General features: G+C 42.7%; 1 protein-coding gene across 1 annotated transcript; it reads left to right on the forward strand.

The window, feature by feature from the left end:
• Positions 1-2,184: 2,184 nt before the first annotated feature.
• Positions 2,185-37,306, forward strand: UGCG (UDP-glucose ceramide glucosyltransferase). The gene is made up of 9 exons (XM_082301554.1): positions 2,185-2,401; positions 27,277-27,418; positions 30,908-31,010; positions 31,913-32,014; positions 32,406-32,518; positions 34,407-34,585; positions 35,012-35,098; positions 35,524-35,713; positions 36,413-37,306. The coding sequence occupies exons 1-9, from the start codon at positions 2,304-2,306 to the stop codon at positions 36,581-36,583; spliced, it is 1,185 nt and encodes a 394-aa protein (XP_082157680.1). The 5' UTR covers positions 2,185-2,303; the 3' UTR covers positions 36,584-37,306.
• Positions 37,307-71,879: the final 34,573 nt, after the last annotated feature.

The following is a 71,879-nucleotide window of genomic DNA, read 5'->3' on the forward strand; positions in this document are numbered from 1 at the left end:
TCAGCTCATAATTCTCTGGCTGAACTGGTATTGTGACTGTGCCAACATTGAGCATGGCAATTCAAATCATGGCTAAAAAATGCCTACAAAGCTCATTGAGGCAATCTTAAATCAATATAAATGTGATCATTAAACTCTAAATGCAGGAACGAATAGAAAAAAACCTGCCACTTTCAGTTACAAATGACATACAAACACAATAGGGGAATTTGAAAATGAAGGTAATTTGTTTTACTTGAAAAGTTATTTTTAAGGAAGTTATAATGAAATCACTGAAGCCAGTGAAAAGGCATGTTGCTGGCCTCATGATTTATGTGGAAACTAACATTAACCAGGAACTAACAGACTACCCAGGCAGTGTTGGCTCTAGAATGGACTGACACGTCACCTGTTATTACCAGTTATTAGTAGCTTTTCACTTTTAGTTTTAAATTATACTTTTAATTTGGTCAAATCCTCACCAGGTGAGATCCCATCTTTTCTGACAGTAAGCTGCCTTTAAATTGTTACCTCCTAACTTCTCATATACAGCTAGAGCTACCTTGAAAACCAAGCTTTCTACAGTTATTGTGGTGACTAGAATACTTTTCAAAACCACAACTGAGTTTGTAGCAGTTTACCTCCTTTACCTACATTAATAAGAGAGAGCTGTGGAGGAAAAAACCTATTAGAAAACATGCATATACTGCAATATTCAGCTTGTGTTATTGGTCAAGAATCCTGAGAAAAAGTAGACCTTCTCATGTACAGGTAAACATAGTCTCTTATGTATGGCTATGCTTCTTCTGGCAAGCTCAGTATGCTTGGCACAGCTGGTCAAGTCATTTTATCCTCCCACAGCATACCCCAGATTAATGGGGTTGAATTTAAAACAGTTAATGCAATGCATGTTTGCCTACTACACAATAAGCAAAGAAAGATAAAATTGGCATTTCTGACCCCAGATCTAAAATGCTGAACTGTAAAAGAGAGCAGAAGTCATGGGAGGTTTCTTCACATGAACCCCCTCAAAAAGAGAGCCACATCACAGTAATAGGAATTGCCATAAACCCTGTAACGAAATAAAGGCAAGAATAGTTGGCTCACAGGATTAGTAATGAGCAACTGACTCTTTCATTAACTGGGCACTAACCCAAACATAGCCAAGGCTGGTAGCCACCAGGTTGGTTTAGCACTGCTGGACCTCCAGAGACAGCAGTATGACTGCTCGAATTGCCCCAGTCCTTGGAGCAGCTGCTCTGACTCACAGAGGTCAGCACTGCCAGCAACTCACAGGTGCACGCCTATGCTAGAAATAGCAATCCCATCCTGCAGCATTCAACATCACCAAGAAAATGTTCAGACTCAAAAGCAATACAGAAAAATAACAAAGGCCATGCAGCCCTATGTCAGCCCCCCCGTACTAGATCTGAGAATCACAAAGCAGTTAGTGTTGGACGAGACCTCCGGAGATCATCCCGTCCAACCCCCCTGCCAAGGCAGGGTCACCTAGAACAGGTGAACCAGGAACACGTGCAGGTGGGTTTGGAATGGCTCGGGACAGGGAGACTCCACGACCTCCTTGGGTAGCCTGTGCCAGTGCTCTGCCTGTGTAAAGAAGTTCTTTCTCACTTTGCGGGGAACTTCTTGGTGAAACTTCTGATTTAGTTTATGGCCGTTGTTCCGTGTCCTGTTGCTGGGCCTCGCTGAAAAGATTCGGGCACCTTGGTCTTGCCATCCACCTCTGAGGTATTTATATGCATTAATGAGATCCACTCTCAGTCTTCTCTTTTCCAGACTGAACGGGCCCAGCTCCCGCAGTCTCTTCTCAGAGATGCTCGGCAACAACGGCAATATCCAGCTACCCCCGACCCCCACCTCTGTGGATAAGGGGCTGCGCTCCCCTCAGCGGCCAACACCAAAGTTGGACGACACGGAGCCAGCCCTCTGCCGCGCCCACACCCCTCCCCGGCGGCCGGACCGGGCGGGCAGCACCGCTCTCGCCCGCCGCCTCAGCCCCACGCCTCCCTCGGCGGCCGAGGGGGCTGGACCCAAGGTCAGGCGGCGGCGGCGGCGGCGGCGGGCGGGGGCCGGGCCGGTAACGGATGTGCCCGCCCGCCCCGCCTCCTGCGCTGACAGAAAGGCGGCGGCGGCGGCTCTCGGTGCGCAGCGGCTGCCGCGCGCAGGCCGGTGCGGAGCAGCAGCGGCGCCTCCAGAGCCGCCCCAGAGCCCGCCCGCGGCAACCGCCGCCCTCGGGCCGCCCGTGCCCCCGCCTCGCTCCGCTCCGCCGCCGGCTCCTGCTCGGGCCGCCGCGCCCCCCGGGGATGGCGGTGCTGGCCCTGGCCTCGGAGGGGCTCGCCATCTTCGGGCTCATCCTCTTCGTCGTGCTCTGGCTCATGCACTTCATGTCCATCATCTACACGTAAGCGCCGGGGTGCGGGGGGGATGGCGCCGGCGTTGTTCCGTCGCCCACCCGCCATCGCGCCCGGGGCAGCGGGCCCCGTCCGCCGCGCCGCCTCCGCCCCGGGCCGGCGGCTCCTCTGCCCCTGGGTGTCAGCCCGGGGGTCCGCCTGCCTCCCTCCGGTGTGCCTCCCGCAGACCCACCCCAGCTGGGGTTCGGGCTGGCCGTGCTCAGGGCACAGCTGTGTCCCTGCCGTCGGTCTTCGGGTAAAAACTGCCCTCTGGGTTTCTGCCTTCTGCTCTGTGCCGTGATCTTTGCTCCTTTGCCTTTAGTGCTGCTGGGGGAGGCTTGGGGTTTGTTGTGTGCCTGTATACACCTGTAAAGCATGGCTTTCCCGGTGGTTGTGAGAGACCAGAGTACACAGGACTTACAAAATGTATAATGTTTGACTCTGCAACCGCTGTACGGCTGAACAACTGAAAGAACACAGTACTCTGTGCCAGCCATAAGCACACTTCTTTTTTGTATTGAGAAATAATGACAGTACTAGTAAAACAAGTATATATAGTGAGTCAGATCCTTCTTGGATAAGTCCAAGTAAAAATACCTTTAGAGTTTGTGAGCAGTGTTTGCATTTTAGTGACTGACAAGGCAGATAGAACCTGGCAGAGGAATTTTCTGTGGGTATGTGGGGAAAGGATTAAGAATGCATCTCTTTGTAGATAGTCGTTTTGCTCTCTTTAAGTAAAAGGCCCTCTTGCGTCACTACTAGGATTAGAAATACCTGATTTTCTGTTTGCTTTCCTTGTGCTTATCTCTTCTCCTTTCTTGCTGCTCTACTGCATCTGATAGGTACCTGTGATAAAGCTCACAGAATGGGTCAGGTTGGAAAGGACCACAGTAGATGACCTGGTCCATCCATCCGTGTTCATCCTAAAGCACATGGCAGAGGACTGTCCAGAGGGTTCCTGAATATCTCCAGTGAGGGAGACTCTGCAACCTCTCTGGGCAATCTGTTCCAGTGCTCAGTCACCTGCACAGTAAAGAAGTCCTTCCTCGTGTTCAGGTGGAACTTCTGTGCATCAGTTTCTGCCTTTTGTCCTATTTCTGGGCATCACTGAGAAGAGCCTGGCTCCATTCTCTTGACACCTCCCTTCAGATACTCATAGACACTGATGGGGTCCCCTTCTCAGTTGTCTCTTCTAAAGGCTGAACAGGCCCAACTCCCTCAGCCTTTCCTCATATGAAAGATGCTCCAGTCCCTTAATCATCTTCATAGTTCTCTGCTGGACACTCTCTTTTGTCTCTCTTTTACTGGGGAGCCCAGAACTGGACACAGCACTGCAGGTGAGGCTCACCAGGGCTGAGTAGAGGGGCAGGATCACCTCTCTTGCCCTGCTGGCCATGCTCCTCTTAACGCAGCCCAGGATGTCACTGGCCTTCTTGGCCACCAGGGCACACTGCTGGCTCATGGAGAGCTTGTTGTCCACCAGAGCTCCACAAGAGCTGCTTTCCAGCAGGTCACCCCCAGCCTGTGCTGGTGCCTGGGGTTGTTCCTCCCCAGGTGTAGGATCCTGCATTTGCCTTTGCTGAATTTCAGAAGGTTCCTCCCCGCCCATCTCTCCAGCCTGTCAACGTCCTTCTGAAGGGCTGCACAGTACCCTGGGGTATTGGCCAGTCATCCCAGCTTTGTGTTGTCAGTGACACTGCTGAGGAGGCCTCTGCCCCTTCATCCAAGTCACGGATGGATGAGTTAAACAAGACTGGGCCCAGTACTGAACCTTGGGAGACACCACTAGGAACAGGCCTCCAACTGGACCCTGATTATGACCTCTGGGATCCGCTGTTCAGCCAGTTCTCAATCCACCACTCTTCACTCATGCCGTCCACACTTCCTGAGTTGAATTCATGCATACTGAAGATTTGCTTCTTCTCTTGTTTTTATTTTTTATGTTTGTTTAAAATGTGAAATCACTTATAAGCTCTAGTAGTTTTATTCTCTTCTACTGTAGTTCAGTTACCCTTAGATCTTATATTCACTTGGATAATTAACTTCTTGAAAACTACCTGTGTGGGTTATCTTGGACACAAATGGCAGGATTTCAGTACTGGGGGACAGAAAGGGTGCTTAGTGGGGGAAGAGACTACTTTGGTCATGGCTGATTTTGGTCAGCTTTAAAGCTGATTAAAACAGTCCATTGCATGCTTAAATCTCAGCCTGTCAAGTGAGTGTGTGTGGTGCTACTGCTCATAAATCTTTCAAGAATAAGTGACAACTGTAATGGGCAGGAGACACAAATGGGGAAGACGTGCTAGAGGATGAACAGGAGGAAGGAGGATGAGATATGCGAAGAGATGTGAGAAGAAAGAGCAGGGAAGAGCTAGAGGGAAGAGTACACTTTTGGACAGTCAGTGCCACAAGAGCTATCCCCTCAAAGGGACTGCCTGCTGTGAAGGCAACAGTAGGACAGGGGCACTCCTGAGTGCACTCTGAGCTGCAGGTAAGGCACCGTTGAAGGGACCTGTGGGCAACCTGTGCTGGGGTAGAGACTCCCTGAGGGGCTGCAGTCCCATGGTTGACTCTTTCCTGAGGAGCCTGCAGCCTATGGCAGGCCCATACTGGGGCACAGACTCTGCCAAAGGGATTGCAATAAGTCACTCCTGAGCAATTACACCTGCTAGAGCAGAGTATCAGTTTAAGGCACAACGAGCAGTGGAGGAAAATGAGTAAGAAGTAAGGCATGGCAGAAAAACCATTATGTGCTGAACCTTGCCTCCTGTGTCATCTTGCTGAAGGGCTGGGGAGGGACCGGGTGTAAGGAGCAATGCAAATGAGTAATTCAAATTGGAGGGTGAGGGGGAAAATGTTTCTTTCTGAAGCAGAGCCTGGGGAAGGAGGGCGAAAGGCCCTTCCCTGAAGGTTAGGTTGTTTGTCTTTTTTGCCTCAATACCCAAGTGGATAATTAGTTGCCTGATAATTGCCAATAATTTAAAAAGAATTGCCTGAGTTGAGGCAATTTTGCCTGTGACAGTAATTGGAGGGGAATGCAGGCAACAGCTGGACCTGGTATGGCCTGCATCTAGAGTGTTTGCAGTGGTGTGAAATCTGGAAGGAGTTGTATTTTTTGTAAATGGGAATTTGTGTTACAAGTATATGTAAAAATTGTGTGTTAACAGGCAGAAAACTTAGCGGGGGGGGGGGGGGGCACTGGAGTGATCCAGTCTCAGCCTCTGAGGCCCCTGCAGAAAAGTCTGCTTCCAGCAGGGTTCTGGAATCTCCAACTCAGCAGGGCCAGAGTTGGAGCTGTCTTTGACAGAGTAATGGGCTGATGGCAACAGGGGTGTTTAGTGTTCAGTGCAGAGCAGTGGCCCATGGTTGGAGGTGAGCAGATGGTAGCACTGAGGTGACCAAATTGCAAATTGTTCTGGGTTCACAGGCTGTTGTGATGGAGGTGCCCTGGTTACAGTGATTCGGCAGATCTGAGGAAAAAGGACCGCAGCTCCCCATAGTGTGACCGCGCAGCTGCTCCTTGAAATGAAAATAAAGAAATGGTGGACACTAAAGCAGCCATCCCAGGGAACTGTCCTTGCAGTGACTGTGGTGGTGCTGGGAAACTGTAGCTGATGGCTAGAGAGGGCAGTGTGCCGGTGAGTTTGGAGCCTGTGCCACGTGTTAGCGTTGCCCTGTGCAAGGGAGGAGGGCTAGGGGGTTGTCTAATGGAGTTGTATGTGGAGGAGTGGCCTGGTCCTGCAAGCAGGATAGTAGAGGAGGTGATCAACTGTATTTGCTTTGAATGCTGGAGCATGTTTACGGGGAAAGGACCCCAGATAAAAGATGACTGTTGGTGTTATGCCCTGAGAACGCTGGTGGCTGGACGCTGTTACTAGTGCCCTTTGTCTCACAGAGACTAGTTTTATCCTGGATGGCAAACACAGTATGCTGCACCCTTTCCTAGACCCCTGAGGTATGAAGGGGTCTTCACTTATGGGCAGAAACTGCTTTTTTATGTCGGGGGGGGATGCAGTAATAGAATAGAATTAGGTGATACTTGGCATATACTGAATAATACATTGTTCCTGTTACAGGAAGTAAGAAAGATGAAACTAATTAGTCTTCCTGTTTTCTCTTTACAGACAGTATTGTTAGTTTAACTTTTTAAAAGTTGTTGAGGTACTGCTTGTACTCAGTCTGCACTGTGTCTAGCCATGCTCTGTTGCTGAACTGTAAGGTCTCCTCTGTGCCTCTAGAGTACTAAGATAATGTGACATATCAGTAAAGCTGTTGTGGACTAGACAGTCATCCTTCTGTGGTTTTCTATTGGTATTTAAAAAGTTTGATTTAGCAAAAGACTTAGAATGTGTGAATTAAGTAGGCAAAGGGAGTTATTCAAGAAAGTAAGCTTTTTTGTCTTGAAATGCTTTCAGCAGTTGTTAAGATTAAGGTCAAGACAATATTTCTTTTGCATTGGTTCATGCTGTAATTGCTTTCAAAGTTGTAGTAGTTGTAGCTCAAAGCTAAGGTGCTGTTCTTCCATACTGCATTTGCAAAATCTGGTTCTTGACACTTCTTCCCTCTAATTTCAATGGGTTTGAAACATTTTGGTTGGAAACATTTAGATTGGAAAAGACCTCCAAGATCATTGATTCCAATCTTTGACTGATCACCATCTTGTCAATTAAGCCTTAGCACCAAGTGCTATGTCCAGTCGTTTCTTGAATACCCCTGGGGAAGGTGACTCCACAGCCTCCCTGGGCAGTCCATTCCAATGCTTGACAGCCCCTTCTGTGAAGAAATTCTTCCTGATACCCAACCTGAACTTCCCCTGACAGAGCTTGAAGCCATGTCCACTTGTTCTGTCAGTAGTTGCCTAGAAGGAGACACTGACCCCCACCTGGCTACACCCTCCTTTCAGGGAGTTGTAGAGAGTGATAAGGACTCTCCCCTGAGCCTCCTTTTTTCTGGGCTGAACATCCCCATCTTCTTCACTGCTTCTCACAGGACTTACTCTCTAGACCCTTCTTCAGCTTCATTGCCCTTCTCTAGACATGCTCCAGCACCTCAATGTCTTCCTTGTTGTGAGGGGCCCAAAACTGAATACAGGATTCACTGGTGTGGCCACCAGTGCCAAGTGAAGAGAGGGACAGTCACTCCCCTGGTCCTGCTGGCCACACTGTTGCTGCTATAAGCCAGGATTCCGTTGGCTTTCTTGGCCTCCTGGACACATGGCTGGCTCATGTTCAGGCAGGTGTTGATCAGGACCTCCAGGTCCTTTTCTACTGGGCGGCTTTCCAGCTACTCTGCCCCCAGCTTGTAGCACTGGATGGGGTTGTTGTGGCCAAAGTGCAGGACCCAGCAGTTCACCTTGTTGAACCACTGTCATGGCTTAAATGCAGATAGCAATTAAGCACCCACAGCAGCTCACTCACACCCCTGCACCACCTCCACCCTAGTGGAACACCACTTAACAACTGGTCCTGGCCTATCGATCCTGATCCCTCTCCAGAGTCTTCCTACCCTCCAGCAAATCAGTATTCCTGGCCAATTTAGTGTCATTATGAATGTACGGTGCACTTGATCCTGTTGTCTGGGTCCCCAATAAAGATATTAAAGACATTAGATAATGTTTGGTAATTCTTTTAAGCTATTTATTTGTCTTTCCATTTGTATTTATCTGGTCAAAAAACCTGAACTCATGTGAAGTCATGTTCTGGCTTTGAGTCTTCATTGTTCTTGTCCCAGTTGTCAGTGGCAATTCTAATTATAGCACTTGATGGAAATCACTTTAAGGCAGCCACAGTAAGTTGATATTGAGGTTGCTCATTGTCTTGGTTCCCAGGTGTAAGTGGGAAGGGTACTGCGTGTCACTTAATTGATAAACATACTGCTGTTTTTAGACAAATTCTTTTTAAAAGCTTTTAGTTACAGTAGTCAATGAAGAAATAATGAATTCTGCATTTATGTGGCATTTGGGTGTAACTGGGCCTTGTCTGCTGAGTGAAAATCAAGACTTTTCATAAATGTATACATGTAATAAAAAACCCAGACGAAACTAGAAGTAATTAATAGCCTTATTGTAGTGTTTGTGGGCTCAAGGAGGAAATCCAGTTTGCACAGATGCATTAAACTCAAGTTTCCAGAGGTACTTCTGCAACATTGAAGAACTTCTTAAACATGGCTTCTAAACCTAAACAAAAACTTCCACATATATGATGTTTAACTTCTGCCTTTTTTATGTGAAGTAATTTTGATATTTTGGTTAATAATCTCTTATTGCATAGTAATTGTGACACTGAATTCTTAAGAAAATAACAGTTTTATGTCTCTTTATTTCTCTGTTTGTTTGTCTTGTCAACCCTTGTTTTTTTTCCTCATTGACCCTCTCTTGCTGCTCAGTCTTTAATTTGTGTCCAGGTTTATCCTGCTCTAATCTCTCTTTCTCACTGTCATCTCATTTTTGCCTTTTTGTTTGTTGGTGGGACTCTCTCCTTTTTTGGACTTTCTTAGGTTTTCCAGTGTCTGGCAATAGCTTGGGTAGGGTACCTGTTAAGAGCAGCAGTAGTTACTCAATTAGCCATCATCAAGTTGCATTTTTTTTGGTTTGTGGAACTGCTGCAGACACATCCTGTTGCAGATAGGAGCCAGGTAGATTGTAGTGTATACTAATTTAAAAGGCAATGTTTAGAGAACTCTCCTGTTACTATCAAGTGTTACCAAGCATAAGTGAACAAACATTTTGGTAGACTCTGATGGAGATAATCCAAATACTCCTTTATGAGATGAGAGATAGCCTTGCCTCCTGTTGATAACCAAACCTGGAGAACTGCAAAGAGTGATTGTAGTAGAGCTTCTGTAGGAAGTGGTGGGAAGATGTCTAGCACATGCAGAATGCCGTGTCTGTTCTTGGATATGTGACTTAAAGGAGCCTTTATTCAACTTGAACAACTTACACTTAAGTGTTTTATGCAGGTTGTCTACCTCAAGGTAAATAGTTTTTCCAGTTATGTAGCTGATGACAAGGATGATGTAAAGTGTTGGTGACTAACAACAGATTGTTGTCTGTGATCTTGAATGTGTGCAACAGGGAACGGAGCAAATTCACGATCTGATTAGCAGTGTCTTTTTGCAAAAGTTCTTCAAGGGTTAAAAGCAAGCAAAAGAAATACTTAGGTGTTTGACCATAAACTGGGACATTGGAGAGGCATGAAAAGTTGGAAAGTTATCTGAGGCTTCTGTTTCGTCTGAGGTGACGTTTAATCTTCCTGCTTTTTCCCTCCATAACCTTGTCTCCCATAATCTGTGCATTGATGATAGGCCCTGCTTTATGCAGAAACCCGAAGGTGTTTGCCGCCAGTGTTACATGCGTGCAACTTTGTTGTATGGGTTGTATGGATTTTCAGCAAATGGAGAACAACATTGTAGCAGAGGCAAATCTGAAAGAGAGCAAGGCGAAGATTGGAAGTCAAGTGGTTACTGGGGAGGAAGACAGGAAAATGATAGGGTGTGGGAATGCAGAGGTCACAATAAACAGAATATCCTGAGCTGGAAGGGACTCACAAGGATCATAGAAGTCCAGCTCCTGTCCCTGCACAGGACATCCCCAAGAGTCACACCATGTGCCTGAGAGTGTTGTCCAAACACTTCCTTAACTCTGGCAGACTTCATGCTTTGACTGCTTCCTTGTGGGAGAACATTTTTCTAGTATCCAGCCTGTGTTCCTTGACCTTCAGGCCATTGCCTTGGGCCCTGTTACTGCTCACCACAGAGATGAGATCAGTGCCTGCCCTTTCTCTTCCCTCATGAGGAAGTTGTAATTTTAATGAGGTCTCCCCTCAGTCTCCTCCAGGCTGAACAGACCAAGTGACCTCAGCAGCTCCTCATAAGGCTTCCCTACAGAATCGTCACCATCCTGGTGGCCCTCCTTTAGACAATCTCTAGTAGCTTTGTATCTTTTTTTTTTCTGTATGCTTGTGCCCAAAACTGCAGACAGTACTTGAGGGGAGGCTGAACCAGTGCAGAGCAGAGTGGGACAATCTCCTCTAACAACTTGGAGTCAGAGGTGAAAGCCATTTTTTTCAACACTGTGAAGGAAATTGGAGTGCTTTAGGCTGGAAATGCCAGTTGAGGGTTCAGTTCCATCCCCTGCTTGAAGCTGAAACAAATTTTCACAGTTTGCTGTATGCACACAGTGCATTGATATGATAATATTAGTTTGAGATAGAAGATGGAAACTATTGAAGGAATGCTAAGTTTGAGATGCACAAAATCATCAGGTGTTAATAATTTCTGGGACCAGTTGTGTTTGACATCTTATTAATGACATGGAGTATATGACATTATCAGCAAGTTTGCTGATGGTACAGAACAGGAGAGAGTGGCTAATAGACCAGATAAGTTCAGAGGGACCCAGACAAGCTGGAGAGATGGTCTGACAAGATATGAAGCTCAACCCAGGAAAATGCCGTGTCCTGCACCTGGCAGAAATAACTCTGTGCATCAGTACAGGCTAGAGACTGACAGGCTTGACTGCAGCTTGGCAGGAAGAGACCTGTGAGTGCTGATTGGTGCCAATCAGCCAATCAAACATCACTTTGATTATGAACAGCAACATGCTTTTGGCAGAGAAAGCCATTGCTGCATTGTTAGCAGGTTGAGGAAGGTGATCCTTCTGTTGTACACAGCACCAGAAGGGCTGTCTGGAGTGCAGAGCACAGTTTTGGTCTCTCCAGTATGAGTCATGGGTATGCTGGCACAATTCTGGCTTAGGGCTACAGAGGTGATGGTGGGACTGCAGCATCTGACACACCAGGAGGGGCTGAGAGCTGGAACTCTGCCTGGAGAACGCTTGGAGGGATCCTGTTAATGTGTGTGAATACCTGATTGTTTGGAGGAATGAAGGATGTGAGGTCCAAGACTCATCTCAGTGGTGCCTAGTGACAAGATTAAAAGCAACAAGGGCAAATTCAAGTGAAAGACTGTTATTTCAAAGCAAAGGAGACACTCATGGCTGAGCATTGAAACAGGCGTTCCAGAGAGTTTGTGGAGGCTCCGTCCTTGGAGACAGGAAAAACTGGCTGGTCCTTAGCAACCTAATCTAGTTACCCCAGTTAGAGCCAGGCACTTGGATTAGCTGACCTCCAGAGGTGCCTTCCAGCCTCTGCTGTATGGTGATTTTTTTGTGAAAGATGACATTGAGGCAGCTATCCTGGACTATTATGGAGCAGTAGACTAAGAAGGAGGTTGTGTGGAGGCTGTAAGTTTTGTGTGTTGCTTATTTTAAACAAGTTGAAGTTTACCTGACACCAAGTAATAATAAGGCTTAAATTTAGGTAATCCTTAGGGGAAGACATATCTGAAAAAAAACAGGAGTTAGTTTTTTCATATACTGAAATTGTGGATAAGTTTCTGTATTGCAAGCTTGATAAACGGGGAAAGCTAAACAGTGCAGGACCAGAAATCTGAGAGTGGTAACAATGTGGGAGAAAACCAATAATGTTGAAGGCAATTAGGGCATGCCAATTTTTTAGTAATGAGAGTCAGGAGGATAAGACACAGACTATAAACTTTGGGGTAGACATTATGGTAGTAGTGGCCCTGAATGATTTACCAGAATGCAAGAAACCTAAGCCTAGATTAAAGACTGTCTAGTGTTCGTTTAAAGGAGAGGAATTATGGCAGTCTGGATGGTGTTTGTTTCTCAACTTATGTTGAGAAGAGGGAAGATAGTACAATAGACATGTTTTGATTTTAAAGTCCACTTGTCACATGTCTTGGGAGTGGTTTGTATGGAAGGGGAAGATAGAAGGCTGTAAGATTTGGAGTATGTAATATGGAAATGAAATGGGTTGGATTAGTGGAGCTGTTACAGGGCAAAAAAGCATCCAGCTTTGTATGTGAGCTGGAGTGGAAGAAGCTGAATAGTGGGATGAGGAAAATTATAATCTTTCTGTCAGCTTTTGTCAGGATATGAAGATTTCGAAGAAGTTTAAAGAAGTTGATGCTTTACATGAACTGTTTCCATAAAAGCATGGCTTTTGATTATGGTGGATGAGTAGCATGGTAGATGATAAATTACTCTAAAAATTGGAATCTGAAATTTCTGGCTATATGCTGAGCATATTACTAGTTTTACTATTTTACCAGAGCACCCTTCAGTATGTGTGTCCATCACTCATGAGAATTGCGTAATGCTAAATAGTGGTGTCAGAGTTCACTAGGATTTTTAAATAGTTTTTTAACTGAAATAAAATACTGTAGTTTTGACACATTTAATATTGGTTTTACATTTACTGAAGACTGTGGTTTAAAAGAAAGTATTAATTACTTTATTGTGAGATATGTTTTCCTAGAGACTAAGAAAAGATTTTTATTTTGCTAATTGCAAGGTGACTAATTTTGTATTTTCTTAAATACATTACTTTTAATAGTGGGTGATGAGGACCTATGCAAGACTATATCTTCTCATAATTGGCCTGGGTGAATTCATACCCTGAATCAATTTATTCCAGTTTCAGCATGTATAAAGTAAGTCTTACACCGTCCTTTGGACAGCTAGGGTAAAAAGCATTCTTACAAGAGTAAACAAAGATAGAAAATTGAAGGGGTGCATTGTACTAAGTGAAAGATTAGGACTGTCTTGCCAGTGCTACTTGCAACACTTTGCTGAAGATTTGTTTTATTTCTTGCAGCTGTTTTTTGAACAGCTGGTGGGTGCTTCTATTGGACCAATCTTTTTTCATTAAACCAGCAGGATAACTAACAACTGATATCTTTGCCAGTTTGTGCTGCTAGCTGGTTTGGTCTGGTTTAGACCACTTGAGCTCTGCTCTTTAGAAATAACTGTTTGTAAACCAAAGACTGTTTTGTTTTCTTCCCCCTCTCTTGGTAGGGCTCATCTTGGATTTGTTAACAATTTGAGTCCACGAGAAGGAATCTGTGAATGAAGTTAACCATTCACTTTTATGTCGTTTATGTCATTTGCAGCCGTCCTATTCTTATTAAGCACTTGTCTTGATCTTGATTCAATTTGCCTGTGTGGTAATGATTTCCCAGACAACTGCTGCTTTGCTTTAATAATGGGTAGTGTGCTACACCTTATTTCTGCTTATTTTATGAAGCAGAAGTATCATTTGTCTGGTCATAAACACATGTTAAAATATTCAAGCTGATGAAAATCAGATATTGGTCAATGTACTGAGCTGTTATGGAGAAGATATCCCAAATGCTTTATACTGAAATACTTTGAGCTAAAAATTGAGTTAAAATTGAGTTCAAAATTGTTACTTCACATTTCCTTTTAAGCATTTTTAAGAGGTGATACATATGTTTTATACCTGCATTTCCAAGGAGATTCTTTCGTGTGGTTTGTATTGTGGTGAGGGCAGTATTTTTTTGACAGTATGAACCAAGTATTGTGGGTTTTTGTAGATATAAGGTAAAATTTGATAAGTTGGTTTTTCTGGTTCTTATTTGTTGGAAATGTAAAAAAAAATTTAAAATTGCTCTTCTGAAATGCAGTCAAACATGATGTTGAGTGTAGAAGTGTTAAATTTTAACTTAGCATTTTCTTTCAAAGCGTTTTTGTTTTTATGTAATTGCTTCCTTCAGTTTCTGGTGTTTCATAAAGGACACTTATTCAAGCTTTCCAAGGTATTTGCAGCATGAGAGCAGTGACCCTCTTACTGACAATTGTGTAGTCCAGACAAGGTTTACAGCTTTTTTATTACCCCAGCTGTGGGTAATATGGCCCCAGACTGTGTGTTCAAGCTTGTGTGAATTGGTGTTGGAGTGTCTTTTTCAGTACAAAACAGTATGCTGTTTTGTACTCTGGAAACACTTGTTCCTGAATTAATGGAATATAAATCAGCCTGTCATACACTGAAAATAAAGAAAAAATGTTGGCATGTATGGTTTGTTAATATAGTTTCTGATTAGCCATTAACATAATTCTGTTACTGGCAGTTAACTGTTTTGAAAGTTTTAAGGGAGAAGAAACTGGAAAAAGCAGCACAGGAGGAGCAGCCTGGGGTCTGTAGGATGCACATTATGTAATGTTTAGCAAATAATGTTGTCATTTAAACTTGTGCCTTATGAAATAATTGAGGCTGAGCTAGTTTAATCTTAACAGATTTTCAAAAAAAAGTCAGAAAACTGCATAGAATAGTCTCACAATGAAATTGTTCTAAAGTTTTGTGTTTTAGAAGCTCCCACACTTAATATTGATGGGTTGATCCTATACTAAAAGCTCTCTGCTGTGGTTGGTTTATCTGGCCCAGAGTTATGGCCATCCCCTGGAGATGCTTTCGTAAACAAAACGCATATTATGCTGGACGCAGCAGTTCTCTAAAGCTGCATAATGTTTGTTGCAAGGAGTGCCAAAAACATTTCTGTTTCTATGCCTTAGTGAATCTTGATTTGATGCTCAGGGGGATAATCCAAATCCCCTCCTACTGCTATGCCTTTCTAAACATTTCTGCCATTCTAATCTGCCCTTAGTGAGCATGTGGCTATTTGGTGACTCAGATCAGCAAGCGAGTTTTTTCTGTGGAGTAGTTCCCTGTTTGATCAGCAGGCTGATCCAATTTGTCTTGTGGTGCTGACTGTTTTATAGCCACAAGTGGGCTTGAGGGTGTGGGAAAGCAGAAACAGGGAATAAATTGCTATTTTGATGGCAGACTGCAGATAGACTACAAGGAAAAACGTGTTTATTTTAATTCTTAGTGTGATGCAGCAATGGATGTGTTATAGGCGACTTGCTGTGTCTCTGTTAAGTCCACTTCATTTCAGCTTGCTGAATTGTAAACTGTCAAAGACTTCCTCAGTAAAAGGGTTCCTGTTGCTTCAGGTTCAGCCACAGCCTGTTGTATGGAAGCCTGTTTGTTTCTTCATTTATCCTGGGGGAGTGGGAGGGGAGTAGGAGAGAACATGTTTGCTGGCTTAAAGTTGAGGTCTCTAGTGTGTGCTCTTTCTTACTCCTGAAAGATAAGGTCGGGGGGTTTTTTCTACTTAAAACTGTAAAAAGTATTTGAAAGCATTTTTAGTTCCCCTTGTCTCTCCCCCATTGCCCTGTTTTAGAAAAGACTGTATCAAGTTATGGATTGCATCTGCTGAACATGACTTCATGGTAATATTTGGAAAACGTTGGTTGAAGAATTTCAGTAGTGGATGGAGTTTTTAAATTTGAAATGGCAAGTAGCACAAGATGGGACTTTTACTGTTCTACATGATATGATTTTTTTTTTTTTTGACCTTATTCTTAGCCACTGGTTGGACTATGCCTTTCCAAAACTGCAAAAGCAAATTGGTGTTTGGTGTTCTTTTGTTTTGTTTTTTGGTTGTTTTGTTTTTTTTTTTTTTTAAGTTTTGACTTTTGGTGCTTTTGAGCTTGTTTTAGGTTTACTGGGATTTTTTTTAATCATTTCTCTTCTCCACTACCCATTGTGATTTCAGTGCATTACACTGACAGGTCCTTTTCATTTTGTCTGTGGAGGTATGGGAAGTATAGGGAGAAAATACGTACACTCAGTACACTCAGCTGGCATGTGATGAAGCACAATAGTAGCATGCTTTTCAACATAAACTCCTAGTATGCAAAAAAGCAGCGTTGCATTTTTTGTTTTCAGTGGTTTTGAGGCATGCACAAACCTGTGACTGTTCCTCTGCTGGCAGACAGCTGAGAAGTCTCTCCTACAAAGTGCACACCTTGATCATACCTACCATGTTCTTCTTTCAAACTCATCTACTTCCTCCTGTCTCTGAACATTTTATCAAGGCCAAGTAACGTGTTAAATGTTTTTAATTACGTTAGGGTTTCCCCTTGAGTCCTTTCCTGTTGTCCACAGCTGTGTGTTTCTGCTCCTCCCTATTGTGGGATCTGACAGTTGTGTTACTATTACGTTGGTGAGTGGGTGGATGGACTTGCCATGTGTCCATATGGCTGTTGAATTGGATGTGAGCAGGTGACAGAAGTGGAGGATGGGAAAGAATGCCTCTCTGAGAGCAATGACTGACTGGTGCAATGGGTTGATCAGGCCAGCAGCTAAGTGAGGGTGCCTGGCACTAGCCTATTTTTATAGGCTGATGTCTTCCTTTCAGTCAAGAGAGGTGGAAGAGTGCTGTGCCTTAAGTATTACTTCAAGAGTCTCTTGTGAGCACTGGCAGTGTTTTCTCTTACTAATTAACTCAAGTTAGCTGCTTCTGGCAGATAAGGAGCAACCTATAAGGGAGTGAATGCTGTGAAGGAAAAGTGTGACGCAGAGTTGGTTGTGCAGTAGCTTTTAGGCACCTGACCCAAATCAATGGTCAGCTCATCTCAGCTCTTCTGGAAGCCCACTGAAGCATAGAGGGAAGGAGACCCTATTCCTACTCTTCTCCTGTGGCCTTGGCAGCACATTCAGAGCCTTCTTGAACATGCTCTGGAGTTCTGTGCAGCCTTCCGTAAGATGCCTGAACTCTAATTTGGCAGAAGACAATCTGATGTGGAAGAAAACAAAAGGCAGATTTAACTTTCAGTTGAGTGAGTGATTTGAAGGAGGATTGTATGGACATCAATACTAGCATGATGTCTTGTTTGGTTGGTATTGATGGCAGCACAGGAGGGGGATTACTGGGGGACCTTTGCTGCCTGTGAAGCTGCATGATCATCTTGCTACATCCTTTCAAGCTTACTAGGTTAAAGTGATGAAATCCTAACATTACATGTTGAGTAATAGTTAGGTGGTGGCTTATGTATCTCAGCTAGTTCACTGTGGGATCAGACAAATGCCAGCACAGGACATCCCAGAAAGAGAGGAGGAAAGAGGGAGTGCCTCTGAGCAGTAGCCTGCAGTTAAACTGCTTCAGCTACATTATAAAACTCCTCTCAAGGGGAAGAAAGGTTGAAAACAAGATCAAAGTGTTTAATTCTTGCTTTAAGAAAAATTCCCTCAATTTACTAGGAGACCAGTGGCCACAGGTCATTCCTGGTTTTCTGTTTGATCTGTCTTTCAGTTTTCAAATCTCTCTGACATCTAGGAGGTCCCTAAAAAGGAGTAATAGTGTAGTAGACCTCCACGGTAATACAACAGTAGTATTACGGTGTGCTTAAATCTGGGCAGAGAAGTAGAAGAAACAAGTACTTGATAATAGTGTGTTATTCACCTTTACTTGTATCATTGCAGAGTATTCTTGTGTTTCTCTGCCTCCATGTTTTGCTTCCTGATGGTGTCTACTAGAGCTGTGGCAATGATTTCTTGTACATATCCCATCCCTCCCACCGTCACATGCAGACAAAAACCTGCACATACATATTTATTATACAAAATGTAATTATATTTGTAAATATTTATTATATGATATTATATATAGAAAAAATCTTAGTCACATAGGAAAATACAGAATTGTACACTAGTTTAGGTTGGAAAAGCTCTCAAAGATCATCAAGTCCAACTGTCAACTGAACACTGAACCATGTCCGTGAGAACCACATCTACACATCTTTTAACTATCACCAGGTTTGGTGATTCCACCACTTCCTTGGACAACCCATTCCAATGCTTGCTAAGCCTTTTGGTGGAGAATTTTTTCTAATATTCAACCTAAACTTCCCTGGTGCTGCAACTTGAGGCCCTTCTTCTTGTCTTGCCACTTGTTATTGGGACCGGAGACTGACCCCTGCCCCACCACAGTCTCTTTTCAGGGAGTTGTAGAGTGTGATAAGGTCACCTCTAAACCTCTTTTTCTCCAGGATGAGCACCCTCAGCTCCCTCAGTCTCTTCTCATCAGACTTGTGTTCCAAACCCTTCTGTAGCTCTGTTGCCCTTCTCTGGACACACTCCAGCACTTCAGCATTCTTGTAGTGAGGGGCCCAAAACTGAACACAGGACTCGAGGCGTGGCCTCAACAGTGCCCAGTACAGGGGAGTGGTCATTGTCCTGGTCTGCTGGCCATGCTGTTGCTGATACAGGCCAGGATGCCATTGGCCCCCTTGGCCACCTTGGACACATGGCTGGCTCATGTTCAGGCACTCCCAGGTCCTTTACCTCTGGGTTGATTTCCAGCCACTCCTTCCCCAGTCTGCAGCTCTGGATGGGGTTGCTGGGACCCAAGTGCAGGATCTGGCCCCTGGCCTTATTTAACCTCACACAAGTGGCCTTGGCCCATGGATCCAGGCTGTCCACATCCCTCTGCAGAGCCTTCCTGCCCTCCAGCAGATCAACTTGGTGCCATCTGCAAACTGACAGTGCACTTGGTCTTGTGACCATTGATAAAGATATTAAGCAGGACTGGACCCACTACTAACCCCTGGAGAATGCTGCTGCTGACTGGACACTAATTGGATTTAACTCCATTCCTCATCACTCTCTGGGTCCAGCCAGCCAGTTCTTAACCCAGCGAAGACTGCAGCTGTCCAAGACATGGGGAGCCAGTTTCTTCAGGAGAACACCATGGGAAATGGTGTCAAAGGCTTTACTGAAGTCCAGGTAGACAATACCTGTAGCCTTTCCGTCATCTACCAACTGGGTCACATTGTCATAGAAGGTGATCAGGTTGGTCAAGCAGGACCTGCCTTTCCTAAACCCATGCTGATCCCCAGGTTGTCCTGTACATGCCATATGATGACACTCAAGATGATCTGCATCAGGACCTTCCCCAACACCAAGGTCAGGCTGTTAGGCCTGTAGTTATTTCCCCAGATCCTCCTTCCAACCCTTCTTGCAGATGGCTGTCATGCTGGCTAGCCTCCGGTGAGCTGGGACTTCCCTCATTAGCCAGGACTGCTGGTAAGTGGTTGAAAGAGGCTTGCTGAGCACTTCTGTGAGCTCCCTCAGTAGCCTTGTGTGGATCCTGTCCAGCCCCAGACATTCGTTAGTAAATTTGCAGATGACACTAAGCTAGGAGCATGTGTCAATCTGTTGGAAGGTGGGAGGGCTCTGAAAAGAGACCTGGAATGGTTGGATAGATGGGCAGAGTCCAATAAGATGAAGTTTAACAAGTCCAAGTGCCAAGTCCTGCATTTTGGCCGCAATAGCCCCCTGCAATGCTATAGGTTGGGGACAGTGGCTGGACAGTGCCCAGGCGGAAAGGGACCTGGGGGTACTGATTGACAGCCAACTGAACATGAAGCAGCAGTGTGCCCTGGTGGCCAAGAAGGCCAATGGCCTGTATCAGGAATAGTGTGGCCAGCAGAAGCAGGGAGGTCATTCTTCCCCCGTACTCAGCACTGGTGAGGCCACACCTTGAGCACTGTGTCCGGTTCTGGGCTCCTCAGTTCAGGAAAGAAATTGAGGCACTTGAATGCATCCAGAGGAGGGCAACAAGCGTGGTGAGGGGCTTGGAACACAAGCCCTATGAGGAACGACTGCGGGAGCTGGGTTTGTTTAGTCTGGAGAAAAGGAGACTCAGAGGTGACCTTATTGCTCTCTACAACTTCCTGCAGGATTGTTGTAGTCAGGTGGGGGTTGGTCTCTTTCACCAGGTGGCAACTGACAGAACGAGAGGGCACAGTCTCAAGCTGCACCAAGGGAAATATAGGTTGGATATTGGGAAAAAGTTTTTTACTGAAAGAGTGATAAAGTGATGGAATGGACTGCCTGGGGAGGTGGTGGAGTCACCATCTCTGGATGTGCTTAAAAAAAGCGCATGCTATGATCTAGTTGAGGTGCTAGGGCATGGGTTGGACTCGATCTTGAAGGTTTCTTCCAATGCAGACATTCTGTGAATTTGTATATCTAAGTGGTGTAGCAGGTCACACATCATTTTGTCCCAGGTTATGGCGCCTTCATTCTGCTGTCTGTTTTTTTCTTCCCACTCAGGGGCCTTGTTACCTGGAGAACAACTGGTCTTACTGTTAGAAACTGAAACAAGTAAGACAGTATCTCAGGCTTTCCATATAATTTCTATGTTTCCCTCTGCATCCAATAAAGGATGGAGGTTCTCCTTAGCTCTCCTCTTGTTGTGAATGTACTTAGATATACATTTTTATTGTCTTCAATGGCAGTAGCAAGATCAAGTTCTTCAAGTTGTGTTTTGGCCCATCTACTTTTCTCCCTCCATAACTTCATGACACCAGAGCTGCCTGCATCTTCTCTCAAAGGTCATAAACTCTCCTTTTCATTCTGAGTTCCGGCCAAAACTCATTCTTTAGCCAGGTCACTCATCTTCCCTGCCTTGTCTTTTGGCACATGGGGATGGCCTGCTGGCTGTGCCTTTAGGATTTCCTTCTTGAAAAATGTCAGGGTAACCTCCCAAAGGTACTTTGTCAAATAGTCTCCTAAACAGGCCAAAGTCTGCCCTCGGGAAGTCCTAGGTGGCAGTTCTGATGACCTTTTGTACTTTTCCAAGAACTGGAATCTCCATTATCTTGTGATTGCTAAGCCCCAGACAGCCTCCAACCATCCCATCACCCACCAGTCCTCAGATAACAAACAAAAGGTCCAGTGGGTGCCCCCCCTAATGGGCTCACTCAGCTTCCTGATACAATCAGTATCTTCCACACACTCCAGGAACCTCCTAGACTGCTTCTTCTCTGCTGTATTGTATTTCCAGCAGACATCTGTTAAATTGAAGTCCCCTGTGAGAAAAAGGGCTAATGATTGAGACTTCTCCCAGCTGCTTGCAGAATACTTCATCTGTCTCTTTTTCCTGGTTGTGTGGTCTATAACTCCCACCAGGGTTTCTGCCCTTTTGGCCTATTACCCTGATTCCTGCCCATAAACACTTAACCCTATCATCACCATCATTAAACTCTAGACGACCAAAATAGTCTCTAACATGCTGGCTACCCCACCATCTCTCTTTCCCTGCTTATCCCTTTTGAAGAGTTTATAGCCATCCATTGTAGCACTTGAGTTGTGCCAGTCATCCCACCCTGCTTCCATGGTGATAGCTAATCATAGTTTTCAAGCTACACAATGGCTCCCAGCTCCTGCTGTTTGTGGCCTATACTGCATACATTGTTGTAGATGCACTTCAGCTGGGCAATTAATCCTGCCACTTTTTTTGGAGTGAGATTTTCCTATGTGACAGTTTTCAAACACTTCTGTAGTTTCTAGGACACCAGTAACCCTTGTGTCTTTGCTGCAACATAGATCTCAATCCCCTGCCTCCACTGAGATGGCAGACTGAAGGACCTCACTAGCACACTGTTCCTTAAATACTGACAGGCTGTCCCCAAGCTAATTTCTAGCATGTCTGATTTTTATCCCTTCCCCTTTAAATCTAGTTCAAAGCTGTTACAATGGGCCCTGCTAACACCTATGCAAAAATCCTTTCCCCCCTCTTTGAGACAGGTATACCCCATCAGTTGCCAGCAGGACATGGTGTTAAGAAACCCAAAACTCTGCTGGTGACACCAGTTATGGAGCCAGGTATTATATTCTGCTTGATCTTCTTGGTTACAGTGGGGATTCTGTAATACGCATATCAAACAACGAGGCCCATGGAAAAGAAATAGATATGGACAGATTCTTGGTAGATGTTTCAGAGATGTTTATTTCCCCAGCCACATGGCCGGGGCTCTGCTGAGGAACTGCTCAATCCCGGGACCCGAGGGTCCTTCCCGGCACAGGGGAACACAAAACAACCACTGGGGAACGAGGCTGACCAGGGCCAGGGAAACACCGTGCCTCCCACCAGGGCCCCTCTCCCAGGACCACATGGCAGGGGGAGGGCCTCAACACTTCTTGGTGCTGTTTTTTTTTCTCATCCTTCTTTGCAGCTGGAAGGATAGAGGAGAAACTATTTGTGTTCTGATCCCATAACCAGTTGTCTCAAGGATGTTATTGTGCACACATTATTTTATGTATAGAAGTGCTATCTCTGTATAAAAAGTATCCTTGGTTACTTAATTTTAAAATGATCAGATGGCTGTATAAAAAAGTAACTGCTGTGAGATGCTGAAACATTTGTTAGCTAGGTATGCCTTCTTATGTGGAACATTAAGGGTGGTAAGATTTTATATCTGCTAATATTTGTATTGGTGAAACAATTATGCTGTTACCACTTTAATGAATTTAGGGGCTGTCTGTAATACTTTTTGAAATCCTCCAGTCTTTTTCAATTGTATTTAGTACACTGACCAGTGTGGTATACCAGTAGCAAATTTCATTTTTTTTCTTCTTGTGGATAACAGTACCAAACTTTTGGGAGTGTTTTAACTATATACACACAGTTAAATATATAGTTATGTAGATAGATATTTCATTATGTAAAGTAAAGAAGATATGAGGAGCTCATCCTTTTATTCTCCTTCTGGTAACAGAAAGGTTAATCTTGCATTTTCTTATACCTGTTCAGGATGAGACCTCATGTCCTGTATTCCATAGCAGACCAACACTCCACGAAGACCTGTGTGAGATGCTTCAGATCACTAAAAATTCAGAAGTAGAAACAGGAAAACAAGTCCCTTTCAGAAGTAATGATCTGCTACCTTATCTTGATGGCCTGTGAAACCACAGTTTTCAAGGAGCCTCATCAGGGCTTTCTGCATCTTGTGCTGTCTTGCAGCATTTAAGTATCTATTACAAAGTTGTCTTCAAGATTTACTTACCTCCCTCTAACAGGATAGTTCTGTAATTAAAAAGTAGCTGCTGAGGGAAGGTGGACATGAGTGAAAGGACTGTCGAGGTTTTTTCAGCTGCATTTCAAAGGTCTACCTCTGAGAGACCCAGCAGCCTTTCTACTGTAGCAAGGTTTTTGTTTTTGCTAGAAGAGAGATGGAGAGGGTTTACAAGGTCATGTTGTGATAAGAGAAGGGGGAGCAGCTTCAAACTGACAGAGTAGGTTAGATACTGGGAAGAAATTCTTGGCTGTGAAGGTGGTAAGGCACTGGAACAGGTTGCCCAGAGAAGCTGTGGATGTCCCATCCCTGGAAATGTTCAAGGCCAGGTTGAACAGGGTGGTGGGCCACCTAATCTAGTGGAAGATGTCCCTGCCCATGACAGGACATTGGAACTAGATAGTCTAAGGTCCCTTCCAACCCAAATCATTCTATGATAATACTCTTCTGCCCCGATGAGGTGGGGAGAGGAGGTGTTGTCTTGGCCTTTTTTTTGTTGTTGTTGTTGCATAATTTGGTATAGATTAGCAAGAATTCATCCAACAGTGACAACTTGTTGGGATTTTCTTTGGAGACATTTTTTGTCCTCTGCTTAGAGGAAATCTAGGGTACAGGTGCTTCTGTGCGTTAATTATTACTGTGATAAGCAATAAAGTTAGAGAAAATTTTGTAGGTGCTCTTTTGATGATGCTGGATAGTGGAACTACAGCTCTTGACACCATTACCATATGGCTCTTTTTCTTTTTGCCTTTCCCCATCTATGTATACCAGTACCAGACTGTATAAAAAAAAAAATTCAGTTGCACTACCTAGGGACTGCAGGCTGATTAATTTAATAAATGTGGGTGCAGAAGTCCTTGAATATAACCTGGCTATTTTACACACGTTGTCTGAAAGTGCCTACGAACACTGCTCTGCCAGCATCTGTTTCAGAGTTCAAAGGTCATTAGTGGTTTTGACTGCTTTGGACTAATTTCAATGCAAAATAACATATATTATCCTATACATGATATGAACCTTGAGGAAGGATTACTTAGCTTTATAATTTTGAACTGTACATGTTATACGTGCAGAGTAATGTAGAAATTAAGACCTTTGTGATCACAACATATGTCTGAGAGAACTGAACCAGTGTAAGCACAAGTTAGTGCCCAAAAATACCAGCTTCATCTTACCTCTGCTTTGGAAACTTTGGTACATATACTGTGGCAGATTCACATAGAATGTACTTGCATCAGCAGTGTTAATGTTCCTTAAATTTAGTCTATTATTTTGACTTCCATGTTAAATGTTAGCCTGAATTTCAATACTGTGACTTTTTGAATGGTTGGCCTGTTTCTCTGGTAGGTTTTCAATTGTAACTTTAATCCTTTGTCAGAATATGCCACTTAACAAATAATCCTTGGTGTAAAATGATCTGGTTTACTGTTTATTTCCTGTTTGATATGTGGACTCTAACAGAGCACTGCAATTACTTTAGTGTCACAATACCTCAGTGCTTTCAGAAGGGCAGGGTGCCACTTTCGCGCAGTGTTATGAATAGTGCATGAACTGGAGTCTTACTTAAGAGAGAATTTTAGGGACAGTCTTGCCACTTGCTGTCAAAATTGTACGGTGCTTCATAGCTGAATAGATTGTGATAATGCTGCATGTCTTATTTGTGTGTTTTGCCAGGTTTCTCTTTCTTGCACAGTCTGTAGGCTTCTCTTTCTGTAATTCAATCACCCACATAATACTGTGGTGGCATGGTTTGTAATGTTGATGCACTTTATTACAGTCCTGCCTCAGAGCTGTCTTCCCAGCTTATTACTCTGGCACTTCCTTCTAGTGTTTCCTGTTCGTTATGGCTTTTATTGCTCTACAAAACTCTCTGCTACACTTCCTTTTTTTTCCTCCCTTGCATTATCTACTCTTTGACCCTCCTGGTCAAAGTTGCATTCTTGACTCTTCCTTTTTGTTGGCACTAAAGGCCTTATTTCCTGTTACATTTGTAAACATTGCTAAGAAAATTTCTGTCTGGGATAGCTGTCTGAATTACTGTTCTTTTTGCTTTGGTCTGACCATCTCTTGGTGGTTAAATGCTCAGCAAGTCTATTTCCATTTACCTCTGTAGATCCCAGGCCTGGACTCAAAAACAGCAGTAGGACACAATCTGCTTTGTTCTTTTGTCTTTTTGGTCAAACCATTGTTTATTCTCTGTAACATTATGGCCATGATATCTAGCTGCTAACCTGCCTAAAAGGAAAACATGCTGGCAGGGCCTGATTAGGTATCAAATGCCACTGTCCCACTTCAGGGAAAAAAATTCTTGAGATCTCCTGGAATCTCTTCTCTTACTGGAGCTCCTTCATAGTTCAGTAATTTTACTTGGTGAAAGTTTAAGCTGAGAGTTGACATCATTAGGTACACATTGCAAGAAAGTAGTCTTTCAGTGTGACTATTCTTCATGGTAGAGAACTGCAGTATGTGGTATATACATGAATTTGCAAATTTTAAGTTTCTGCAGATACTTGTCCTTTAGTTACTTGTGCATATGTATTTACTTGATGCAAATTAGATTGTATACTGGCCCATTGTTATGAACCGGTTTAACACAGAAGACCAAAGGAAACTATGTCTCTGCGAAAAAAACTGATTGGACCCAGAAAGGTTTGAAATATACCCAAAAAAACGTGATAAAAACCAAACTAGGTTAGATGTTGGTGCCAAAAAATTGATATATTTTATTTAATAAAAGAGGCAAAGAGAAAGAAAGAAGGAGAAAATAAATAAATAGAAAATGGAGGGGGGAGGGGGAAACAGGGAGAGGTGACATGGGTCAGGTGGAAGCATATCACCCTTCTGGGGGTCCCAATGACATCTCATTGCTCCCCTCTGTCTGGTCTGCTGGTGGTGAGGATCCCCCACTGCTGCTGCGACGCTGAAAAGTGTAGAATCCAGTGGATTAATACACATTTGGGCCAGGTGGAAATGGCCAGGTGCCTCCCTCGCAGGGGGATAGTTTGACACTGTCCCTTGCAGCACTGAGGGTCTGTTGCATCATCTCTGGGGCTCTGGTGCAGGGTCTGGGGACCCCTGGGGGGGGCCTTTGATGGGTCTTGACACCCCCTTCTGCTGTGGATAAGCTTTTCCCGGGGTGAAGTGGCCTCTCAGCTGGGCTCTGCACAGTTGGAGGATGGGCGGTCACTTGCGCCTCTCTCCAGAGGCTTTTCCAACACACGCCCAAAGCCTCTCCTCCTTCCACCCTTTGGTGCAGGGGATCTGTGTGAGCCTGGCAGCTGATAGCCCTGGGGCTGTGGTCTCCACTCCAAAGGTATTAAGCTTGATCCCTTTGAATGCATTCTTCTCTCCCCAGACCTGAGTTTACTCTATCTTACCTCCATCAGCGGGCAGTTCAGAGCCCCAGTCAGAAGGCCTGTTCAGGGTGTGGTGTCTTCTCTACAGCTTTTTAAACACAGTTTTGCTATAAAAAGCAAAAGTCCTTCATGAAGAGGTTTAAGCCGTAGATTATAACATTCAGTCTCTCACTCCCATTAAGCTTTTGTAGTTGAATTTTGTATTCATTTACACAGGAGTGTACGATTAAACATTGATTTTAGTGAGTTGTGACATCATTGCCAACACATTCTGTATATTTGGTGTGGCAGTTAGAGACATGCTTTAGTTGTGGGCTTGGTATTGCTGTGTTAATAGTGTGACTTGATGATCTTAAAAGCCTTTTTCAAAACCTAAACAATTCTGATGCATTGCTGAAATACCAGTAACTGTCTGGTATTGTGTGTAAAAGTTTATCTATAGTTCTGACCTAGCCTGCTGTTAGGATTTTTATACTACTGTTAATTGATTCTTAATCTTTTCTTGGAGTTATCAGTGGGATAAACTGTTTCGCCTGTGCTTTCAGTTTGCTCTAAATGGTGAAGAACTTGAAGCAGGAAAAAACACCTGAACCTTTTGCTTTTTTGCCTTGTTTACAGTAAATTGTTTCCTATGATTATTTTGTTATAATGCTATGAGTTTTAATGCTGTGGAGGAAGAAAAACCTTGTCTCTACTGCAGTTTGAAAAAAGGTTATATTCCTGTTGCTCAAAATGCATTAATCTTGAAATATCTAATGAGTTAAATAAAGCTGAATGTAACCTACATGTCATGCTAAGGTTTTTTTAGGTATTGCCGTTGACATCAGCTGTTGACATCAACTTTGCCGTCAACTATTGGATAGAAATGTAGCTGTTTTTCAACAACTAGAATTATTTCTTTTTCCAGCAAGTTTAACTCCCAAGCTTTCTTAGTTCTGACTGTATTTTGAATGACTTTCATTAGCATATTTTCTTAAGTGGAGTTCTATGCTATTTTTCATTACAGACGCCTCCACCTCAATAAGAAAGCCACGGACAAACAGCCATATAGCAAGCTTCCTGGTGTTTCACTTCTAAAGCCGTTAAAAGGCGTGGATCCTAACCTGATCAACAACCTAGAAACCTTCTTTGAGCTGGATTATCCAAAAGTATGTATATTATTTAGTGTCTTTTTTTCCTCCTATGCCTCAAAAAGTCATATGAGAAGCTTGGATGGGAACTATGCTGCTTGATTGTGTCGGATTGTTCTTCCTTCTGCAGAAAATGTATAATCACATATATTACATGTTGCAAACAAAAATTACTCCTTTTTGAAAAGCTGTCTATTGAGGAACACATCCAAGGCTTATGGATGAAATATACTCTACACTCCATTAATATTTACTTAATCATTATTCCTGTGTTGTGGTGTTTATAGATTAAAATGTTTCATACTGCTGTAAAAGATCACTTGAGAGGCAAGAAATGCTCCTCAGTTGGCTACTTCTCTGTAAGAGATCCTCCAAAAGAGAGCACTTAAGTGACAGCCTGAAACTTTTTGATGGTTCTTACTGATGGTTCATCCAATGATGAGTTGCTCAATGATGAAGTAGCGTACCTCACCGGTTGTTGGTAGATAGGGTAGTCTCTAAGCCATGGTTGGTGTTGGGAAGCAAATAGTTAAAAAAAGCTCACGTTTGCTGTTAAATGCTGTTTGAATTTGTAATATAAGTGATAAACAGTATAATTGATACATGTGTCAGATGCTCTTCTTGCTCTAAAGAGCTTAAAAGAAGTCTGCAAATGTTCATATCATTCAGTATTTGAAGTATCCTCCTGTGGATGGGAAAAGGAATACATTTTTTACTGTATTTGTATCTGCTGAATTCTGAAACTTGAAATTTAGCTTTAATAAAAAAACTCTTTTCTCAATTCTTCTCAAAACCGCGTTTGACACTACTGTTTCAATTGTAAAAGGTCAAAGGTTTGTGTAAGCTGTACACCTAAGTGGATAGGGTAAAACAAATAAAAATCCCTAGCATTTGGAACTAATTAGAAGTTGAAAACTTTTTCTGTAGTGAAGCTTTGGGCCTTTTGAAAAGCTTCGGACATGAACATATGAGTCCTTTCAACTCAACAGAGTGCAATAAAGTGTGGCCAAGCACATTTTAAAGCATACTTTAGGCGTGCTGCGTATGCCAATATTGCAAACAGTGCAAAGGATCTTCAGCAATATCTTAAGGTGTTATATGACCTATAATGAACACTAAAACATTATGCAGCTGAAACATTTGAGTACAAATAAAACTTGTTTAATAATTCAAAAAAACAGTTGTGCTGGATCTAGCTTTACAAGAGGTAGTCTTGATCCTTGGTTGTGAAAACACATGGGTAATAATCTTAAAATGTTGCTACTCCTCACAAATCTGAGTTTCAGATAGTAGTAGATAATCATACTTCCCCTAAGGAGAGTGAAAATGCGTATCTGAATGCTTCCGTTTACAGCAGCACAGATTAGACAGTACAAGCAGGGTTCTCAAACTGTCTGAAAAAAACTTTTTTATAGTTACTGTATAGAACTACCTTAAAAGATTGACCACAAAAATTAGAACAACAGTATTGCCTGGTATTCAAAGTTCAGCTGTGCAGTGAAAAATTATTCTGAAAGATTAATCTGAAACCTTTCCCACTGAAGCTGAATTCAACCTACAGTGCTAACGATTCTCTTCTGTGATCCTCCATGCATGAAATAGTCTTCTCTTGAATAGAATCCAGTTATGCTGTCTCAAAACTGCAGGACTTACACATAATATTTTTATCAGTGAACAGTTCTCACCTACTGTGCATATTGTAATTTTGCAAAAGTTTTTCTGTTCTTGTTAAATCCAAATGAACCTGATGGTAATGTTTGTGTAGATAAGCATGTTTGTTCTGCTTTCATCATACATTTTCTAGTTTTTTACTTTGCTACTGCATACAAAGACCATTTATTTTGAATTTTTCTCTTTTCAAATATTGGAGTCTGAAATATCTGTTTTACTTCTTGTTGAATTTCTTGGAGAATATGGATAAAGACATGTCATTGCTACTGTGGATTGAAGAGTCATTATATAATGACTAGGAAAATTAATTTTATTTTGAAAATCTAATTTAATGTTCAGTAAAAACCTAATTTCTTCAGTTATTTGTTTCTATGGTGTTCATGCTGTCAAGATTCTGTTGTGATGAGAGGACCTGCCTGCTTAATGAGACAACTTTCACCTTTTTAAATCCATTTTCCATGATGTAAGATGGTAGAAATCAAACACTGCTTGCTCCTTAGCCAAATTGACTTTGAGTCTGCATTCTGAGAGGTAGAGGTATTTGCCAATAGTTTGTAGTGCTAGAACAAATCTTAAATCCCATTTAACACTTAATGATTTTAAATTTCCACAATATTCTGAATGCAGTTGGAGTAGTTCAGGCTTTTGTGTATGACAATGCCTTTTTTTTATTGGAAGTATGTATATATTTAATTTAGTATCTAATGTTGTATGTATACCCCTTACTGAACAAGAGCATCAGAATTTGTCATCATAGAGCCAATAGGCAGCTTTCAAAATTCAGATTATTTTCACTAAACTACGTAAGCAAAAACTAAGTTTGGTGAGGTGATAAAATAGTATAAGGGAGAATAACAACTGTTTTGATTGCTAGTTGGGACTCTTATTTACAGCAGCTACTGTAAATGTGGTCCAAGAAAATTGCTTCTTTTGATTGAATTTTTCGGTCTTGGACTGTAAAAATGGCTTCTGGGTATCTTGATCAGAAATTTGCATTTTCTGTATTTTAGTCTTTGTATTGGAGCTCTAATACCTCTAATTTTAACAGGGTGAAAAGAAGGTTATATCAAGTAAGAGGTATTTAAGGGATTTGCTGTAACTGCAAAAGCAGAAATACCTTTATCAAAGCTTTCAAAGCTGCCTCAATGTTTAGTGATTTTTAAAATGCTATTTCTTCACCCACTATCACTAGCTGGTGTAAGCATGTAGCAGCTACAGTTTTCCCATACTACTTGTTGTTTTTTCAACTATTACTCAATTAATGCGGAAAATACAGATATGTTACATATGCATATTCCTGAGCTTTGTTGTACAATTAGGTGTACATATGTATGTACATTGGTCTCTGTGGGCTGTCTTCCAACTCTGTTCTGCATATGTATCTACAAAGTAAAGGAATGGAAGATGTAGTTCAGAGGTAGGCAGTCATAATGTATCATTCTTTAATGTTTCAGGTGCTGTCATTTCATGGAATATAATACTGGATTTAAGATTCATATGTGAACAAAAATGAAAGTGGAAAAAAATTTTACCTTGTACACCAGAACATCTTATTTTATGATTAATAGAAACCCTTCAATAACAGCAGAAGTAATGTTCGTCAGTACAAGAATTTACTGAGATACAGCCTTAGTACTTTCTTTGCAAGTACTTGACTGTGCATTAAAATACTAGACTCATTTAGCTGTAAAACAACCCCTTTGTTTTTAATACTATAACAGCACTCTTTATTTTTTTAGCTTACTATGCTATTAAGCTTTATTTCGTAGACTTTGTGGATATTAGCCGTATGTATGTAAATATATATGTGAGTGTATACGTTTTTGTTTTTGCTAGTATGAAGTACTGCTCTGTGTACAAGATCATGATGATCCAGCTATTGATGTGTGCAAAAAGCTCCTTGGCAAATACCCAAATGTTGATGCTAGACTGTTTATAGGTAAGCAGTGCAACTTGAAGGTGGGACTCTTACTTGTAAAATGATAGGTCTTCAACTCCGTATAGAATACTCTATATGGAGTTGAAGACTTCATATGTATGTGGACTGGAAGAAATAAATAGTTGTCTTGTTCAGCCTATGTTGCTTCTGTAGCTTAATCTCCAGTTTGCACTAAAAAGTAAGTTTGTAGTAACAGTTCTCTGTGCCTTCATTTCAAGAAAGCTTTAGGAAGAACAATTTGGGTAACCCCCTGCAATTTTTCCTCCTAATTTTAAAACAACGGTTTAAATCCTGTCTTTGCACTTGACTAAGTGTGCAGGAAGTGACTCAGAATGGTGGCTGTATTTGAGCTTGAGGTCCTGCAACAATCCTTTTTCATCTGCTTAGACTGTAGGGCTCTTTCTTCACTTTATATTTGAATTAGTGGAGGAGAGGGATATTAGGACAAGGTAGTAAAATGTAGTTGTTTTTTTTTTTCTCTGATATGAAATAAACTTGACCATGTCTGTAAGCTAGATGCAAAAGAGTGTGTCTCACTTTATTCTGCTCCTTTTTTATTTTTCTGCTGAAATTACTGTAGAATATAATCTTCATAATCATAGTCTTAAGAGATAAAGAATGTTTCCCTTACAATAATGTAGTAATGAGCTTCTTTAGTTAATCTTGTTACCCTGCCATTTTAAGGAAGCATTTGAATATTTTGTCCTTTTATTTTTCTAATTATAAAATATAGGATTGAAGGCATACTTAAAACATAAATCTCTTGCATAAAAGTGGACTTTAAGAATTGGTGGATAAACATTCACTCTTCTTCAGTTCATGTATTTAAATATGTTGGTTATTGAATCTGAATTCCAAAAAAAGCCCATACATTATTTCTGAATGATGTTTGTATTTTTTAGGTGGCAAGAAGGTTGGCATCAACCCCAAGATTAATAACTTAATGCCTGGCTATGAAGTTGCCAAATATGATCTCATATGGATTTGTGATAGTGGAATCAGAGGTAGGTGTGTATGTGCTGACTGTGAAACTGTCCTCACCATAAGTAAGCAGGTTTTGGAGACTGTTTTAACTGAGCATACAAGCAGAAGTTGAAGTTAAAAGTCTGAAAAAAATGTTTTTGTGGAATAAAAGTTTAACCTCTAATTAAAGGAGAAAATACCTTTAAAAATACTCAAAGTAAGTATTTGAACCCTTTCCATTTTATTCGTTGTTGATCATAATAATTGTTAATCACTAATACTATTTTTCTGAAACTGTTCTTATAAGATACTATGCATCAAAGCATATGTACTCTTGATACTGGTAATACAGTGAGAATTAGTGTCTCTCTGCAGCAGTCTTCTAATGACAGAATTGTTCCATGAAGTGTTGTTTTTTCTTTTGTCACTTAGTAACGCCGGACACACTGACAGATATGGCCAATCAAATGACTGAAAAAGTGGGCTTGGTCCATGGGCTTCCCTATGTTGCAGACAGACAGGGTTTTGCTGCTACTCTTGAACAGGTGAGTGCAGTGTTGTGGGGGGGATTTTGTTTTATTCTGTTTTTGCTGCAAAATCTTGCTGAGTGAAAGCCATATTGTGCTTCTTGTACTTCTTGACTGAGGAAGTGTTTATTCTCAGCTGCAGTTGCACTTCAAACTAAGGGTAAGTAGGATAACTTCTAAATGCTTCAGAGTTCCTCTGGGATGCTCTCTGTTGATTCAATATTTAAGTTTACAATATAAACAATAAAGATTACAGGATACACATTTTGGATTTTATATTTAAAATTAGTAAAAAACTGAATAACTTAACTGAAGAATGCTTTCTAGTGCTTAGTCAGAAAGGACTAATTAATTCTATTTTGCTGTCTGAAGAGGCACACAAAAATGGCCATGACAAGTCAAAGCTAAGTCCAGCTCACACAGTATCTTATTTCCAGCAGTATTTACAAGCAGAGCCTTTGAGGAAAGTAGAACAAAAGCATGGCTTATATCCTGTTTTCCTGTAATACTGCCCAAATGTTCTGCAATTTTCAGCTGAGAGACTTCTAAGCAGAAAGCAGACTTGTATATTTACTAATCTTTAATAGTATTTTAGTAAGAACAGATTTCTTACATGAACTTTTCCATTCATTTTTGAGTTTGTATAAATTTTTAACATCTATAACTTTCTTTACCAGGAAGTTCCATCTGTTGCAGGATCCAAATCTGTTTTATTCTGACCCTTGTTCTTCTGTAGTGCTATTTCATGTTTATAATAATTTTAGTGAAAGAGAAAGTGAAAAGTTGATTCCTATCCACCATCTTCATATCACTTACTCTGTCCTATTCTCCCCCCTCCTCTTTCTTAGTAAGCTCTCTTTGGTAGAATGAAGAGGTTGAGTTTGCTTTTTTGTTCCTTGTGTCTCAAGGCATGTAGCTTAATCAATTTTTATTTGGAGCTGGCATGTGTAAGGCATTTTGGCCCCAAGGCTAACTGATAGGGATAAAACACAGAAATGTGAGAGATGAAAATGTGGTAAATTCAGTACTCCATCATTGCTATGAGTGAGGGATGCTTTTGTGATGATTTTTTTTTCTTTCTTTTTTTTTTTCTTTTTGTATGATACAAAGTCTGAATTTCCTTTTACAAGAGAAAAGCAGAGAGCTATAGCACAAATTTCCTAGTACTGCTACTTGTTAAAGCAAAAATTACAACTCCTGCTTCTGTATTCCTGGAAGAGATTTTTGCCTGCTGATCCAGTATACTGCAAGATGAGCATGCCTTTTCTTGAATGAGTTATGGTACCAGTGTGAAGGCAGTCTACACTAAATAATAGCGAGAGGCACTAGCACTCGTTCCCTCTGTTTTGTAGGTCATTCCTAGTTCTAAGTTGCTGAATCTTGTAAAAAGGTTTGCTTGCACTCTGAATTTTTTTCTTCACTGTCTTTGTTTGCAAGTGTAAGTAAACTAATTTCCCATGCTTCTGTAGAGCCATATAGTAAGTTTCTAAGAGCATGTATGCATGAATGCAGTTAATTTGCATAAGAGGAAAGAGAGAACATGTCTGTCAGTTATCACCACGTAATATATTAATCCTAGTGATTAGTCTGTTGCTTAATAGACTTTTAGTACATATATTCCCTGAGAAAAACCTCAGTAAATTAGAAATTAAATACAAAATGAAGTGCAGTAGTTCAATATGTGGATTTAAAACCTGCTTATAGATTTGCAAAAACACAACCAATATCACCAATAGATTTCTCAGATTGGGTGATATACTAGATTTCTTAGAATGGTACTAAAGGTCTTTCCAAATACACCATGATAATCAGCCACATCTAGTGTTTTTTACCTTCCATATGTTTTCAGAGGAAAACCAGTCAGTGTAGTACTTAGAGGTTTAAATGCCTTTTCTTCTTTTCGCAGGTCTATTTTGGAACTTCACATCCAAGGTCATATATTTCAGCCAACTTAACTGGCTTTAAGTGTGTAACAGGAATGTCATGCTTGATGAGGAAGGATGTCTTGGACCAAGCTGGAGGACTGATAGCTTTTGCACAGTATATTGCTGAAGATTACTTTATGGCCAAAGCTATAGCTGACCGGTAAGATGACTCTGAAGTAAGCTTATTTCCTTAAGTGTAGTTTAAATCTTTCTGTTTGCTTTTTGGATTTTTTCAAAACACATGGCACATACTGTAAGTATACATGTTTGTGTCAGCTTCACATATATGTAGCAAACATGTTAATGCCATGTGCTTTTTCCTATCAGTATAGTTCTTCAGAAATAATTAAGCCATGTCATTGTCAATTCCGTTAGAGAAAAGTTTCAGAACTTGGTTTAAGCATTTGGTTTTTTCCAAAGAAGAGTCTTGATAAAATACTTTTCTTTTTTTGCCTACACCCATTGTAATATGGCACATGTGCCAAAGAAACTTCTCAAGCCTAATGAAATTCTGGTGTCCTTGTTATCTAGTTGGTTTTTGCATCTGTTATTTCCACATTTTTATAGTAACAAATTCCTTTTTCAGGGGCTGGAAATTTGCGATGGCCACGCAAGTTGCAATGCAAAACTCTGGTTCATATTCTATTTCTCAGTTTCAGTCCAGAATGATCAGGTAAGATTTTGATCTTTACTTCCTCTCCCACCCATCCCTGCCCCCTTCTTCTGATGGGGACGACCTGATAATGAAAGGCAATACATTTTCTGAGCTAAGTTGATGTAATGCCCAGTGTGCTAAAGTTCAGTGCACAGCTTGATGCACGCTTCTTTGTTAGTGCTGGGAGAGAGGCGTTGATTTTCCACAGGAGTATGACTGATACAGGTATTAAAAAAAAAATTTAAAACACCTTGTCCTCAGTACCTTTTAAATGCTATCCATAGCATCTTTGAAAGGGAGGTTTTTTTCAGTATTGCATTTGGAGGTGTGAATTAAATGAGATTAACATTTTAGAAAATACCATGATGGCTCATTTGGTGAGGTGGGGGAGGAGGATGTAATGAATAATGCATAGTCAAAACTGATTTGTTTGTCTTTTCTAGGTGGGCCAAACTACGAATTAATATGTTGCCTGCCACAATAATTTGTGAGCCAATCTCAGAGTGCTTTGTTGCCAGTCTAGTTATTGGATGGGCAGCTCATCATGTGTTTAGATGGGATATAATGGTATTTTTCATGTGTCACTGCTTGGCATGGTTTATATTTGACTACATTCAGCTAAAAGGTGTTCAGGTATGTAATTTTGTTTTCCAGGAGGTTACTAAAGTTGTTTCTGTCATCGGCTTCAGCAAAAAGCTAAACGTAATTACAACCATATCATAATTCTCTTGACATGCAGGAAATAATCCTGTTACTTCTCAGTCTTCCAACTTCAGTTATAGTAGCATGAAAAGGAGTAAGTGGTAATTTTGTATCCTACATGCACTTGCCTCCGAATAGGCTCAGAAAGTTTAGCTGTCCCCTTAATTAATAATTATGTTTCAAATCTGCTCTACCTGGGCATATGCAGAAATGTTAAGCTCTTTTGACAGCACAAGAACAGAAGCTCTGTGGGATTTTATTTTAGTTGTCTCTTTGTCTTATATTTATTGAGGTGTATGTGTACTCATATGTATATTATTCACTTAATTTTGTTAATAATGGACAAGGAGAACAGCTGTAACCTACTTCCAAGGCCTCAAAAAACTTTTAATATAGAAAACTGTCACAAATGAGAGCAGCATTTGTTCTCCTAATGCTGTAGAAAATATTAAATATGGGTAATTGTATCTTGAACAAGAAAATATTCTTGGCTTTTAATGAGGGATGCTATTGATATGTAAACCTACATAGTAAGCTTTATAAGATTTAGTTGCAAAAATGATTTTAATTTACTTTAAAATTTCTTGAATTATCAGTATGATTAAATACCTTGTTTTTTATTATTTCTAGGGTGGTGCTCTGTGTTTTTCAAAACTTGATTATGCAGTAGCTTGGTTCATCAGAGAATCCATGACAATTTATATTTTCCTATCTGCTTTGTGGGACCCCACTATTAGCTGGAGGACAGGACGGTACCGATTACGTTGTGGAGGCACTGCAGAAGAAATTATTGATGTATAGCCACACATTTGTAACTGTGAATGTCAAAAAGAGAAGGGGGAAAGAAAAGTACTAGAAGTTGTTTATATACTTTCAAGAAAATCTACCTTCATTAGTTTTATTAATTGTATGTTTGGTATCTGTTCTTTAATTTATTTTTGCATGGCACTTGCATCTGTGAAAATACATCTTGTAGTCTTGGCCAAATGGTACCTTCCTCCTATATACAAATAAAAATAGGGAGAATTGGTCCTGACATCTACTTTCTATTTAAATGCTCTGCAGTAGACTTTTTTTTTAAAACAAATATCCTCCGGGATATGAGCAGCTTCTTACTCCTTGGTGTGCAAGGCTTGCGAATCTAGCGTTCACATAGCTATTTTCCAGCTGGATTGCACAAGGCTGTACCTATTAAAATCACAGAGGTACAGCTGATTTTTGTTTTATCCCACTAAATAGAGCTAGTAATGGGACCTTGGGAAAGAAGCTCTGACTTGTTTTATGCCTACCTCTTGTAGTTGCTGCAGAACAATATGAATAGAAAGTAAACAGCTTTGCAAAAACAAACTAAAGTAAACCTGGAGTCTTGTGTTTATGTGTATATAGGGAATATTTTAATCATTGCAGTAACCAAAAGTGGACTGAGTTTGATAGGAATGAGTTGGAAGGATTTACTGGTCAGGCATGTATTGTGGGCATCTTTTGGCCAAGTCTGATCTGGTTCTGTCTTGAACCTTGTTAAGCACTGTGCTGTAACTAGCCAAGGTGATCCCCTCAGTACTTCCATCCTTTTTTAAGGGGCATTTGTTTTTCCCTGTGAGTGAATGCTTTCACACTGGGGGGGTGGGGGGTGTTGTGTGTGTGTGTGGGACATAGTAGGGGGTAGAAGGGAGCAGAAATACATTTCAGAAACATTTCACACATGAGCTATTTTCTTACACAGTGTCTTAAGAATGTAATTTCATGATGCAGGTATTTAATATCTTTTTAAAGTGAACATACATACCTATACTAGTCATAATTAAGTATTCAATTGCAGTAGATATTGTGAATATATTGAAGGGCCGGGTGAATTTGCTGTTACTGATTAAAACTGTAGTCTTAATTTAGATATCAAACTAAGTTTACTCTTGGCTGTTTGCCTGTTAGTCTAGCCTTTAAATTGGACTTCTGTATTCCAGTGGTATGACTAAAAGGACTAGATTATAATGCATGCCATGGTTTTCCCCCCTCTGTTCCCTGTAGCTTGGTTTTCAACCTCATTGTGAAACTTCCTAATTTGTGGTGAGCTGGACTTGTTTTCTTTGAACACTCTTTAATTAAAAAAAAAAAAAACACAGCAAAGCTAGAGAAGACTGTTGCATAAGCCTTTTGTTTTCATAATTGTATTTATGCTGCTTTACTTCTCTTCATATGGAATAGCAAATTGTCACCATGAACGTGAGCTGCTAATTACAAGGTTATGTCAACGAAGCAGCTTTAAAAGTTGGATGATGATGTGTAGCATATTAGCAATAATGACATGTATTTATAAAAATGGACTTTTTACCTTACTGAGCCAATCCCTTACCCATCATATGCTACACAAGTGTAGTGTGTATGTATTTGTTGTAAAACATACTCTGGGCCAAGATGCTTCATCCACCTTAATATCTCTTTTGCCTTATGGTAACATGAAACTTTTTTAATGGGCATTTCTGTATGAACAAAGGCTTGTGATACATGCTTCATTCTTTTCATGTGAATCAGGAAGAAGCACTTTTCCTGAGGAAAGTTTTACACTGAAACATAGTCTAGTTGTGACCCACAAAAGCATCTTTTTTTAGTATTATTTTTGACATAGTTGACTTTTACTGACAATGTTTGTATCTTCATTTGTTTCATGAAGTTTGATGCTGTTCATTGCACTGCTAAAGTGGAGCTTAGCTTGCTACTTAGCTTTATGCTGATTTCTATGCAGGCAATGGAGCAGAACCAAAAAAAAAAAAAAAGGCTGAACAGACTTCCGTTTAAAAAACTAGGTGGGGATAATTGTTTAACAGGTGCTTTGGTATTAGTAGAGCCATTTTTTGGCTGTGAAAAATAAAGCTTCACTTAAGCAAATGGTTTCATTTGGATATTGTTTGGTTGATGATAAAATGGAAACCAACAGTGTCAAATGTCGTAGACAATGCTGCAACAGAACTTTTAAAAGTTATAAACAGCTAATGTAAAGTTATGTTGATCTACAGCTGTGTATAATATACCATGTTTATTTAAAATAATTGTCTTGTTTATTCCTTTATTTAAAAATAAATTTTGAATACAATCTGTTTGGAGTACTTTATTCCTTTCTTCAGTGATGCTGTAATGTGACAGCTTTAAGTGTTTATGGCAGTTTTGTTAGATTATATTTCTAATTAGTCTTCACAGCAGTAACGGGATGTGCCTTTCTTTTGAGTTTTTTACAACTGCACCATCTCTTTTGGATTTTATATTTGACTGAAATTAACTCACGTGCTAAATTGATTTTTAGTTATCCTTAATTTTTTAGAACAACTTCAGTGTACAAAAATTTTACAAGTGAGCAGCGTAGTTCCCTATTTATTGTAACTATGCTAGATTCTGATTTTAGAGATTATATCTTTGCCACAAAACATGTTGACATCGAGAAGTCATATTGATCCTTTGCTTTCAGGTACACTGACTAGAAAGCATTCTGAACTTGCTCTGCCATCTAACTTGGCTTTTTTTGTCTCTTCCCTACCATTTTTGAAGATCATGTGAAACTTAGTAAGAGACTGTGTTTATGAAAGAATTGTAGTCCTGGATGCATGGCTTAAACAAACTTCACTGGAATCACTTGAAAACCATTTATAGAAACTTAAATGATCCTGGGTGTATTTTGTGCTTGGTACATTTGCAGCCACACAGCACAATACTTAAATCCTCTTTCTTCAGTGCTTTTATTACTTTCCTGCCTACTGTTTAATAATGTTGTCATTTTATTCTGTACTTGCAGGTGAAGTCTCTCACTTGAATTCCTTTTGCTGCTCTCCTGTTTCCTGCTGGGTGCTGGCTAACTGCGTTTCCTCTCAAGTCTGTTCTGACAGCTAGAAAAGCTTGTCTCTAACCACCTGTTTTCACAAATCACTTCTGGACTCTGTTTCATTCACTTTAAAAGCTTTTAAGCCTCAAACCTAATTTATGATCATCTAATTTTGAGGTGGGTTTGAGCTCTAGCTGTTCTTGGGTTGAACTGGTTCCCCAACAGCTCTGATGCTGATGATGGCTCTTGAGGCTAAGGAAGCCTAAAATTTTTTATGGCAATAGATACACTTTTAATAATTTACAAAATACAAAATTATTTCAGCTTATATAGTGTCTTTGCTTGTATGAATAACACTTAGAATAAAGAATGGCACTGTATAGAATGGCAAGAATTTAAAACTTAATCCATCTTTTGGATCAGAGAATGTGTTAGTTTTGAACTAATGGTCAGATTATACTGAATGGTTTAGTATTTGGATACTCAGAGTGACTGCACAGGTTTACGTAAGGTTTTTTTCTTGCCTCTTAAACTAAAATCTGTGTCACAGGCAATACTTAAGTGTTGTGATGCAGTTGTCTGGGCAGATGAGAACTTACCTCTGCAAAGTCATCTCTGCTGTTATGTTAGCCTTGGAGAATATGTTCAAGGTTCTTATGTTAGTGTGGGACTGCACTGAAATTGAAATAATCAAAATTGAATTGAAATCAGGGTCCTGGGACATGGCTTTTAACAAATAAACCATAAAAACAAACCAACCCAAAACACAACAAACAAAAAAAAGTAAATGGAAAAACCACCACAACCAAAGAAACCATCCACCACAGAACCAAAACCTTGCTGACTTTGTGTGTCCTGTAGATCCTGAGCCTTCAGAGCTGGACTGCTCGAAAGGTTTGACCTCTTCTGCACTGCACAAACCAATTTCAATTGCCAGCTATACACAATTAAGAATAAGTGATAATTCTTATGGTTAAATTCACCACATTCTGCTTTTGCTTATTTGGCAGGTCCCTAGAGCTTGAACCTTTCAATAAGCAGTTTAATGGAGTGCTTCAAGCCAGTTCAGCCACTACCAGGTTGTGTTGAAGACCAGTTACCTGTTTCATGTGGAAATTTGCTGGTGACTGTGTTGCAAACCTTTGCTGAAAATGTTTCTTTGTAGCAGTTTCTAGTGATAGGTGGCTCTGTTTTCAATTTCAAGTCCTACCTGGAATCTGTGCAGTTCTCCCTACAAATCCAACATTAAGTGTAAGTACACCAGCCAGTCTTGTGGATCCTGGGGCTTTGCTGATGTTCAGCTGTAACCTTGCAAAGTTGTGTCCAGTGAGTTTCCTTTTCAAAGGCAGTTGTAGGGTAGTGTCCTGAAGCCGTGCAGAGTGTATCTGAAAGGACAAGTGTCTAACAACCCTTTAAGTGGAAGATGTTTGTGCTGCTGTGTCTTCACACTTAGCTGAGGTGGAAATAACTAGCCAGCTTAATCCTGTAACCTAAGAGACTGTAAAAAGTAAAGTATTTCCAATGCTTTCCAACACAGCTTTTGAAATGCCTTATTTCTTGAATTCTCATCAGATCAAGACTGGACCACCGCTTACATGCGGTTTGTGCTTCTGGGGAGAATATGCTGCTGCTTCTTGATCTGAATCAGATCTAATGATTTTTGCCTAATGTTGGTGTGACTGCAGATGCTCAATTAAGAAGTGCAGACCAGGGATCCCTGCACTAGAATTTTATGGATTGCTGCTTCTTTCTGTCTCATCCCTCCACACATTCCCCCAACACTTTTTCCCAGTTCCAGACAGGAAGGAAGGGCCTCAGCCAAACCCAGGTGCCAGCTGGAATTAATGGCCATTTTTTATGTAGCCAGTTTGTGGGTGAATGGGAGAGGTCAGGCTCATGTGCCTGTGCAGGAAGCCAGTAAGCTCACTGGGAGCACAAAGCAGGAGCTGTCAAAAGAAATCTCTTCACTGGGCTTTGAGATGAAGTGAATTATTATTCTTGACTTTGTCTTTGCATCCTCTGGGCCTGTGTTAAAGTTAGATCTGCTCACAGGGTGGAAGTGAGCTCAAGCCAATTTAAAGCTCTGCTAGCCCTCCCCCTTGCCTTTACTGTATGATGAATAGCTTTTCTTCTTTTAAGGCTTGCCTGGTACCTGGAAGAGTGTATTTTTGCGTGTTGAACGGTAACTTATTTTTGATGGCAATAGCTTTGCCCTTTCTCTGATACCAAACGCTGGGAGGGGTGCTGAGACAACAGAAGGCCTTAGAATACACATGTAAAATGCAGTAACACATTCAAAAGTGACTTCCTAAACCTATAGAAATGAGAAAATAGAAAGAAACTATGAAGCCTTTGGGGGAATTGTTTGTACATATAATTTTTGTTTTTCTATTGCATATACACATGCTACATAGGTAAAGGTATATGTGCATACATTTTTATGTATAAGCTTTTATATATATATATATATATACTAATGCCAAAATAAAACCTTGTAATTTGACAAACCTATGCTTTCTGTGAGTGGACCATACAGGGAAAATAATGATTTGCTAGTATAAAAAGCCAGCAGCACGAAGTTAAATAAACCATGAGCCACTGGATCTAGTATCCAGTTCCAGTTCATGTCCCAGTAAGCAGACAGAGGAAAGCTCAAAACTTGTAATTTTCTTCCTGGACTCTTTACTTATAAGCTTGAACAATTTTTTATTCATCTAGGCTTTTGCATCTTCCACTGAGAGAGAATTCAGAGACTCTTGTTTCCTTAGCTGGCAGCCCCCCAAATCTGAGCAAGGCAAGGCACATACTTCTGTCACTTGCCTGCTTTCTGTTCAGTTTCATTGGCTTCTGCTCTTCCCTTTTGAGGCAACTGTTTTGTTCCTGAGGGTCTTTATAAAGCAGTTTTCCCAAGGAGAGAAACATGTGGGAAGGAGAAATAACAAAAAAGAGAGGTAGAACTGGTGAATGCAGTGTTAAATTTGCATGTGACTATTGCTCCAGCATGAAGTATGGGCAAATCTGGCCACTTTTGCAACATATTGGGTAACAAGGAAGAATAAAAGAGGTGAAACTTCAGAGAGATTCTTTAAGAGTTCTTAAGAATTCTTGCTTAGAGACAGGCTGGAGACCTCTGAGATATTCCTGCAGGCTAGATCTCTAGAAAAAGCATGTTTCCATTAGTTTTATGGGTCTTTCAGCATGATCTCTTTAAGGGTTATGTCATATGGCTGGAAAAGGAGGAAAGCATTTTAGCAGGGATTGCAGCCCACTCTGCAGGACATGGCAACTTGCACCTGTTGTCTTTGGCTTACAGACCACTCAAAGGCTGCTTTATTTTGGCTTCCCATGTCTTGAGGCATTCTTGCCCTCCTGCGGATGATTTGTAGGATAGAGACAACTTGTCACTGTTGCGCTATTGGCTGAGTGGGGAGGGAGCTCCAGCTGGAGCAGGCAGGTTTGGACTTTCCCCATGTCTGGGAATGTCTGCAGCCACGGACTTTATCTGAGATGAGAATGTTAACTCTTAAATGGTATGGTATGGTGATGACTGTACCATGAAGGGTCTCTGCGGATGCTATGGGACTGGGGAGTCTAAAAGCACACAGCATGTCAAGCAGGGAGAAGGCAGATATTAGAAGGAGTGTTGTTCTTTAAGTACTACACTGATGGTATGAACTAGGAGCTGTCTTACTCGAGCTTAAAATCTCAGGTTTGAAATGTTGGTGTGCTTCAGGCATCCTCCTGCAGTGATGAGTGCACGTGAATGTGAAATGTGTCTTGTCTGTATGCGGACTGACACAAACAATGATCTCATCACAGCGCGTCAGCAATGGGCTAACTTCTACTCAGAATCAACAGTCATATTTGGCATTCATATCTTTATGTGTGTACATAAAAACAGTCTTTCTGCAGCCAGAATACAACTGCATAATATTTTCATACTTTGCCTGTCGAACAGATTGCTTTTGTATGCAATAGACTGAAGAGAACATTTCATTTAGTTTAAAAACATAGCTGAAATGAACATCAGAAGTAAAATTTGGTGTTTCCAGCCCCCTGTCCAGTGATTAAAAGAAAAGCTGGTGCATTTCTGCCTTAGGCATTCCATTGCTGTTGAACAGTGGACCCATTCTTTATGAACATACAAAGTAATAAGCCAAGTCTGTACAGCAGGAAGGACTGCACTTGTCCTTAATCTGTCTCAAGGCTGTCTTTTGTGGGGTTACAGAGAAGTAGCCTATGGCCAGCAGCAGAGTTATGCCAAGAGGCCATGTACCCATTGGGCTTTCAATGTCAAAATGCTACAGGTATCCAGGGGAAATTGCCCTTCAAGTCCTTCAAATGGCTGACATGGGTGGCGATAGATGTTTTGCAGGATCACAGAAGCCAGTTTTCTGGCCACAAAATTATGCTCTTTTGCACTGCATGAGTAGGTAGCATTTCCTGCTGTTGTTTCAATCCTAAGCACAGATTACATCCTAAAGGAAAGTATCTTAGAGAATAAAGGAGCCCTTTTTACTAAAGTTTTTTTCCTCCTCCAAAATCCAGGAGCTTTCCTCTCTAAAAAAGCATCATGGACTTTGTCTAATTTATAACTCCCAACATCATGGGGTATTCTTCCCCTTCTAGGCTGTGAAATGTTTTGAGCTTCTCAGTCCCCAGGAAGCTGATGTTGTCATAAATAGGCTGGACACAGTTTTCTTTGGTTTTCCAGGTGGGAGATGGCAAATGTCTGAAGGGCCTGAAGCTCTACCATTTCAGTGCTCTGCTGCCTTCATCTGGTTTGCACTGCGGCCACTTCTGATGTCTGCTGCACCTGTGAGAGCCGTTTTCTCCCATTGCAACACTGCAATCAATAGATAAATGTTTCCTCCTGTCATGGGAAATTTACCATCTCCTCCCTGCTGTTAGCAATGGATGAAAAACAGAGGGCATTAAAGACCACACTCAGTTCCAGGTTGGAGAACCTTATCTCCATGTACCACAGTGTGCAGATGGTGTAAGTCTGATACACTGATGCTTGGCAGTCACGTTTTGGGAACTGATTCCTGCCAAGGTGGTAATAAAAGGGGGGGAAAAAAGGTATTTGCTTATTGTTTGAAAAGTCTTGCTGTAGCATTCCTGTTAAAAAACAGTCCTTGCTGCACATCTCCTAAGAAATGTTTTTAATTTATGGGGTCTTCTCCATACTTAGCTGAAGCCTATTATTTTACAAGGAGAAAGCTGCATCAGTACCCACTTGAGTTTGATCAGATCGACTAAATCACAGACTTCCACTTTCCTTTGTGTGACCAGCTGATGGCCTTAAGTTTTTTTTCTGTATGATCTGCTTAAGTCCTTTTGTGTTAGCTTAGTTACTGTCTCTGTGTCCTTTAGAAGTACTTTACAGATATCCAAAAGTCCACAGGCAATGAATCAGAAGACACTAAGAAAACTTCGTTTGACAAAGAAATTGCGACTTCCCACCAGAGAGGGTCCGTGCTACCACTAGGATCTCCTCAGTAAAAGTGAGTGTTGGATTTTTCAGTAGAGGACAGGTAATCACTGCTGCTGCAAACAGCACCACACAGCCCACTATGAGCATTCTTGCAGCACAGGACTTGCCTCCAGGTCTGTTCAAGACTGGATTAGTGAGCTGCTGTCAGGGAGCTGTATTGCAGTGCTCCCCACAAAGTGTTAATCTTGGACTCACAGGGCATCTGAGATTGTAAGTGAGCCCTGGAGACCTAGTCCAGCTCACCTGCTCAAAGCAGGGTCAGCTAGAGCAGGTTGTTCAGGACTGGCTCAGGATTTTGAGCATGCATAAAAAAACTCTCTGGCCATCCTGTGCATCCACTCTCGTAGCAAAAGTATTTCAGAAAGTTCAGAAGCAATCTCCTGTGTTTCGGTTTAGGCCCATTGTCTCTAATCCTGGCACTGTGCACCACTGTCTCCATCTCCTTTACCCTCATCAGGTATTTGTACATGCAGATAAGATGCCCTTGAGCTTTCTCTTCTCCACACTGAGCAGTCCCAGCTCTCTGAGCTTCTCCTCTATGTCAGATTCCTCAGTTCCTTCATCGTGCTTGTGACATTCCCATAGACTTGCTCGAGTTGTGACCTCACCAGTGCTGAGTAATGGGGAAGGAGCCCATTCCTCAATTGGCTGTCATCACTCTTTCTGTGCAGCCCAAGCCATCATTTGCTTTCTCTGTGGGAAGGGCACGCTGCTGACTCAAGTTCAACTAGGTGTCCATAAGGACCTTTAAATCCTTTTCCACCAAGCTGCTTTCCAGACCGTCAGCCCCCAGGCTCCAGCTGTTCCTTTCTGGGTTCAGGATTTTAAACTCCTCCTTGCAGAACTTCATGAAATTCCTGTTGGCCCATTTCTCCAGCCAGACCAGGTCCCTCTGGATGACAGCATGAGCTCCTGGTGGTCACATGTACATCAGCATGGTGTAAAAAGGGAGCATGAATCTGGAGCTATTTTACTTCAGTATAAATAGGAAAAAAAATCTATTAATCTAAACTAAAAGCAAAATATATCCTTCTTGGTCTGAAATGGAAACAATGCAAATGGATTACTGATGGTAATCATTGGCTGTGACTACTGGCTTCATCACTAATTCCTGAAATGACTGGGTGAAAAAAGAAAATAAATGAGTTTTGTTAATCCTTGATATAAGCGTCTGGGCACAGATTGAGTGCCTTCATTGCATATTGGATATGAGTCATCTTGTCTGGGTGAGGGAATCAACTACTTGTCCTTCACAAGCATTCCTCTTTGCCCAGGGCCTCCAGTCTCTCTGCCAGGTTTCCCCCTTCACCAGCCCAATCTTTCCAGTGGCAATATCTTACTTCTAGGTTTCCCATGGCTGTTGTCTTACCTTTAGGTTTGGTCTCTCAGCTCTTCCTTCCCATTTCTTCCCTCCCAGCCAAATACAGATGCAGGCTGCCACTCCCTGCCCAGCAACGCATCCATGCGGATGAGCTGTGTTTCCTTACCTCTGTGCCTGATGCAGGACTGACATGGCTCTCTCCACTTGCTCTTCTCCATTTCTAGGAGGCACCAATTCACACAGAAGCCAACCATGGGTGTGTTGCTGGTGTGCACCCTCTTGGAAGACTTGCATGTTGAAGGAACCTGCTCTACACTGAAGGACAAATGCAGAGGCAGCCGTGGTGCCTTGATGGCTGCTGTTCTGCTGACCACCAGTCGGTCTGTCCCACTGCTTCCATGCCTGGCGGGATGGTGAGCAGTGGGAATGGGCAGCACATGTGGTGGGTGTAGCATGGCTTCCAGCTGAGCTTAGGGTGCCTCCAGCCTCTCTGCCAGAACCCATTCCTTAAAACCCAGTAAGTGTAGTCAGGGACTACTGGAATGGGGTCCTGGATGGTCTAGAGATGCTTTGAAGCAGTGAGGAAGGCAAGTTGGAGGTTAAAACAAAGGATTCAGCTGCTGTCTTCTGTGCTGTGTTTTTGTCTGGCTACCCTGGCACCCAGAAAGATGGTGCAAGGAGGTGCAATGTGTCCAGCACCTAACATGTGGCCCTGAGAAATGCAGCGCTCTTGGACAAACAAACATGCTGGTCCTCCAGAGGCCATGGACTCCTGAGCTTGAAAAGGCACTGCAAACTGTAGGCCTTGAAACACATCCTTCACAGCAGAAATTTGAGCATCTGCCACAATCCAGTCACAGGTGCAGTTGGACACAGGCAATGGTAGACAGCCTGTCACTGAATGCTCATCCATTGAGCTGGCTGCAGGGATTGATAAACCCTTTGCAAATCTGTTTCAGCAAACTAAATCCAGTCACAAAGCAGAGGCAGTAGTCAGGTTTGGGCCTGGGGGAGTTTTGGGGTGGATTTTTTTGTTTGTGCATTTGTTTATTGCTTTAAAGTTGGAAGAGCTCAGGGAAGGGTCTGGTGGCTGGCAGAGGGAAGCAACCACAGCAATCACCAGACTAAGGTGCCACAGGCTCACACTCTCAGACAGCAATGCCTTTAATGGCTTTGCACAGATTTCAGTGCACATGCTGGGTTTTGCATGTTGGGTTAAGTGATTTAGGTTTTATGACTGGCCATTAAAGCAGCAGCTTAGTCATAAAATATATTAAGCTGTGGGAATTTGAGTTGTGTATGGATTATTTTTAGCTTTAAGCTAGCTAAGCAACATTAACCCTGTGCATATTTTGGTTTTGGCAATATATACACTTTCAAACTAAATATATTTACTTTCATAGTAGTAACCAATTTGTATTCTTTAGTAGGTTGTATTTTAAATAAATTTAAATAAACATAAGGTGTGACTGCTTGATCATAAGTTTTGCATGTAATTGAAAAAAAAAGAAAATGTGGTCTTAATAAATTTCCTCTCCTTTATTTTATATGAAATAAATAACATTTTTATTTTAGTAAATGAAAAAAGTATAGATTTCCATGCTTACTTGTGTGCTGTTTGGGTGTGTTTGCATTCCTACTTGCTAAAAAGACCTTTTTTTCCAATGACAGTATTCTTTCAGCAGGGTACCAGATATTACAGAAGTATAAACAGACCAGTTCTTAGCTTTGAATTTTTCCACCAGGTGGTGCATCCTATTGCTGAGAAGCTTTATTATTTATCTAGCAGCTACAGGGTTGGATTCCTCATTGTCTTCATTTGTTCCAGTGTGAAAGAGAGGGAAAGAGTAAAAAAAGCTGCCATTTTGAAATCTAGTACCTTCCAGCCTCTTTATTCTGGTTTGACTGTCATAATGGTGCATAAGGCAGTGGATGTGTCCTCTTCGTGTCTGGTTTGAATGACTGCAGTGGTATTTGCCTGCAGTGTTATTTGGAATTAGACATTTTTAGTTATTATTCCTGTTTCCTAACCAATATCTTATTGAGACTAGCCTTTCTTAGGTCTCTTTTTTTGCAAATGTTTCCTCCAGGTTTACATAATTGTGTGTATACATCAGACTTGTTCTTTCAGGCCATGTTCCCCCGCTCAGGAGAGAGCACAAAATTTTGTGTCTGCCCTGACAAAGTGAAGCATAGAAAGTGACACATACTGATGAAGTCTGACAAAGCCTCTGGACATTGCCACAGGAGGAGATGAACTTTTTTTTCTTGGAAATACATGTGGCAAAATCCTACATCCCACGGCATGGCATTCATGCCTGGGACAAGGGGTTGTGAGCAAACCTTGCTGTGGTGTTTGCTTTGTACCCACAGAGGTGGCTGCACCCTGGAAGAGCAGGGACCAGGCTCAGGACCTTGAGGCTTCACTGATGTGTGAGTAAAGGCTGTGAAGACCCAGAGCCTCTGCTGTGCATTATCACAGCCCATGAGGTGTAACTTCCTCCTAATCTCCAATCTCAGAACCATAACCTGAGCCAATGCAGACTGAAGGTGAGTGCTTTTAATCCATGCCATGTACTATGCTGTTTTTCTTCTAGGCTGTTTTTAGTCTTATTTTTATTGTGGGTACTTACTTGTGGTCCCCATGAAAGGATTTTGAATTAGCTTTTGGACTTAGATGTACTTTGCAGATAGCACTGTTCTCTTGCCTATTTCTTGCATAGTTTCTTTGGTGGTTGAACAGACCCGTGATGTGGTAAGGTTTTTGGAAAGCCTGCTCTGGTATCACTGCATGCTGCTGTTTTTCTCATTAGCAGCCCTTTCCCCATTCAAAGAGCACAGCCCTGATGCTCTGTGTGTGCTTTTGCTAAGAGCCAAGCTTGGGAAGTGGAGCCTGTGGGACATGCTGTGCCATGGCCACTGTGGTTCTGGGGACATGGGAGTTGCTGAGTGGGTGGTAGAGTGTGTATTTTGGGCAGCCCAGGGCAACCAGCCATTCCTCAGGTGTGCTGTTTCCACGTTTAACTAATTGTATGTAAACCTTGAGCAATCTCAAAATGAGATATCATGGCCACAGGTTGTGCAAACCTGTAATCAGTGCCAATTATACTGACACAGAGGCAGGTCTGAGGATGCCTTCTGCTGGTTTTAAGTTACTCATCCTTCCCAGCTTCCTTCCCTAGGAGATGGCTGTCCCAGAGTGCGGCTCCTTCTGCTGCCAACAGACAGACTTGACTTGGCACCAGGATCTGGCCTCTGCTGGGGAAATAGCTCCTTCACTTAGAGGGAGTGCAGCTATCTGGACCACTTCTGACTGAGCCAGGATGGATGGAACAACATTTTACACAAAGCCACAAACTTCCTACTGTGGCAGCCCAGAGGTTTCTGTGGGCAGAAGTTGGGGGAAGAGGCTTTAAGTCAAATTCAGAGAAAGACAAAGTGGGTGGATGGAGACAGGAGGGCCCTTTTCTCACTCCTAAAAGTATGTGTTCTTCTTCCCCTTCCTGGGTCTGGGAGGATATTCTTATGAGTCATCATTCAACCCTGCTGTAGTTATCACTGCACAGGGAAGCAGAGTTGAGGGTCTCCCTGGACCATCCCTCTCCAACAGTGCCATTGAAAACAATAGTCAGCATAATCCATTTTCCCTCGTGGCACTGCATGGGTTGAGCCTCTGCTGTGGCCCATGGAGTGGATTTTGCTGCTGTGCTCTCATGCTGGAGGAGAGAGTGCAAAGAAGAAGAAGTGGCAGAGTTGGTACAGTCACCATGTGCAGCTGGTGCTGCTGGTGACAAAGGTGCTGTTGTGTCCTTAGGAACCAAGGTTGTATAATTAGGTTTCAACTTCTCCAAGGAACTGATGCTGCTGAAGTCCCTTTGCTACCCAAGAGATGCCACTTCAGCACCAGGTCCACACAGCCTGTGCAGCACGAGCCCTTTGAGATGCATCAGGGGGTCCTGCATGTACCTGCAGGGTCCAGGCCTCACCTTCAGGATATGTGGGGCAGCCTGAAGGAGGTGTGGGCAACACTTGTGAGATGAGCTGTGGCCTAAAAATTTTGCTGAATCTGGGGTGCAGACAGAGCCTTTTGTTCATGCAGGGGACAGGACTCTGGGGGCAAAGGTCAGGAGTAACTTGTATCCTTGTACCAGAGAGTTCCCTGTTCCTTATTCTGTGCACACAGCTACCCTATGGCTAGCTCTGATCATCTGGGGACATGAAACAGGGACCTCTGCAGCCTTCATAGCTACCAGTGGTGCTGTGCTGCCCAGGGCCCCATTTGTGGTGCAGCATGCTCCCAAAACCAGGTACCCACTCTCCAGAAGTCATGGTGGAAGGGCCTCTACTACCGAGGGGAATAAATCTGTTAGTCACCCTCATGAAAGCTCTCTTCACTTTTTTGTGCTCTTGGAAGTTTCTGCTGTGAGGTCAGGCAGGGGAAAACAGCAGCCTCACCTCACAGCAAATGGTGCTGTGGCATTGCACAACAGCGCTAGTTATTCAGTTGGCACAGCCTGAATACCACAGAGATCTGTTTTGCTTGTTTCTGGTTTTTTATTTTTTCACAAAGCAAGAAGGTAATGCAATTTCCAGAGCATGGGGCTTTCAAAAGCATACTGAAGAGAGTGAGGCTTATAGCAGTAATACAAGATTCATCAGTGCTGCCACTTAGGAGAAGCACATTAACAACATCCTCTGCCCAGCTGCTCTTGTTATGTACACATTACTCATCCCCTCCTTGCTGTCTGGATAGGAAATAGCAATACTTAGCAGATTAATCCAACCCATTGCCAGATAACGCATCTGTTTTGTGCAAGTCCAGTTCCTCTAACACTCAGTATGTCTCCAGAAAAGTGACAATAAATTGTAATCCCTGAAGCTGAAGAGAAAGGTCACACCTCTCTGGAGCAGCTGATCAGCTTGCAGGTTTTCTCAGACGTTGCAGACTTGCATTTCAGAGCATGAAAACTGTTTGCAAATGCCAGAAGAAGTAGCAAGTTATCAGCACTAGTAGAGACAGTGTTTGACTACAGACTGGAGCTTGGTTGTGTTCTCCCAGGATATCAACAGGACTGGCACCTAGAGGGCAACACCTCACATCACAGGAAGCTGCTGATTATCTGAAGAGGGTTAAAGACGTAAACTCATGGGAGCAGTGTCCCAGGGCCATTTGCACTCACAGATAGCAATGCTATGAGACAGACCTTCTGTCAGTGGGCAAATGTGTTGCTGGCCCATCCCTGGTTTACTTTCTGAACACTAGCCAAGGGGTCTAGCAGTAAGTTTTTCAACCCCCACAACAGTCAGCCAGGACAAACAGGCCAATATTTGCTCAGTATCGGAGTTTCTACTGTCACAGTAGACTGTTTTAGCAAGTTGACTGCTCAGCAAGGCAAAATGGTTAAGCTCAGGTGCCCTCCCTTGTAAAGGCCTGATAAAGGAGTGGAAGGTTAGACCTGAGGCTCCAGTAAAAAGTAAAATAACTCTCTAAGCAGTGAGCCTGACTGATGTAAATTGGTGTGAGTCTGTGGTTGGTCATCACTGATGCCTGCTGGATTTCTGTTTCACCAGCAGCACTGATTGATTTCACCTTGCTGAATAGAGCAGAAAGGAAAAGAAGAGAGAAAAGCGGTAACAGTCTTTCTGAGAAAGGAAGCAGCCTGCACAGGTGTATCTTTAGTGCCATTTGTCTCAAAACACTCCTTACCCTCTTCCTAACAGCTTTACAGTGTGGTTAGTCACAAAGGAAAGCTTTGTGCAAGGAATAAAACTAGTAAGTGTGTGGAATATGCAGGCATGGAAGCTACCTGCAGCATGATTCCTTTAGCTGAGATAACTGTAGAAGGAAAATGTTTAAAAGAAATGTTTCTGCTTATGCACTGAAAAAAAAAAAAAAAGCAGAAAGAAAAGAGAAAAAAAGAGAAAAAGCTTCTAAATCCTGGAACTTCTGCATGAAATCAGATCTGCTTGAAAAAAAAGTCAAAAAACTTTGGATTGCAGCCCAAAAGGAAACTCTTGCATACTGGTGCATAGCAATGACCTGAGGCAGGCCTGTGGAACAAGGCTTAACAATTCTGTGTGGAAAGAGGGGCCTTTCATTAAAAAACTTCCTTAGAGAAGTCATGTGCCAAGCCAAAATATCTCTGGCTGTAGTTGCACTGTGGATTTTGTTCAGCATTTACTATCAGAAAAATCCAGGCACGTTGAAAGCAGATCTAGGGGATTCTTGCTCCTGTGTCTTCCGCACTGTAAATAGTCACACTGTTGGCAGTTTTAGCTGTCACCATGCAGGAACTGGCCCTTTCGTTTGAGCTGCAAATGGTGATGGAGTGTGGTTTTCTCTTGACGCCCCACCCTGGACAAGACCACTTCAGGCAGACACAGCTAGGCTCCATGAAACAACCTAGTTGTTTGCAGAAAGCCCTCTGTGGCACCGAATGGGCTGTGTGGAGACAGGCAGGCAGCCTGCCTTTTTCTGCATCAGCACGTCTTTGCAAACTGCTCTAGTATATTCATATGTCATAGCTTACTTGTGGGCAGTGCCTACAGAAAAAATTGCAAAGTTTCCTAATGGTGCAACCATCATAACATTGGTTGAGATGCCTTAGTATGGAAATAGAATGTTAGTATTTTTGTCTGCATGTCAAATCACAGTTGTGTTTTTGCCGGTTTGTAAGAGAGGAAATACTTCAGCCTTCTTGCAGTTTTTCTTCCCAAGATTTCTTTCTGTGAAGTAGTGAGCATGCTTAAAAATCAATGCAGTAAGTAATTAAACAAATGATTCCACTTTAAAAGAGAAACAAAAGCATATTTATTTTGGGGAGGAGTTGGTAAAGCTGCTGCTTTCTAGAAGTCCTGAAATTTCCTACTTTCCTCACCTCCCTCCAAAGGTCCAAGTAAAGACAAAGCACCAAAGGAAAACTTTCTGGCCCTGGGGAGTTAAAAAACTGTTTCTGGAAAGACCCAGATAGAATTCTGACTTAACGAAGTGCAGAAAATTGCAGTTCTGGAAACACCTTGGAGATCTGCTGGCCGATGGCTGAAGCTGACCATATGAGGGGTAGGAGTAAAGTGCAGAGGGTGGACCTTGCAGAGTGGGCAAAACCAGTGGGAAGGATCACTGCATGGGAAGCCCTTCCCATAGTGCAGTCAGCACTGTGCTTTCCCAAGAACGGGAGGAAGTGGGTTGCAGATCTCAAACCCAGTTTGCAAAGATTATTGATCCCTTTGACTACCAGCTTCCAGACCTCTTGCCTTAGAGTCATTGTGCTTTCTGGTAAACGCTTTTTTAAAAAATGTTTGTTCTTTCTTCCTATACAAGGCTGTCTGAGGGTGTTCAGAGGCCTCTAAGCTGTGCGGCTGAGTGGCCAGGATGGCTGGAAGTCACTGCTCAGTGGGGTCAATGTCCAGTCTCTGCCCCCAGGCACTAGGGGCACCATGCATAGCAGGTACTGACCCTCCTACACAGAGAGAGTAAGGACTGTCAGCTTTGGCAGCTTCAGCTCGTTGCCAGTCTTGTACAAAGGTGTCTGACACTGCATGTTGTCCCGTGTCATCTCGTGGCATCTGCTAGAGGAAGGTAACTAGAACATGCACATATGTCTTCCTGAACTCTTAATATTTTGGATCTACTGAGATCTTATGCTGGTTTCATAGTTTTAATTGAGTAAAAGTGCCAGGTCTTGGGCAAATTACAAATTACATGGTGTTTAGCAATTGCAAATGGCATGAGCTAGTTTCCCCTGGGCTTGGCCTTTGGAGGGTGGTGCTTGCATATGTCCAGCATGCTCTCAAAGTTACTGATTCATCTGCAGAGGGGTGCCAGAAATGCTTGGAAATGCAATGGGACTTCAAAGCACTCACTGCAGCTGTCTGTCACTGAAAGCTCAACCCTGGTGTGACAGTCTGAGAGACATATTCTGGTTTCTGCCAGGACCTGCCTATCCTTGCGCTGGATTAACACCTTTCTCTGACGTTCAGATTCTCTTTCTGTTTCCTCTTCCTGTGTTATAATGTTTATTCTGAATTTTAAGGCTATTTCAGATCTTCTAACTGTTTAACATCTTAAAATTCTGGAGGCAGTATATTTTTTAACTTTATATAAAGCCAAATGCATATGTAAACCCATAATTGGGTATTAAATTTAGGGTATTTTAAGCACAGATAAAACACTATTCATGCAAAATATGTCTTTAAAAAGATCTTCATCTCTTCTTAGTGGTCCAAATTATGTGACAAAGAAGTCTCTATCATTAGTCTGTAGTATTAGACTGTAGTAACCGTTTTCCTGTCAAAAGGTTAGCATCAAGCTCAAGTAGAGGTTCAGTAGCTGTGAGTGGTATTTATGTCAGTGGACAGTGGGAAGGTGTGTATTTGTTCATGCCAATGTGCGTTTGCGTGCAGGACCCAGACGACTGCAAATGGAAATACCTGGTACAGGATTCTGAGCCGGGCGTGCTCAGAGTTACCTCACTCCCCTCATCTCCCTCACACAATGCATGAATGGGGAGGCTGCTGTTCCCTGGTGCTCCCACACACTCGGCAGAGGAAAGGGGAAAGCCTTGATGGGTTCCTCTTCTTGCAGCGATTTGAGGAGCAGTGGTAGCTGGGGCATTGGTGCCATGTGGGCAGCTGTGCAGTCCCCCTGCCACACCAGTCCCCATTATGCCACCCATGGATAAACCACGCTGGGGAGACTGCTCAAAGGCAGGGTGCAGGACACTGCTCAACAGTTACTCTGTCACCTACTTAAGAAAAGATAATTCTCCAGTTCTCTGCTGGGGCTCCCAGGAGAATCTCAGCTGTCCTCCTGCAGCTCAGGCTGTACTGCCACTTGTAAAAAACAGCCAAAGAGAGGGAACAAAATACAAGATGAAAAGCTGACTCCGGTTTCCTTAGAGTAGCTTGCACAGTTCCTGGGCCTTTCTTTGAATGCATCACTGAACACTGATTTCCCTCTTTTACCTTCCCTCTCCCTCTTTCACCTTCCCTCTCCCTCTTTCTATTTTCCTTGATCTTCACAGACGTCCTTCCTCTTCCACAGGTGTGGGAACAGTTCAGAAGTGGTTTATTCCTCATAAAGCACTGCATGACACCAGAAGAGAGAGGGAATTTTGTTTATTTTTGTTTATTTTGGTGGTGGGTTTTAATTTTTATTTTCTCATTGTCTAAGAAGCATTTGAACAATGCTTTCAGGCACACAGTGTAATTCTTGAGGATAATCTGATGCAGGGCTGGGAATTGGACTCGATGCCAAGGACCACGTCCAGACAGCTTTTGAATATCTCCAAGGATGGAGGCTGAACCACCTATCTGGGCAACCTGCACTATTATTCAGTCACTCCCACGGTGAAAAATCTTTCCTGATGTTCAAGCTGAATCTCCTGTGTTTTACTCTGTGCTCATTGCCTCCAGTCCTGTCACTGGGCACTGACGGAATGAGCCAGGCTCTGTCCTCTTTGCATCCCTCTGTAGGTATTTGTACACATTGCTAAGACCCCTCCTGAGCTTGCTCTTGTTCATAATGCCATCTTTGCTCTCTCAGCCTTACCCTACAGACTAAAAGCTTCAGGCCCTTCACCATCTTTCTGGACTCACTCTAGTACATCCATGTCTCTTATACATGAAGCCCAGAAAGTAAAGGTTAAAAAACCTCATGGGAAACTATCAAAAGCATGAATCAACTGAGAGAGCAGCTGGGACTTTGTCTTTTCTTCTTTCAATCCAGTGAGAGGGATTCAGTTGTGTGAGTTTTTAATTTTTCATTTCAACCTGCCTCTCTGCTGAGAGTTAAACCTTGCATGTTCAGAGAGTTTCGTTCTCAGTACACTTTTACCAGTGCGCTGAGAACGCACTTGCCAGTAAATTTCAGGTTGTGGTTTCTGCGCCACTCTGCACTGCACTAGTGGTTTTCTGCCTACCAGGCCAGCGGAAAATAAATCAGTGGAAGAAATTTATAGCTCAAGGGCTTCACTTGCTGTATGTGGGTCCCTGCCTCTGTGAGAAAACCTGGAAGCTTTGGAAATGAAAAGCAGATTGAAAACCACTACTGTAATGTCACTCCTTTAATTCCAAATGAAGGAATGCGGCCAGATCCAGGCACCAGCACTCAACATCAAAATGCAAAACAAAATAATGCCTTTGTTTGGCTTCCTCCTGAGCAGAACATTATGGGGAGGGGGCACCAGCAGTGTTCCACAGCTGGGACAGGTGCTGTGCCTTGGTCTTTCTTCCCTAGGAGTGGGAATAAGACTGAAGAAAATATGTAGATGCATGTTTGGTTGGTTGTCTGATGTAATGAAACACACCTGAAATACAGAAGTTTTTTGGGCTGGAGGATGTAGCTTAGTACGTGAAAGGAGTAGTTTGACTTAAAGTTTGTTGTATTATCTCACTCACAGTGGGGAGCCCTATTCATGGATCATGTCTTTCAAGTTCCTGGCACAGAGCAAACCCAGAGCAAGACAGTGTCTGAGGCAAAACCAGTGTTTTCTTTTGCCTGCACACCCTGCTCAAACGTGGACTCTCACTTTTGCACAGTACCTGTAAAATGTGCCAGTGAAACAGATACTATTTTTGCAATTAGCTGCTGCAGCTGTGTTGACACAGCTAACAGCCTGGCTGCAGGTGTAAGCCTCTCCTGAAGGCTATCATAGCACACCTAACAGGGGACACACCTGAGCAGCTAGAGCCAGTTTTATACTTCAAGGGATCAGTTTCAAGTCACTTTATTGAAACCACTTATTCTGTTTTAGGTCTTGCAAAGCAGGGCTGCCCAGAGAAGCAAGGCTGCCTATCACTACAGCAGCTGACACTGAGATGTAACTAAATTTACTCCTGTTGAAAGCTGAATACCATGCTTTCAGGCTTGGACCTGGCCTGTTCAGGTTAGTTCTAATGTATTTGACAGTGTTTGAGAACTGGAATGCTCTGAATTCAGTGTAAACCAAGGTTTTGACTAATTTTGATTTTGTGGTTTTAAGGAAGTTTTGCATCTGTTTATAATATCAGTATGTGAGTTCTGTACTGATTTAATTATGTGGTTTTTAAAATCACACCGTTTTTTAATCTGCAGTGACTTGAAATAGAAGAAGGGCTTAGATCTTCTGAGATGAGAAGTCAAAGGGGAAGTTGAAAATGCCACATCTGATCTCTGAAAACATGGAACTCATGGGGATGTAGACATAATCTCCTTGGGGGAAACAAAAAGCCTCAGGAAAAATCTATCTTTCACAGTTGATGTCTCAGTTTGAAATTCTGTCTCTGGGCATAATGCCTCACAAAATTGATTGAGTGGTAGCTAATTTGCTTATTTTGTGATCACAGATGTCATTGGTTTCCGTTCGGGAAAGTGCTTGCCTTCAGTGCTGCACATTTTGCCTTTACATGGTCAGGAATGCATTTGCAGGCAGCTGTAACAATGGTTTAAATGACTGCCCTTTGTCTAATTCAAGAACAACTGTTTTTGTCTAAGCAGAATTTACACATATTCATTATGTTCCACTAGAAAATGCCGCATGTGTTCTGGATTAGATGTCTCACACACACATACAAACACAGAACCACCCCCCCCCCCCCCAATACAAACAAACAAGCAAACGAAAAACCAGAGGCTGACAATAAAGCCAGCTTGGACTGCATGCTGAATGCCTTTTGCTTGTCCGTGTGTACTTGCTGGAGGTGGATGGTCTCTTTTGTGTGCTCTGGAGGTGCTTCAGTGACATTTACAACAGGACAATCCAGGATAGCTGTTTTTAAAACATGTGTTTATATGTTTAAAGCATAGTTGTAAACTTCAGGTTGAAAACAATGTCATTTGACACTTCAAAAATAATCTTCAGATCTTGGACTTGCATCAGCGTAGAGATGCGTATGCAATACTTATGTACAATACAAATGTGTGTGGTTTTTAGTTCAGTGACCATAGTAATTCCCTGAATTCCTTCTCTCAGCTAAAGGCTCTCATCTGAAGGGTTTACTTGAGTCTTGGCCAGAGTAAGACAACAGCACTTAGCACTTCCTTTCTTCAGTGAGTGTTGTGGGAGGTAGTTCAAAGGAGGAAAAAACAGGAACTGTCTCATAAGAGCATAAAGGGAAGTTTGATTGTCCTTTTTATTTTTCTCAAGTTCTCTGGTATTTTCATAGTACTGGGTTTAGCCCTGACAGCACGAGTGATGCAGCCCACCGATATTCTGGATTACTGTGCTATGGTCCTGTTGAGTTTATGGCTCAGTGTACTGTTTTCCTTAATTTTTTTCCTTTATATTTGAGTTTCAAGATGGTTTATCCTGTAGTTGCAAGAAAACATGTGATAGCTGTGTCTAATACTACTTGGAAGGAATTAATTGGAGAGTAAGATGAAGTGGGTTACAAAGTGGATCCAAAAAGTGGAAAGTGGAGAGAGGTTGGTATGTTAAAGGGGATAATGGAAAAGAAGCTTAAAATAATGCTACAGGATGTAGGGTTCAGTGAAAAGGTGCAGCATCCTGAAGCTGTGATGTGACTTGAAGTGGGATGATGGTCAGTGTAGCTGAGCTTCATTCTCTGAGTAGCTGGAGAACGAGGATGGATGTGGGGGATGGAGGTGTATATGTGCATTTGGTACAAGAACTTAAATTAGGGATGACTTTGCTGCAGATGCATTGGCTCGCTGATTGTAAGACTCAAACTGCATGTTGTACTCATTATGTGCTTGGGACAGAAATGTCGCAACATGTGTGCACAGGCTGCAGTTTTCCTTGTTACCGTTGCTGGATTGCATAACTATTCAGATTCATTCACTTTGCAGTTTCATTAACACTTTTCTTTACCTTTAAGGTTGTAGTTGAACAATGACTGATGCTGCTCTATTCGCAGAGCTGCCTCTTCTAACCTTTGACATGATCCAGGGAGTGGTTGCCACCAGAGCCTTTTGCAGCACGGTGGATGCTCATGCCACTGTAGATTTTCTCCTGTGATGGCAGGGTCTTTGGTCTCCCATGTGCTGGGGTTTCCCTGCCATTCATGTACTCCCTCCTGGTTTTACTCTGTGTCCCTTCAAAATATCATCTACTGGTGCTTATGTTTGTCTGCTGCTCCTCTGAGCACTCAGTTCCAGAACAAGGCTCTGTCTTGGTGACCTTAAGACTCAAACTGTGTGTTCCACTCATGATGACAGAAATCTAAGATCTTCTGTTGAAAACCATTTTTTATCTCAATAAGATACTTTCAGTATAAGTCAGTCTGTTCCCTTTTTTTCTGTAGGTGCTGCTAACATTGTCACTTATTGCGGTTGTGTATGCACCTTCTTTCCATACAGCTAGCAAGGGTTAATATGGTTCACGTACAGCTGGCAAACGTTAATGTTGTTCCCATGAAGTTGCAAGGTTTAGGCCTTATCTGCCTTGCCTGCTATTTAAGTATTGCTGCAGTTCAGAGGAGAATCACAGGGGTTTTTTTAGCTGGCTATCAATGGAAAGTTTGGGTCTAATTTCCACCAACTAATCTTGATCTTTCCAAGATGAGTCACCACTGAAGCTGTGGACTTTTGAACCTCCATCATAGTCCCATATAGATTTTTCTGCAATGACTGATGAGTCACTATCAGTAATGGAAATCTAGGCATGCTGGCCAGGCTTATGGGGGAAATTAGGCCCTGGGTATTCTGGGCAGAGGATGTCTTGTGCTGGCCTCAGGAGGCAACTGTGTGCTGAAGAAAAAGCAGGACAGGCTGAATGAGGCACAGGGCAATCCTAGGGGTATGTCCATTGTTGGAGAGCAGTCTTCCAGGGTGACAGGTTGATGGTGGAGATGCTTTACATTTTTAACAGTGTGTGCAAAGGAGGTGGGACTCTGTCATGTTTTAAACCCAGACGGCAACTAAGGACCATACGGTTGATCACTCACTCTCCCCTGCCCCCTTGTTGGGGAGGAAAATTGGAAAGAAAAGTGAAATTCCAACCTAAACCTCCCCTGACACAGCTTCAGGCCATTCCCTCATGTCCTGTCACTGTCACCACAGAGGAGAGATCAGTGCCTGCCCCTCCTCTTCCCCTCACAAGGAAGTTGTAACTGCAGTGAGGTCTCCCCTCAGTCTCCTCCAGGCTGAACAGACCAAGTGACCTCAGCCACTCCTCACACGGCTTCCCCTCAAGGCCCTTCCCCATCCTCGTGCCCTCCTTTGGACACTCTCTAACAGCTCAGTGGCTTTTCTGTGTTGTGGCACCCAGACCTGCCCCCAGCACTCGAGGTGAGGCTGCCCCAGTGCAGAGCAGAGCGGGACAATCCCCTCCCTTGCCCGGCTGGTGATGCTGTGCCTGATGCACCCCAGGACACGGGTGGCTCTCCTGCCTGCCAGGGCACTGCTCACTCATGTTCAACCAGGACCCCCAGGTCCCTTTCTGGGGGGTTACCCTCAAGCCTTCTCATTCCCTGTTCTGTCTGTTGTAGAGCAACACCTGGAGAGTTGCTCCATCCCAGGTGCAGAATCTGGGACTTTCCCTCGCTGAATTTCATGTGGCTGGTGCCTGCCGAGTCCTCTCATTTGTCAAGGTCTCTCTGCAGGGCCTTCCTGCCCTCAAGGGAGTCAGCAGCTCCTCTCAGTTTTGTCTCCTCTGTGAACTTGCTGAGTATCCCTTCCCTTGCTTAGTATCCCGTGTCCAAGCCATTTATGAAGATGCTGAAGAGCTCAGGGCTGAGGATGGAGCCCTGTGGAACCCCCCTAGTGACAGGTCACCAGTCTGATGTCACCCCATTCACTGTAACTCTTTGTGCCTGACCCCTGAACCATTGCTTGCCCCTTGCAGGACATTTTATCCAGCCATGTGCTGGACATTTCATCCAGAAGGATCCTGTAAGAGACAGCATTGAAAGCTTTACTGAAATCCAAAAAGACAATTACATCAACTGGCTTCCCTTGATCAGCTAGGTGGGTTACCTTGTCATGAAAGGAAATCAGGTTTGATAAGCAGGACTTTCCCCTCATGAAGCCTTGCTGGCTGTGACCAGTGACTGCATTGTTCTTTAGGTATTTTTTAATATCTCCCAAAATAATCTTTCTATAATTTTACCGAACACTGAAGTGAGACGGGCAGGCCCGTAGTTTCCAGGGTCATCCTTCTTGCCCTTCTTGAGAATTTGGACAATGTTCACCAGATTCCAGTCAGCTGGGACCTCTCTGGGTTTCCAAAGTTGTTCAGAAATCACTGAGAGAGGCCTCGCAATGACATCAGCCAGTTCTTTGAGTACTATTGGATGAATCCCATCAGGCACCATAGACTTAGGGATTCAGCTGGAGCAGCAGATCCCACACTAATTCAGGGTTGGCTGGGAGTTCATCATTCTGTCTTGGGGTGACTTTATGATGATGTTGTAGCCCCTATCACTGCCCTATGACCAGAGATGATTCTTGTGCCTTTCTGTACCTTTAAACTGAGCCCGAGAGGGGGGAGAGACAAAACCCAAGCGAAATTTTCAAAGCAGTTGCTCAAGAACACAGACACACACTCTTCTGCGTTCTGCTGCTGCAGGGAGAAGAGCAGAGGAAACACCTTGCTTGCTTTTCAGCCAACTTTCAGCTCCTTTTCTCCAGAGGGAGATGGAGAGTTGAACTTTGTTTTCCTGGGACTTTGTTTTTCCCTTCTTCTCTTCTGTACTGTTTCAACATCAGAGCACACCAGGAGAATTTCCCACCAAGGCCCCGGAGGTGGGCCCACACCCACCCAGCTCTGAGGAGGAGAGAGAGATCACCTACAGAAGGACTCAGAAATCTTCCCAGGTTTCTCTCCACAGTGAGAGGTTTTATTATTCAGCATTATTATCCTTTTCCTGTGTGTTTGTTAAATAAATAGTTTTTATCTCTTTCACTTTCCTCTGAGGAAAATTTCTTTTTTCCCAAACCTGGTGGGGGAGGAGTGGTTGGAACGGTCTATCAGAGGATATTTTCCTCTGACAAATTTTCCAAATTTGTCTCAAACCAGCACACATTCTCTCAGCCATAGTCCTCCAACTTAGGCCACTGCAGTTCCCAGAATCTGTCACTGGTGTTGAAGACCAAAACAAAGAAATCATTAAACTTCCTTGTCTGCATCCAAGTTTATAAGGTGACTGTCTTCATCCTGTAATGGGCTGATGTAATTTCTGCTCTGCCTTTTCCCATTAATATATTTTTAAAAACTCTTTTTGTTGTTGCCCCCAGTATTGGCTAGCTTTAACTTCAACTGAGCTTTGCTTTAATGAATTTTCTCCTTACAGTAGCAAAAAGCATCTCTGCATTCTTCCCATGTCACCTGACCTTGCTTCCACTAGCCAAACACCTGCTGGTTTTACCACAGCTCCACAAGGAGATCCCTGTTCAGGCAAGCTGGCCTTCTGCCTTGTCTGCTTGACTTCCAACATTTGGGAATTGCCCACTCCTATGCCCTTAGGTGATGATGTTTGAAAAGTGACCAGCACTAATAGACCCCAACATTTGTAACAGCATTTTCCCATTTACTCACTAGTGCCCTGAGCAGCCTGAAGTTTGTTCTCCTCATGTCCAGAGCTGAGGCTTTGCTGGCACTTTTTCTCCTGACAGCAACTCAATCACTCTGTGATCACTGTGGCCAAGACGGCCGCTCATCTCCACTTTGCTCACAAGATCCTCTCTTTTAATAAGAAATTAGTCTGGTACCTGTATCTTGAGGTTATAATCCTGGTGTTTTAGGAATCTTCTTGACCTGATTGTGCCAGCTGTGTGGTTAACATTTCCAGTTAACAGCTGGCAAGTTCAAGTCCCCCATAAGGACAGGGGTAGATGATTTGGAGGTGTTCCTTGTTTTCTCAAAGTGTCATCAATGTCATTGTCCTGGCTGTATGGCCTATAACAGGTTCTCACAATGACATCTGCATTATTTATGTGTCACTTAATCCTTACCCAGAGGCTCTCAACTATGCCACAGCCAACTGCAAACTCCATACACATTCCAGCCCCTCCATTACACACAGTGCCACCCTGCCTCCACCTCACCTGCCCAGCCTGTTCCTGCTGAAGAGTCTGTAACTATCCTGGCACACCAGTAACAGGACTAATCCCACCAGGTTCTGCTTATCCCAGAGATAACATATCTCTGGGATGGGGCCAAAGCTTCTACTTCCTCTTCCTTGTTCCTCATGCTGTATGTGTTGGTATAGAAGTGTCTCAGGTGTGGTTCATTGCAGCTGTCACCTTGTGGAGCCAATTGAATCATCTCACTAGAAGTCTTTCCCTCAAATTTTGGTGCACCATCCCACTGCATATCACTGGCAAGACTGATTTTCGTCCCATCCTTCCTTCCAATCTGGTTCAAAAAGGAATGCAAAAAAGCCTTTTCCCTTTCTGAGAAAGATGCATCTCATCAGCTGTCAGTAGAACCACTGTTGTAAATCACTCCATGATCAAAACACTGAATGGTCCTTCCTTTAGGATAAGCATAGCAACAGACAAGACATCAGTGTGTCATCAACATTATTTTCACTCTGAATCCAAAATAGAGCACTGCACTGGCTATTAAGGAGAAAATTAACTCTATCCCAGCTGAAACCAGGACAGGCCCCCAGGGAGGAAGCTTTGGCTTTGCAATTTACCTTATCCCACACCTCTGTTTCTCCCAGAAGCTTCTGCCCCACAGCATGATGCCTACTTTGAGAGACTAAGCTTGCTGCATGTCATGGCACTGACTGCATCCTACAGCAGGGAAGGGCTACTCACACACGAGCAGCAGTGAGAACAGTCCAGCAGGAGGACTTGTCATGGACAGGCAGCTGTTACGCAGTCCTTCTGTATCTCTCCTCACATGGCTGTGGACTTTGCTATCATTACTGAACCATTTAGCCAACGCTGCCATCATATCCTTACAAACACCCCATTCAGCACCTGTCCTTCTGCACTCTGGGGCTTGCCAGTTCCTCTTATGACAAAGGACCAACACCTGATGTTCTAACAACTGTGCTCTGCAGCCTTTTAACAGGCAAGTTAGTGTTATCTACAGGTACCTTTACCCTCCTCCATTTATGGTGAGCCAAGAGAGCCTCTATCGTCCCCTCACCTTGCCAGCTGCTAACATCTGCCTTTTGAAGGCTGCTTTCTGCTCTCAGTGCTCACCTGTGCAGAGAACAGAAAAGCAGGGTGATGCTTTCATGAAGATGCTTCCACCGACGCAAGAATAATCCTTAGCCCTGGCAGAAATGTACACCTGCATTTATTATTTATTATTTACCTAATACTGGCCTTGGAAATGAAGCAGTCCCAGCAGACCAGGTGGCACAGTGTTTCTCTATGTATTTCTTCCAGCAGGCAGGGCTTACAGTCTGAACACCAAGGGACAGAAACGTCTGGTTACCGTTAACAGGCAAAACCATTAGAACACACCAGAAGCAATGCAGGTGTGATGAATTTCGCATGAGCATATTTGCTCTTTGCCTGTGGCCTTCTGCAGTTTCAGAAGGGAGGAATTTTTAGTTGAGGACAAAATGCGAAGTGAAAAAATCCTTATTCATCTAAGGCACATAGGTGTCATGAATCCAAAGTACACAAAGCTGAAGAAGTATCTTCTGAGGGGAAGTGAGACTAAAAGAACTAATATTTATAAAGCTTGCAGGAATAAATTCTTGGTGAAATTATAAGAGACCATGATCAGCATGGACAAGGCAGAATTTTGCCTCACTTGTTGTGATATCAAACCATCACTAAGTGAAATTTTTGTCATATAAGACCAACACCATGTTGGTCTGAGCATTTTCTGCCCCTAGGAGCACATAGCCCCTCTTTTGGACTATTGGAAGTGTTCCTCCAAAACCCACATTTGCTCAGACAACATATTTGCACAACTATTCTTCCACTTCTCAACTTCCAACCACACCTGATTCAAGGCAGTCCTTGAGCTAACCTTGATCCATCCATTGGCTGTTTTTATAAAATCTTGAATATTAAATTGGAGCCATTGTGAAAATGCAGCCAAATCTGCAGCTGTTTTAACTCTGGACAAGGACATGTGGACGACATGTAGAAGGTAAAGAGACAGATGACTGCAATGGCTGTGTATGGTGTAAGACTCTCTTGTCAGGCTATCCTGGACGTCTGAGACCTATAGGCTTTTCTTGAAACCCCTCTTCCTTGTGCAATAATCCCTGTTTTTTTTCCCCAGATGGATAGACTTTACTGTATCAGCATCAGGCATAACCTTGTGTTACTCTGGAGAAATATTTATTTTTTCCTCTGCCTCTCTAGCCCTCAGTTTTTGTTGACTTATTTTTCCCACTTTCGGACAAACAGCAGCATACCTGATTCTGCTGATTTGTTCTTCCACTATTGTATTTTTATGCTAACTTTTTAGTGTGATGCTGCTTGAAGGCAGCATACATCTGTTTCTTCATGGCTGTATCACCAGGGACACACTTAAGAGCTTTTGGCTCTCTATTTAATGGTATTTTCCTTACTAAAGTAATACTGTTTTTAATAAGAAAAGCCATACCAGGAGCCTGAGTATTATGAACCTAGACCCTGCACGAGTCATCTACAGCTGATTAAGAGACCTCTTGCTATTTCTGACATTGAGCACAGGAACAAGAGATGGTAATTGCCAACATTTGTGTGAAATCACTGAATATAAGCCAGACTGCTGTGAATGTCAGAGAACACACTCTGCCTGTGACAAGAACAACATTGTGTAATGTCCTTTTATTACAGGCCAAGCTAATAACACATTATCTCACGTTTCCATCAGCTAAATGCATGCACACAGACCCTTACCTTCCGTCTGCTGCTCTCCATACAAATTAGGACACTGCTGTGTTGCTGCTCTCCCTGCTCTTCTTGCATTCCATACCTCTTTCCCCCTTTCTTACCTCACACAGAATCCCCTCATCCACCCATTCCCCCTAATGTCACCTCCTTCTCCTCAACCTGACTCTGCATCTTGTTTGGGTGGGAAACACGGCTGAGGGGCCGCGAGAGTAATGCTCTGCCTGTAAGTCATACAAGAGATATTTGTACCAGCATTTGTGCTTGGTAGTACCAGGCTCCTGGGGCCATAGGAGTATCTGGCCCAAACATACCTCACAGACAAGGGCCAGCTTCTGCACCAGCCCTGGAGGGCTCAGGGGACTGAGCAACTTCTATTTATTTTGCTCTGCCCCTCTCCCTGATGGATGCCACCATCTCAGTTTTCCAGCTGGCTGCAGACCCAGCAGCAGTGCTGTGTGGAGATGAACAGGACCCTGAAACTTGTGTGGATGTCCTCTGAGTGGATGCTGTGGAACCCTAATGCTGCCATTATACTAGTATGAGCATCTGCTCCTCCTTCCACTAGTCCTCCAACACTTGTTCACCCACATCTGAGAGTCAGAATATGGAAAGAAATGTGAAAAATAGGTGTATGGGTGTTTTTATTGCTGGGCTCTCTCTCTGTGTTACTCCAACAAGTCATGAAAAGGGAAATCTGGCAAAACACTGCTTTGCTCTTTATTTTTCCCACAATGGGGGCTTTCAGCATCTTATTTGGTTGTGAGAAAAAAATCCTTTAATACAAAAATGGGTGATGGGAAGTCCACATACTTCTGCAACAGTCAGCACACACCAGAGTGTTGGAAATGGGAAAGTCAGCATCTTTTTAAGCAGGTGAAACATTTTAAAACAGTCTGAAAAGACGCGAAAATCCTATTTCTTCTTTTCTCCAGATGCTTAACTTCTCACCATGGATAATGAGTTTGCCTACAACTCCTGATAGTGATGCCTTTTTCCATTGCTTCAGTAGCACCCTTTGTGGATACCCAAGTTCCCTTTACTCAAATGATGCAACTCAGCGGATACGCAATTACTTCTTGGCACACTGAAGGAGAGCCCTACCTGGAAAAGGATTTACCTGACTCTGTCTAGTTGACTTAATGGAAAAAGGAATTGCTGCACTTTGACAACATCTCTTCCTCCTCACTCTATTTTTTTCTCAGCACCAGAATTTTGCACACACCTCTGGACACCTCTGTACTGGCTTGACACCTCCCTGGAATGACTCAATGCATGGCTCAGTACCATGGGTGTGGGATGATGCAGCCTGGCAGTTCTTGGTGTGTCTGCAGCTGAAGAAATACTCTGTTTTGCTCCAGGTGCAGGTTACCAAAGAAAGACTGGAGGCTTGAAGATCTCTTCAAAAAAATCAGCAAACATGAATCCTTTTTCATCTCTGAGTTAGCCATGATGTTGTGCAAATTTCCAGGTGGTCCCTGGTGTATCTGATAGATGAGGAAGACTGGAGGTCAGCAGAGTCTCTCTTAGTATCAAGAGATCAGGATTGTTACTGGTGGCACGTGTCAAGCAGCACCACCCATCTGAAACATCTGAAACAGCCCACAGTAATGTGGAGGCCCCAGGCTGACTTAATTTCAACTCTTCTGGGAGACCACTAGTGCTTAGATGACTTCCTTTGGTTATTGGACTGCAGGAGGCTAAGCAGTAGGAAGTATTCATGCCATGCTTTGAAGGCACACAGCACTTGGCTGTAGGATGCAACAGTGCTTTTATACCTGACCCTGTATGTCAGCAACCATTTTTAGTGTGTCTTGGGTTTGGGCCCTATGCAAGAGCAAATCTGGCCAGCTGACCTGTCCACACATGGGAAGCTCATGTCACTGCAGTGATGTGGAAGCAGAGAAGCAGGATGGTAAGGGAGAAAAGCAGCAGGGTGTATAGGGACTTTTGGCTGTTTGGAGGGTGCAACTGACCATAGCAAAGCTGGGTGCAGACTGGCTTTTAGCAGTCTCCTGTGCCCATCCCTGCAGATCCTCTGCAGTGAGGTGTGAATTCATTGTGTGTCTGGCCTGTATTAAAACATTTCTTCTGGGACAACATCCATGCATCCTTTCCCATTCATCCTTTCCCATCTTTACCAGTACACCAGCCATTTGAGAAGCAGTAACATGAGCAAGCTTCCCTGTGAAAGCATGATATCTCAGAGCCTGTCCTTCAGCCCTGAATCTCCTGGGAGTTACCCGCCAGTTTCCCTCAGGTCTGTCTTATTGGAAGGTTCCCTGCCTCAAGCAAACTGCAAGCTCCTGTTCTGTCCCATGCCAGGACAGAAACCTCTCACTTGCACAAGAACAGCATCCTGAGCTTGTGGCTTACAGGCAGTTCTTATGAAAAAGTGTGGCAGACCCAGGTTAAGAGGCCTGAGTAGGGATGTCAGTAAAATTGCTTGATTAAAAATGCTGCCTAAACCAATCCTGAAGGCCGCACTATGCTTTAGTTTAGTTCGTCTGACAAATATTTCTTAACGTACTGGGAAGTGCTGAAGTTCACATGGTAGACTTTTTGCAAATTTTTTTCATTTTGGTTAGACTTTACCTTTTGTGGTTTTATGTACTGGAGGCTTAAGAGCACCGTGGTACAAGAAAGAAGTGTGTGGAAGTGGCTTTAAGCAGCAAGGCAGGAATTTGCTGGTGTTGCAGTGTTCTCAGTGGCTCCATGGATATCATTATGTGTTATCTGCCACTTCTCCTGACCATCCTCCTGCTTGTGGCCTGGGGCCAGATAGAGCTGTGTGCTCCAGCTGTGCAGTGGATTTTCAGTGGGATGTCTTCACCAGTGCAAGTTTGAGTCACCATAGGGCTGCTTCAGCTTGTGCTGAGTGTGGCCCTTGTGATCTGCAAAAGGAGGAAGGTCACAGAATGGTTTTGGCAGGCTGCCAGCTAAAGGCCTCATGATTAAAATAATCTCAGAGGCAGCAGCTGAAGTCACTCAGTAGTAGTTCTGCTGAACCAGGAAGATCATATGTCAGAGGGAAGGAGAGAGAGAAAAAAAAAGAAATAAAGAAGAATAGTTACACTGAAATGCTTGTCCAAGTAAGGGAGTTTTTCTGGCTTTCTCTGTTCCACTCTTTCTCCACCTTTCCTGTTGCACAAATATTGTACTTTTGTCCCTTCTTTAAAGTGGACTTCAGTGTTTTTTCCAGCAAAGCTACATAATTTCTTTTCTTCCAGCAAGGGTAATTACGGTGTGCTTACCTTGTGGGCCATTCATCCCAAGTCGTCATCCTTACTGGCAGGTATTTTGAAGTAGTTTTCCATAGAAACTTTGTACTGTAGCAAAACTGTTTTTTTCCAAGTAATCCCAAAACATGAGCACCCTGGCAGGTGTCGTGTCAGGATTGCGCAATAACCACCACGCTGGAAGAGTGTCAGGTGAGCACTGGCGTTTCATCACTTACATGGCTACTTCCATGCCAGTAAGAAGACCCCTGGCCTGCTCCCTTACTACTGTGAAGCACAGCCTTCAAACACATGCTCAGCTGGTGATCAGGTTGGGAGGATTCAGGGCTTGGGGCTCATTTAGTCTCTGTACATTGTAGGAGAGCGGCAAAATGCACAAAATTCTGGAAAGTCAGGTGGAGGTTTGATTCTGCTTCCATTAGTCACTTCTTATGTTGTCCTTCCTTCCCAACCAAGATGCCAGGAGGTTTGTATGTGTGAGTAGGGCTTGCTCTCATGAAACACATCTTAGACAAGGCAGTACAGTGCCCCCTGCATGCCTGTGCCTCCTCTCACACCCTGCTTCTTTGCTAGCACAAGGGCACCAAGGATTTACCTGGTGCCCTCCACTTGTCTTTCTTCAAATACTTGCTATGGAAACAGCTTTTAACCCCCCAAGCGCCTTTTGTATGAATGACAGAATCCTATTGCTGGGCTCCCTGCTCAGTGCTGTGATATTGATGAACTAAAACCACAGCTGAAGACAGAAACTTTGGCCAAGAGGAACCTCAGTGTTGACTTCACGGATGAAGCAATGCCAGGGACATAGTGAGCCTCAGCAGCTACCATTTGGAAAAGTAGGTACTAGCCCATGTGATCCTATTGCGGGAACACTTCGTGTTCCTGCAGCTTGAAAACCAGAAGCTTGAAACAAAACAGAAGACAAATTTCTGCAGAGAACTTAAGCCTGTCTTTGATTCAAAGTGCTTGGGAGTTGTGGGGGAGGAAGGAAGAAAAAAGGAAAGGAAAAAGAAAAAGAAAAGGAAAAGGGAAAGGAAAAGGAAAAGGGAAAGGAAAAGGAAAAGGAAAAGGAAAAGGAAAAGGGCTCTCTCATTTTGGTGGAGGTTTGAGCTGGAAGCACCCATCCCAGCATAACATCCCAGCTGTGATTACTTCTTCTGTCAATTCTTTGATTAGCCGTTGAGGATATTTTTCAGCTCTTTGATATCTGCAGTGGCAGTAAGGGAGACTGAGAGAAGTTTCTCTGTCAGCAGCGTTTAAGATTTTGATTGTTTTCACCTAAGCGGTTCCTACAAGTTGAGAACAATGAAGGGGCGGAGAGACAGAGGAAGAAAAACAGCCCAATAATATTTGTCATTTGTAAAACCTTTGAACAAGAGCATTGTATCCTCCTCCTCTGATGTCAGTAGTAAGGTGACATTTAGGTTCAGGGACAGGCTGGTCACTGACAGCTCACTGTAAATACAGTTATTTGGACAATCCTTTTGGGTGTGTTCAGAAAACAATTACTTGCAAAGCTTTTTTATTCTCATAGTTTAATGACTTTTTAAAAATACACTAATGTAACATACGTAAGAGTTGTCAAATGGATAGCTAAAGTTTAGGAAAACAATCAGGCTTTTTAATAAATGGCTAAGGGCCTGCCCTTTTGATCTTCCATGGCATTTCACAGAAACACCAGCTTTTATCTTCTTCTAACCAACACTTTTGAAGAGTTGCTTTCTGTATGAACACCATACATCTGAGAATGTTTAAAACTTATCTTAAAGAAGCCACTAAAATAAAAATGACTGCCCAGCTGACCTGAAGTAGCAATGTTTGCTGACATAACATCAGGGCATGCAGCACTCGCATGCCTGGCAATTTCACTGTGTAAACTGTGTTTAACTCGAGATGCACTGTTTGTCTTCACATGTTTAGTGATGCTGGAGAAAAGAAGCATGGGAGACCAGTTACCCCTCTTCCTCCTTTGCTACCAGTGGTGTTTATAGGGGTGGGCTGACATACAATCAATTAATGTGCATTAAAAAATGAACCTCTCCCAGCCCATATTTTTCAGACAAGTCAAAATGGGCATGGTCATATTCCACTGGAAAATGATGCTTTCAACAAGGATTTCAGTGAACATGTGTTCAGAATTGTGGAAAAAAATGCAAACTGAGTGGCTGATGAAGAGCAAGCAAGCACCTTCCCTCTGGACCACCTCTGCTGTTGGCTGCCTGTCTTGAGGTAGCATGCCGGAGACGTACGGGCAGATCTCCAGAGGGAAATCTCAATCACTTGCGCCTTGACAGTGTCCCTGGAAGATCAAACCTTTCAGGGGGAGAGAGGATGATCTTTCCCACCTGCCTCAAAGCCAACTGACATGGACCTGACTAGTTCAGGATGAGAATGGAACTGATCCCTTGGAAGCAGAGTGAAATTATCATCCTGGCTTGATGGTGGTAGCAAGGAGTTATGTGGGGTTTTTTACACACGTGTGTGTTCACAGCTCTGC

This window comes from Coloeus monedula (assembly GCF_965178545.1).
Source record: "Coloeus monedula genome assembly, chromosome: Z".
Taxonomy (NCBI): domain Eukaryota; kingdom Metazoa; phylum Chordata; class Aves; order Passeriformes; family Corvidae; genus Coloeus; species Coloeus monedula.

Excerpts from the sequence above, each read along its gene's own strand:
- UGCG (XM_082301554.1), top strand. The coding sequence starts at position 2,304 with ATGGCGGTGCTGGCCCTGGCCTCGGAGGGGCTCGCCATCTTCGGGCTC. Across the intron at positions 2,402-27,276 it reads TTCATGTCCATCATCTACAC|ACGCCTCCACCTCAATAAGA; the intron begins GTAAGCGCCGGG and ends TTTTCATTACAG. Across the intron at positions 32,519-34,406 it reads TTGCTGCTACTCTTGAACAG|GTCTATTTTGGAACTTCACA; the intron begins GTGAGTGCAGTG and ends TTCTTTTCGCAG.